General features: G+C 34.0%; 1 protein-coding gene across 1 annotated transcript; it reads right to left on the bottom strand.

Moving 5' to 3' along the window:
• Positions 1 to 3185: 3185 nt before the first annotated feature.
• LOC110106340 (MADS-box protein SOC1) lies at positions 3186 to 58366 on the bottom strand. Its single transcript, XM_020836208.2, has 7 exons — positions 57576 to 58366; positions 4492 to 4573; positions 4277 to 4338; positions 4051 to 4150; positions 3917 to 3958; positions 3754 to 3819; positions 3186 to 3653 (listed from the first exon to the last, which is right to left on the bottom strand). The coding sequence occupies exons 1-7, from the start codon at positions 57755 to 57757 to the stop codon at positions 3579 to 3581; spliced, it is 609 nt and encodes a 202-aa protein (XP_020691867.1). The 5' UTR covers positions 57758 to 58366; the 3' UTR covers positions 3186 to 3578.
• Between the last annotated feature and the right edge of the window lie 12603 nt (positions 58367 to 70969).

Below are 70969 nucleotides of genomic sequence, written 5' to 3' on the forward strand. Positions count from 1 at the left end.
TTTATTCATAGGATGCTTCAAAAAAATTTCCCTGAGGTTTTTGTGTCACGGGTCTATGCTTGCATTGATAAAGTTTATTTTTCCATTTTCTATAATAGTGGCCTTCACGGGTTTTTTAATTCAACTTCAAGTCTTAGGCAGGGTTGCCCCTTTGAACTTTTATTACGACCTCTGATCGGACGTAGCTCTACGTTCGGTCAGAGGATTGTTACTCGATTTTTGCTCGGTATTTGATCGGTATTGCTAGGTATTATTTGATAATAACGAAGAATACCGCTCTGTGAAGATCAATATCGAGTTATACCGAGCAATACCGAGTAATCCCAAAAAATACCGAGTTTTTTAAAAAACTCGGTATTTTTTGGGATTACTCGGTATTGCTCGGTATAACTCGGTATTTTGTCTTCACATAATGCTATTTCTCGTTATTGTTGGTATTGCTCGGTATTTCACATTTTGTGCCTGCGATCTTAGTGACGGCCTAACGTAGCTCTACGTATGTTCACCGGACCAAATAAAAGTTCTGCCCCTTTCCCCTTTTTTATTGTGTATCATTTTGAAAGCTTTCTCTAATCTGATGGATTGCCATAATGGGTCTGTCCCTTTTGATGGGATTTCATCTGATAGGTCTACTATCTCTCATTTACTTTATACTGATGGCTTGTTGGTTTTTCAAAAAGTCTTTTGTGGAATTCTCAGGTTTTGATTGATAAGTCACAAATTTTTTAAGGAGTCTCAGGTCTTAAGATTAACCAAGATGAGAGCTCAATTTGCTTCTTTAAAAATTCTTCTTACTCTATGGGCATTACTAGCATTCTCAATTTTCCTTTGGGGATGAGTATCTTCAATTATTTAGGGATACATATCTCCTTCAGGAGGCTTAGGGTTGTTGATTTTCTTCCTCTTATACCAAAAATCTCCAACATGTTAGATGGATGGAAGGCCAAGCTTTTGTCTTTTTGCTGGTAGATTCTAATTTAGTAATTTTAGTATTTGTAACTCTATTGGCTATTGGATTAGAGGCTCTATCTTACATAAGTCATATTGCAAGTTTATTGATAAGCTTCGTGCTCGGTTCTTTTTCCATGGTGATGCTCAAGGTTAAAATTTGCATCTTATTTTTTGGAAAAAAAAACTTGTTTGCCTAAGAAATATGGTGACCTAGGTCTTCCCTCCATTTTAGCTTTGACACATGACTACTCCACTGCTTTGATCTAGAGATGTATTTCTTTTGATTCTCTTCTGAACTGTTGGTTTAAAAATTCTTATATTTCATTTTGGAAGCCCATTTCTGAGAAGCTTTCTGCCTGTTGAAAGCAATTGGTTAAAGTTGTTGGGTTGATTAAGCCAAGGTTATTGATAGCATTTGTACTGCCCCGTAGTGGGATCCCTAGTGCTCTGGAAATTTTCTTTATGAGTTCTTCCCCTTTAGATAAATTTTTTCTGGATGCTAGACTTTCTGTGTTGGTTTCTGGTGGTAATTGATCCTTCCCCCATTTTTTTTTCTAGTTCTCTACATAATGTTATTTCTACTAATCTGATTTATAATTCTGCTACTGATTATCATCTTTGGTTTGGTTCTGAACATCCTACTTTTAAATTCTTTATGGAAGATTTTTAAAAAGATATGGAGGTTGCTAGTTGGTTTAGCTTTATGTGGAACAAGAAAGCTTCTATTCGGTTTTTCTCTTTTGCTTGGCTTACTATGATTGGGGTTTAAATATGGCAAATCAAGCTCAGCCTCTTTTGCCTTTTTTGTAACAGCCGCAATGAATTCACTTCTCATCTCTTTTTCTAATGGGATTTTTCTTTTAAAGTTTTGATGGTCCTCTTTCCTGGGGCTCTTATTTTTCTACTTCTACCTAACATCATGCATACTTTTAATTATATCAAAGAATACTCTCAATTCTCTAAGGCTACAAAAAATTTCTTCTATATGATTATCTGTGCTTCTATTTACTTTGGTGTGAATGTAATGGGTGGAGAAATGGCGGCACATTCTCTTATTTTAGCAGCTTAAGAAAACCATTGAGGCTAAATCGTACTGTTGGAAGAATTCTCAGCAATTTTTAAAATATCTAGACTAACATACGATTTTGTTTCCTTTTTTTCAAATCTATTTTGATTATAAGGCTGGTCTAATGAATCCTTTCTCTGGTGTTGGTGCTTTTCTTTGTTTGCTGAAGATTTAATTTTGGACGAATATAATGTAGCAAGCTTCCTTCTTGCTTCCATGGATGGTCTTGGCTTTGCATTAGCATCCTTGGCGGGCTTCTCTAGATTCCATGAATCTACGTGTTTTGCTGGCTGATTTATTCCCGGCTGTTTCTTCTTTTTATGTTTGCTGCCTCCATGGATGTCACGACCCGGCCCAGTTAGCTCGCAAGTGCGAGACGGGAACGGAGATCGGACCAAGAGAAAAAATTTCTTTCTTTCTATTCATTCAACAACACATCTTCATAATAAATCAAAACATAAAGTTTCCAAAATATGAAAGAATGGAAGTCTCATAGCCTAGGCAATTGGGTTGTGCTCGTTCTTCATTGGCTATTTTTGCGAAAAGTCTCATGCTACTTCCTAAATCTTACTAGCCTTCGTGCCTTCTAGTTTTATCTCTTCTATTCTCCCATAGCCCTTTTTTTTAGGTTGTTTTTCAATTTGTTTTATATAGATTCTTAATGTTATGTTAACTTCTTAATTTTCCCCCTTTTTATGTTCTTTTTGTATATCCCCTCTTCAGCAATGAAAAATGGGTTTGTCCCAACAATTTTCCAAAGAAATAAAAAATTATAAGAAAACTGCCCCCAAATGGATCCTTAAACTATTTCATGTAGTAATTTTCTGGTAACAGCTTCTCAATATATATTTTTTATCAAAAAAAAAAAAACCCAACAAAATGAGCCCAACCTAACATAGTCACTTCTGATAATTTCACCATTTGTATCCATTTCCTTTCGCTAAGAGTGCCTAACTTAGCAAATTTAAATTCATCTTCTACTCAAAGTTTAAAATTTGGAAAAAAAAAAAAAATGGTGTGCAAAAATCATTAAAATGAACTAACAAACATAGCATAAGATGGATAATGGTTGCACAGCTTGCATTTCACAAAGCACTTTTCTTTTGCTCTTTTACTCTTTTCTGCAGGTTTTAAAATCCATACCCATAGCTTAATCTAACTCAATACAAAACTTAATCTTACCATTCTTATGCACCAAAGTGAGCCTAAAATATTCTTTCCAAGTCCTCAATACATACTTGAATCTTAGCTTTCATAATCTTTGATTTAATAGCCAAGAACACAACCTAACGTTTACAGATCGAGTTGCAGAGCAGAAGAAGTAATATAGTAACATGGCTGTGCTGCAGGAATCTAACCTTTGGAATTTGCTTATGCAATCACTCTATACCCCTATTATTCTTTACAACAATTTTTATGTTGGTTGATTACAAAGGAATTGGATGAGAATGCAAATTATGCTACACATTTGAGTTAACTTTGCAATTGTGCAAAATATTTATGGTGCGTTTGAATACCTGGGAGTGTAAAAAAATCACCATTTCCACAGTTGTTGGGTCCTTCATCTTCCCGGCCATCCTATATACAGTTCTGTCTCTACATCCTTATAGTGGCTATCACCTTGAGGAACAATTTCCTGAGGAGCATATATGGGAAGATCAGGCTTTATGAACCTATAAAACCAAATTTTATACTTCCAACTGCAAAGGCTAATGGTTAAATGGTAATTAACTCACCAAAGATGAGGCTAAGCGACTTGCTTGCCTTTTAAGCAAATCATTTTCTTCCTGCAGCTCTCTCTCCTGCATTTATATCAAGGGAATGAGGCTGAAATCTCATTAGAAAAGCATGTTCCTTTACTTTGGTTTCCATTGTTTTAAAAAGAGATCAATAGCTCACCTTATCTTTCAGTTGTGTTATCTTCTCTTTTAGAACAAGGTTCTGAAATATTGAAGGATTATGATGCCAAAAATACAATGGTTTTGTAAATGGTAATATGAAAAACGTATCAAAGCAATGTCACCATTACCAACCTTTCTTTTCTTAATTCTGCTTAGGCTCTGCTCGAGCTGACTCTCTAATTCATTCAGCTCCTCAACAGAGCAGGATTCCAAGCTTTCACCCATTAGCTTCCTGCAGCAATAATCATTTTTAAGTTTTTGAATGTCACATATATGTTGATGGCAAAAACCTTCCTTTTTTTTCTTGTATGCAATGGAAGAAAGGAAATTTTTTAATCTTAAATCTCTAGTTTTTCACCGCTTAGATACGTCAAGGAGTTCAATCTTCCTTGCCTTGACTTCTAAATCGTGCTTCCATTGCTGCATTTCAGAAGATCATATCATTAATTGTTAAAAACCCAAAATTGCTGATGAAAATGATCAATATTATAATCTTAAAATTCTATCCTCACTTTTGTATGACTTTAAACGGTTGCGAAAAATTTTATGATAGAAGCAAAATATCATTTGTACCTGAATATTTTGTTCCGTTGATCTGCTATTTTCAATCATATCTTTGACGTGCATTTTGTAACGCTCAATGGTGTTCAGCATACTAAAGTGTAAAAAAAATAAAACAGTAAATCAGTTTATAGAATCAATTATATATAAAAAAAAGAACAGAAAGTTCCAACTGTTATGAGTTTGATTATAAGGAGCATTTTCAAAATTTTAACATCTTAGAATACTCTAAGTAATTGGTGTGAGATGCTGATTAGTGTAGCAAGTGGAGTTTCATTGGGAACTCCACTAATAAGCATACACATTTCTGAGCACTCTTAAAATAGTTGACCTAGAAAACTGCACCAATAAAGGTAAAATCATAAAATTTAGCTAGGTATAAGACAAGTTAAGCAAAAGCAAATAAAACATCACATAAATGTGAATTGGGTCATTACATAATTATTATCTAATGTTATGCTCCTTAATTTGACTATTTTCTCCTTTCATTGCAATCTAATCTAGTCCTAGCTAAAAATTGGCTCGAACATATGTAGGATGGAATGAAATCAGCTTCTGGATCGAAAGTATTTGTTTTCGAGCCAATTTGAAATAAGCTACTTTCCTTTTTTAATTCATAAATTTATTTTAAAAGCATTTATTTGAATGTATGATACGCACATACAAATGTGCACATATATCTATATATCAAAAATAAAAAAATATACATATTATTTATATTTCGACCAAATCACAAGCCAACACGATTCAATCTAGGCTTGAATTGAAATCGAAAAAAAAATCATTGAGCTAAAAATTGATTTAATCTTGAGCAATCTTCAAACTTTGAGCTAAAATTTTAGTCTTCAGAGGATCAATAAGCTTTTTTATATATATATATATATGTGTGTGTGTGTGTGTGTTGGTGTGGCCGGGGAGGGAGGGAAGGTGGGGTTTCAACAATAAAATACTGATTAGTCCCTTGAGAAAATAATAATATATAAAAATTCATAACAAAAAAGTAGCATTTAAAATTTAATTGTTAGAAGTTAGGCATGACAATTTTAATGTAGTATTTGAAAGTTTCTGATAGGAAACAAAGATTTGAATGAAAATCAGCACATTAATTTGGATACTATCAGTGAAAAATTAATACTCGATCTTTATCCAACAAAAAGAAATTTTACTTTTTTTCAAAGTAGTACAAGCTCATAATGTATATAGACATTTTGATCCAAGATTAAACATGATGTTGAAAATCTTGAAAATAAAGAAAAAATAAATTAATAGAAAAGATTAAAAAAAACCTAATAAACTAAGAGAAAAGCAAGCATCATACATCTATGAGGAGATAAAGTCTACTAGAATTCATTCTTCAAGGTTCACACTTATGAAGGTACACAATTCTAAAATATATAGATGAAAAGAAGAGTCTTCACATCAAACATAAAAAATTCATTCATTCATGCCATCAACTATGCAAAATAATCATTTTGAACTTCTAGCAAAAAGATTCAAGCAAAACCTATCAATTCAGCATAAGCCAATCTAACACATCTTTCATTAATCATGAAGTAATTAATGAAGTCATTATATAAATAAGTTAACTAACCAAACAAAACATTAGAATTTAACATACCATTAAAAGTTTAGACATAGGACATTAATATAAATATCATCAGAATACCAATCATGACAATTTCTATTTTTTATCATCTTGAAGAGCTTGAACAAGCTCTTAACATCATTCAATGTCCTAAAATCAACACTAAGTCAACTGCTTTAAGAGGGGTCAAGAGATTCGGGTTTTAGTCCAGTATGTGCAGCTTATGGGGATAGATTCTAGGGCTTAAGGTGGTGTGAGGGCTTTCACTGATGGTTTAGGATATGGTGATGAGATAGAAATGAGAATTGGAGTTGTTATGGGGTGTTGAAGTGAGTAATGGTGGAAAGAAATGAAGGCAGATTTTGCACAAATTTGAGAGGCTTATAAAGAAGAAAACAAATTGCATGTTTGATTTCAAGGAAATAACCGTCAAACCGATTCCAAGGAAATAACTGTCAAACCGATTCCAAGGAAAAAAAACTCCTTTCAAGTTTTGATTTCAACTTGCATAATTTGAAATTACATTTCATTCACGCATATATAATATTTGGATACAAAGTAATACAAAGTACGCAACAATGGTCCACAGGTTAGAACTAAGCCATGTTAGTCAGTCATCCATTCCCTTAATTAAATGATTTTTTTAAATGGCGAGATATGAAATACAAAGGAAAAAATAATACATATCAGCAATCAAACTGTGAAAAGAATAAGTTGATTCAAATATCTTATAAATTATGTAGCATTTTATAACTAGATTGGTAGTAGGGACAGAAATGTAAGATGAAACATAGACAAAAACATTACTAGCACAAGTAAATTTTGAAAAATAGCTTGGAGGTACTTATCATTAATGTCAAAGGTGTGAAACATAAAGTGAGTGATGACCATTAAAATAACATACCAAAAAAATGCAGAAGTATGCTATGCATCATAAAGCAACTCAACTATTACAAGAAAGTCATCATCAGTCAACACATCTAATAAAGAGGGGCTAAGGTAAAATCTAAAGGAAGACAAGGCGTAGGGACCATATCAAGCACATGAATCTGATGGAATAATAAAATATCATTCTTCACAGGACAGATAGGCTTTACAAAAAAGAAAACTAAGAGAAAGGCTATCTAAGGATTCACAATCCAAAGGTATCTGCAAAACAAAAGTGATAGGAACATAATCCAGAAGAGATGAGCCAAATACCAACAATAGAAGGATAGAAGATTTTTTTGGATGTTGGACAGGCTGGAGATCTAAAGTGGTCCTTGTTTGAGATATTTTGTTAACTGGCATATCTTATTATGTCAAAGACATACAGTTATATATGACCTAACAAAGAGATGTGTGTTATATCCATAGAGATAATATCACACTAAAAGTTAGGCACTAAATATCTAGTGGTGACATGTAGGGAAAATTATTCTATACGGAGTCCGAATGTAGAGGATTTTCTGGTTGTTGTGTACGCACTGCGTACTTACTGCGTACGCATTACGTATGTACTGCGTATTTGTAGATACGCAGCGAAAAAGCAACAAATCAACAATACTCACTAAATACTCAGTAAAAAAACTCAACAAAAACGTAGAAAATACTCACTAAATACTTAGCAAATACTCACAACTAATGATTGTCTTAGTATTTGCTGCATATCTACAAATACGCAGTGCATACACAGCAATCCGGAAGATCATCTACGTTCAGACTCCGCACAAAATAATTTCCCGACAGGTAAGGAGGTCGTTGATCTAATTCACATGAAATGGAGTTGGATGTTGCTTCAGTTTTCAGATTAGCTCTACTTCAGCATATGTAGAAACAACAAGTCACAGCCACAGTAGAACAGCAAATCATGCAAAGCCACACCTGAATTCCCTCAACTGAAGATCCCAAATCATAGAAGGCTAGAAGCAGCAAATACTCAAGAACTAGCAAACGTCAAAACCCAGAGGGAAACACAGAAACGGACACGAACCATTAGAATTACACTAGCTATGGACTCACGCCCAACAAGGATCAAAGAAACAAGGTAACGGCCCCTCTTTCAGGCCAAAATAGACCTAGCAGGAATTAGACTTCACAGCACAACTGAAGGGCAAGGTCCAAAAAAACAACCCAAAAGGAATTAGACTCCATAATCCAACTAAAGATCCGAAGAACAATGAATAAAGGAAGAATCAACAGAAATAGAATAATATAAAATACTAAGGAAACAAAATATCCTATAATAAAATAAGTACTAAGATTATGAATCTGCTCATCTCTACGCACACGTTATGTAAGATGAACATAAAAGTTGAGATCTTGCATTTCAGATGAATTATAAAACTTGAGATTTGCATAAAAACCATAAACATTAAAATTTCTACGCCATTTTCTTAATCCATTAATATAAATCTAAAGTAGTGTGTAAATGTACATGATTTATAAAGATGATTCCCCATATAATTTGTGCAACATGTCAACAAAATTCATTGCATGATACAAACTGAGTTCAAAATTTCATGATAATGTGCTCTGTCAAACAGATAGCTGTTGAAATTGAACATCTCTATAAATAATAATTACAAAACTTAAAAATATATAAATTAATAAATTTGTACATGCCTAGATTGCAACTCGTGTTGATTATGCCTATATTATCTCTTTCTCATTTTGTATTTAGAAGGCTCGTTTAAGGGATTAGACAAAGCTTTGCTGAAAGAGATGCTTCAAAATAAGATGATCTTCTTTATGAGGTTGAGAAAGAATGCAACTTTTGCGCGTATAGTTGGACCAGCTTAACGGGAAAACAATGTACCAGAACATAGTATTATCCTTATAAATACTTATCATTTACCTTAGCACAAATATTTAGTATCAGTTATATTATTTAGGGTATCCTTGTAACATTTTATTGTTATATAACAACCTTTTCCTTTGATAAAAGCAACTCACCAAAGTTTTTCATTCTTGAAACATCAAGGTGATAACTTGCCACAGTTTTTTTTTCCTTCCTGGAAGCCCAACAGACTCACCTTTTGAAGTTGTTTATTTCAACTCTGGAATCTATTTCACCAATTTCAATCAACTGAAAACGTTAGATTGTTTTTCTATAAAAATGATTGTTTCATTCAGGTTCCTTCTATTAATGATAATTTATTAAGAACTGTTATTTTACTGCTTGACAGACCAACACAACAAAAAATACCTACTGGTGCTCCTTCTGTCGTCCTTAATGTTCTCACAATTTCATGATGTGCTAAGACACGCATCATTTGTCAATAATCAAAGAGCTCTAATTCAAGCAGTATGGTTCACAAATTCCAGTACAAATTATGACCTGTAACCTCCATATATTCAATTCGGTCTTTAATTAACCTTGTGTAATCCTTATTTTATCTGCACCTAGTCTCAAGCCAATTTATCTCTAATAGCATTGTACAATTAATACAATATTTTCTTTTTGGGGAAAAAAATACACGATCTGTCTTTTGGGAAGATGATGAGTAAACATCACAATGACGAAACAAGCAATAAAATAGAGGGAGCAGAAAAGTAAGGACACTAGGATTTAACATGGAAAACCCCAAAAGGGGAAAAAATCAGGGAGCCACATCACACCAAAAAATCCACTATGAAAATTGGGAGAAATAAGTACAAATCTCTCTTCTCTCTCACTCTCTCTTTGCTTCTCTTCTCACATGTGTACATTCTCAATGTCTACACACACAAAATATAAGAGAAAGCCAAGTAAATAAATCCAAGGGATGCAACCCCTCATAAAAACGAGAAAGAAAATCATCCGGTCCATCTCACAGCGCTTGAACCTTTGTCTTGATCCGTACGGAAAAAAAAAAGTTAAACTTCATCACTTCCAAGATCATAGAACGCAAGCAGGGGTAAACCCCCCGCACCCCCCAGTGTACACGACAAACTTTGAAGTTTGAAATAACAGAATAACCAGATTGATCAATACAATCAGATTCCACACATAACACCGTCAACATGCAACATAAGTTATGAGAGAAAAGAATTACAAATAAAACTTCTAAATGTTGAATATTTAAACTTCATCATTTCTCTGCCAATTATTTTCTACCTGAAGCCCATGATGACGAATTAATTAATGTAGTCCTTCATTTGATACATTGTTTTGATCCCTTCGTAATTCCTCTAGTGATACCATTGCTTGCCACACTTTTAAAGGAATTTGAGAATGGAAAAAATATAAATGGTTATTATTTTGTACTCAATAGATCATAATAGGGTGATTCTCCAAACCAACCAAGGAACATGCTTTTAGGCCTCCTGTGTGTCATGCTAGGGATTTATGTTTCTACCTTAGGTATACTTTTTCTTTTATTTTGGGTATCTAAGATTTTAATGTTAAAAATCCATTAAATTTGTGTAAAAGAAAATTTTTTTATTCACTATTATTAGTTGAATTATTAAGAGTGTATGATATTATTCCTATTACTTTTCATATTTAAATAAAATTTTGATGGGGACAGCAATGCATGGAAGGTTTATCATAGAAGGGGCCGTATATCGAAAGCCAATCGATGACTACGATTGAGTCGTTATAGTATTAGTAGTTGTGTGTGATTTAATTTAGTTTATGAATTGCTCCTTAATGTTATGTTGTAAGCCCAAGGACATTTGTGACTTTTTATCTTGTCATACGGTGGAGCCTATATATATGGCTCTCTTCCTCCCTTGTAATGTGATGAACTGATGGTGATTATTTTTTAATGAATTCTAATTTCATCCCTCTTCTCTTGTGTGAGAGTGAGTATGAAGGAGTGGTGAAGCCTTAGGAGAAGGAAAATAAAGTATCCAACAACCCATTAAGGTGAGATCTTGGCTTTTCACTTGTATCTCTTTCTCTTTCCCTCCTTCCTCCCTAACCACTGCCGATCAGCCCCTCTCCCCATCCCTCTCTCGGCCAGCCACCCCTTCCACTGCCCATGGCAAGCCCACCACCACCACCACCTCCACATCCAAGTCCCCAATCCAAAATTTCCAAATATGAGATTTTGACCTTTGGGATTCCAATTGGACCCCACTTATCTCTTGAAATTATGAATTCAGAAGTTACTACTCTCCTTCTTTTCATTTTCAAAATTAGTTGGGAATTGGAAGAGCCACAACCCCTTCCCTTACCCTACGGTTGGCCCATTTTTTAAACTCTTCATGTTAATTAATGGGAAGTTAACCCATGAATTGCAAAGTTTACTTTTAACTTTTCCCTTTTCCAAAGCTACTTTTTCAATTTCCAATCCCACTCTCCCCAATTTAACATCACACCATTCCCAATCTTCCCCAAATAGCAAAAAGAAAAAAAAATCGTGGCCTCCTTCCTTCCAGAGTTCGGCCATCATCTATTCTTCTCCACTATGAAGCAAGACACCAAGAAGAAACTATGGAGCAACCTTTGAAGATCAACTGGTCGAGACAACACCACGTATGAAGGACGCTTCTCTGTGACGCAAACAGCTAAGATTTTTTACTCTTACTTCATACACTTAAGTAGATATATATCTTTGAAGTCCAATTCTCTGTGGCACACTATTTTCATGTTTATTTAAATTCACTAGCTTCATAAATCATGGAGTGCATGGTTCTTATAGTAACTAATTTATGTTATTGATTTGATTTATCCTTCTTGAATTCTAAAACTTTGGTTGTAATTTATTGCTATTTGTGGATTACTTTCTTACTTGTTTTGATGCTTGTTTCACGCATCCCCATGATTAATAGCTTGCTGATTTTAAATTCAACTTGTGTTTAATTTCATAATTTAAGTCTTCAAATGCTAGACCTACATAAAATTCTATTATAAATTATAAGATTTTTTTTTTGGTAAATGATGATGAGATTATATGTATTGCCTATAACATCATGTCTAATATGTGTTAGTGTGTTATTGATGCAGGATGACTTAAGATTAAAGTTTTCTAAAACAACTAAGATGATACATGGTATAAGTACATGTATGTAAAGAAAATTGAGAATCTCCATAACATAAACTCATCAAATAATTTATATATGGGTTCTATTTAAATAAAAATTGGCAATAATAAATTAAAACTCATCTGGTAATAAACTGATTAAAATAATTCATAGAAAATGGTAAGGATTTATGATGGGGACATTTGACGATATTCAAAGGAAGAGTCAAAGATCGATGGCCGAGATCACTCCGTTTTATTTTAGTTTATTAATTATATTTTGATTTAATTTTACAATTTTCTTTTTTTACCCTTTTCATTTAAGAGTCTTGTCTTATGTAAGCCCAAGGGGCAAATTTGCATTTAGTTTTTTTTGAAGCCTATATATAGAGGCCACTTCTCTTGTATTAGGTATGATGGAATTATAATAAAAATTGTGTTCTTTTGGGAGGACGCTAGTGAGATTCCTATGGGAAGGAATCAGAGGTTTCACCAGCCGCAGGATGTGTCCGGGCTCGAGGCTTGAAGCTCCTTGGAGAAGGGTAACGTATCACCCGTCAGTTTTCCGAAGAGTACAAGACTTGCGGTTTTATCTTTTATCTTTTTTTTAATTCTCCTTATTTTCCTAACCGCCACTTCCCCATCTCTCTTTCTCCTATTGGCAAAAAACTCCACCTGAACCCTAGGCCAAAAGACACCCAACCGCTAGCCCAATCCCCTTCCCAAAGCCGCCGGTCATCATCCATCCCTTGGCTCCAAGATTTAAAATCTAGCATTCAAATCCTTTTCTAAATTAGCTCCATTTAATTTTGGAAACTATTTAAATACATATTCAATTGAATTTGAATTTGAATTTTACTTCCTAAATGAGGAAAACTATTTTAGGGAAGTCCCTCAAATCATGTAATTTTGAATTTTTAAATAGGAGTTGATTTAATCCACTTTCCTATTTTAATATTCTAAATATAGTCACCTTTAACCCCTTATATCAATCACCCATAATCATGCTAGCCTTCGACCCTACCCCCTTTCTATTTTCTCTTTCCCTCCACTTTTCAAATTGATTATTAAAGACATTCCTTATTCGATGCATCTTAAGTTGAAAGTTTGTAAATTCAAATTTAAATTAATTTGAATTTAAAATTCTTTCTTAAAATAGGATGAATTATATTAGGAGGCTTTCCTTATTTCTCCCAATTTGAATTTAATTAAAGACCTGTCATAATTCTCCTTTTCGTATCTTAATAATTCAAGTTTACAAATTCTTTAAGTCCACATTCACCGTATGTGGACACATTCACCGTATGTGGACACATTCATCGTATGTGGACCCCCTCTGTTCTACATTAATTTAGAGCCACATAAAAGCAATGATCAATTGATACTTGATTTCCTCAAATTAAGTTTTTGACAAGCCAAATTTTGAATAAAGCCCAAATCACTTAACAAGTCAATATCAAATTGTGTATAAGAAATATAATAAAATAAAAAAGTACAAAAATAATAAAAATCAAACCTTGTGCCGGCATAAAGAGGTAATTTTTCTCAAATTCAGGTTGTCAAAATTTTACTCTACTTGAGAAATAATGCATGTAACTTATAACAACAAGATTAAAAATTGGAAAAGAGTGATATGATTTGGAAGTGAAAACAACATAATAAACAAGAAAAAATGCAGGAACACAAAAATAGGGATTGATTTTTTTATTAATATTTCAACAATCATGAAAGATTAAAGTGACCTACTATTCAAGAGATAGATATAATTATAACTTTAAGATTGTTGTTGATGCTAATATTATTAGTGTTTATGCTCCTTAATTAGGTTTGTATATGTGTTCAAAATTAAAATTTTGTAATGACTTAGAAGAATTAATATAAAAGATACATCTTGAAAAAGGAATTTTTATTGGAGAAGATTTAAATGAACATGTTGGTAGAGAGATAGATGATTTTAAAAGCACTCATAATGGCTATTAATTTGGAGTGACTAATAAAGGTGGTAAGATCAAATTAGATTTTTGTTTAGCTTTTGATTTTGTAATTGCTAATTCTTTATTTAAGAAAAAAGATGAGCATTTCATCACTTATAAGATTGAATATAGTAAAACTCATATTAATTATTTTCTTATAAGAAAAATAGATCGTTTAGATTGCAAAGATTATAAATTCATTCCTAGTGAAAGTTTATATTTCCAACATTGCTTATTAGTTTTTGACTTTAAGATGATTTGACAAAAAAATAAAAAAATAAAGTAAAAATTTATTCTAGGATTAGATGAGGGCATTTAAAATATATTAACAAAAATATTTTTGGTAGTAAGATTCTAAATCTTAATATTTTGTCTGTGCATGAGAAAGCTAATATTAGATGAGAAAAATTAGTTAGTGATATGAAGAGTATTGAAAAGATATGCTTGGAGTATAGAAGGAAAAAGCTCATAATAGTAAAAATAGTTAGTGATCGACTCAAAATGTGCAAAAAAAGATAAAAAAATAAAAAAATTTACTATAAAATTAATTTAGATGTAAAAATTATGGTAAATAGGAAAGATATAAAGAGGTATGTAAGGAGTCTAAAAAATTAATATGCGTTACAAAAAATTTAGCTTTTAATGATTTAGTTAATACATTCGATAGTAAGGAAGGTGAAAGATATATGTATAAGTTCGTCAAACAAAAAGATAGTAGTAGTAAGGATTTAGTTCAAGAGAAGTCCATCAAGAATGTATATCAAAAAGTGTTTTTATTAAAAGAGGATGTTCAATAAAGGCGGATGCGATATTTTACTAAATTTTTCAATGAAGATTGTGAGAATGCGATTGACTTTAGTGATCTTAGCACCTTCTATGAAAATAATTTTTTTTATTTTTATCTAAGTATTAATAAAACTGAAGTTAGAGAGAAAACTTAAAAAAGAATGAAGTATGAAAAAGCTATTGGACATGATGCTATTCCAATAGAGGTGTGAAAATGCTTAGGAGATGAATGAATTTTTTGGCTTATTAAATTTTTTTAATATTATTTTTAAGACTAAAAAGTTGTTAGATGAGTGGAAAATGAGTGTGTTGATTCCTATTTTAAGGAATAAAGGTGATGTTCAAGATTTTGCAAACTATAGAGGAATTAAGTTATTGTGTCATACTTTAAAACTATGAGAGAGAGTTATGAAGCATATGTTTGATGTCGGCGCGATATACTAATGTTTCTCAAAATCAATTTGGATTCATGCCGGGTAAGTCTATTATGGATGTTATACATTTATTGAGAGGTTTGATGGAGAAGTATAGAGAGAATAATGAGGATCTACATATGATATTTATTAATTTAGAGAAAGCATATGGTAAAGTTCCAAGAGAAGTGTTATGGAGAGTTCTAGAAAAGAAAGTGATTAATAATGCTTATATTCAAGTAATTAAGTATATGTATGTAGGAGCTGTTACTTGTGTTCAAACACAAGGTTTTTTGACCAAGTTTTTTCCTATTTCAGTTGGATTACATCAAGGATCAGCCTTAAGCCCGTATCTTTTTTTTTTTATCATGGATGTTCTCACTAGACATTTGGAAGAGATTGTATGTTGGCGTATGCTTTTGGCTAATGATATTCTTCTTGTTGATAAGACTATAGAGTGTGTTAAAGGTAAACTTGAATTGTGGAGGTCAACTTTAGAGTCTAAAGGCTTTCGTTTGAGTAGATCTAAAATTTAATATATAATGTATAATTTTAGTAATAATAGATCTAGTGGAGGGTTTGTGACTTTGGGTGATCAAGTCATTAATAAGAGTATACGTTTTAGATATTTTTGATCTATTATTCAGAGTGAAGGTGAAATAGATGAGGATATTATTAATAGAATTCAAGTTAGATGGTTGAAGTGGAGGAATGCATCAAGCTTGTTTTGTGATAAAAAAAATCCCCCTCAAACTAAAGAGAAAATTCTATAAGATGATGGTGAGACCTGCACTGCTTTATAGTACAGAATGTTGGCCATTATAAGAGAAGCATAATATTAAGTTAAGTGCTGCAGAGATTTAAGAAAAAAAAGTGTTGCAGAGATGAGGATGCTTAGATGGATGAGTGGGCTTACTCTTAGAGACAGGATACGAAATGAGTATATACATGAATAGAATGGAGTAGCTCCAGTGGAAGATATGATGAGAGAGAGTTGCCTTAGATGGTTTTGTCACATAAAATGATAGCCTTCTGATGACCAGGTTAGGAAAGTAGATATATTAGATTTGACTTATGTTAAGAAAGGTAGAGGTAGACCTAAAAAAACTTGGTTAAAAAATATTAGAATTGATAATTCTTTATTAGAATTAAATGAGAATTTGACTCTTAATAAGGCACAATGGAGAAAAAAGATTCATGCAGCTAACCCTACATAGCAGGATAAATGCTTGATGATGTTGTTGTTGTTGTTGTATGGATAATTAGTGGCTCTTCATAAATTTTAGATGATAATTTATTATATTTCCAACTATGTTTTATAAGAAATTTAACTACTGTCCAATTGCTTGTTTCCGACTTAATATTCCAAGTACTCATACTGGGTTATAACAGTAAGGCATTCATAATCGCAAGCAAATAGAGAGAAAAGGGGAAGGAGGGGAGTGTGGATTGCCAACCCAGAGAGAAGGGAGAAGTCTTTTAGAAGCTTGTATGAGAGATTTTTTACTTCTTCAAGATGTGATGCAAATTTCAATTCCATAAAAAATAAGCTATTTATTGGACTCCTACAAAAGAGAAGAGTAATATAGGTGGAAATATTATCATCTTTTTCTCAGTGTCCAGCCTTCATCTGTATAGCAATGGTTGCATTCTCTCAAATGGGTCCATATATAAACTAGAATCATTTTCCTCATTCATACAAAATATTATCTCACTAAAATTTAGTAGACCAATTTATATTTTAATCTATATAATTAATTTGTTTCATTATATTCATATTGTTCAGCCATAATTAAACGACACAATCTTCCCCTTAGATGTGCATGACACTTTCATACAAATTTTTTATAATGATTATTCCTGATTCACACAAGCTGGAGGATAAAATGGATGCCAGCCTAAACCCTAACATATCAACTAAAATTTTTTGAGAAAGCGTGCTTACATATGACATACATGAAAATTAAATTTTCAGATGGAAGCGATACTTATATGGATATATAATTGATTACTTTTCAACATATAATATAACAATATACTTGGAGTATTGTTGGGATATTGGCATGCTTATATTGCATGGAGTCATCAAGGGAAATCACACTGAAAAATAATAATTTTTTAATGTGATTATTATGGAATATTCTTGCTGGCAAATCATATATTTAAAAGAAATAAAGGACACATTTTATGAATATAGTAGAAAATATAGCCCTAACACAATTGAATGGAGATCACTATTAAAAAAAAAAAGATTTGCAAATTGCCTAAAATTATTGAGTCACCTAAATCAGCAAAATTGAATCTTCCAAACTGTAATTTTAATCATAATTAGAAGAAACACTTTATTTTATACGTCCTAGCAACCTCTTAAAGAATAAATTAATCCATTATAATATATTTCGTACATATCGACAAGAACTATTTTTTATCATTTATTTAATAGTGTGATGGACATCAAATTAAAAAATCAAGGATAAGTCAAAATTAATGATGGATTTAAGTATTACATGCAAAAAGATCTGAAGCTCCAAGAATTAGGCAATGAAAATGCCTTAAAACCTAAAGATAATTACAACACGCATTAGAATAGGGAAGGGGGGAAAAAGAACAGAGAAACCTAGCGTTCAATCCTTGAAAATGCCATATATATGTGTCAAATTTAAACAAATATATAGATACGAGGTCTAGAAAAACAATTTAAGATAAAAAGATATCTGCCATATTTTCATGGAGTCACTACTTCCATCTTCTTTCTGTCTTGTCAGAAGCCTTCTGAAATTCATTAAAAACTAAGCCATTTTTTTAATAAGTATGAGGGAAAATTCCTTATTACATTGTGAAGATGGAAAACTCCTTGTTAATGATTTTGAACCCTATTACTTATTACTTAATCCTAATTGGGAATTTTCCCTCACACATTTTTTTTTTGGGGGAATTTTCCCTCATACTTAATCACATGGTACATAAGGAATTTTTCCTCATACTTAATAAAGAAAAACCCTTATTTATGAAAAGCCCACAAGTTAATCACTTAATCCTAATTGGTTTTAGTATACCGAATTAGTGTTATAAGCATCCATTATATTCTCCACTGGTTCAATCACAAGCTTGTACACTGTAATCGACTAGTGGATCACTTTAGCTTAACTTGTGGGCTCAAATTTGACCTGTGGTCAGCCTAGCACAAAAAACCCTAATTTCGTGAACTCAATTGGCGATTTTGAACCAAATAATAGAGTTAACTGGCCAAACCTCTTTTATTGGATTTTAATTATCGAAACATAAGTTTGTTGGCCATTATTTACCATGTGATCATATTAGGACCCATTGAACACTAGCTTAGCTCAATAGGACCAACTAGGATAATTAGACCCAAACCCTACAATTGGAAATATTAGTGTTAACTACCTATTCCAATAGGCTATCTATGACCTAATAGATATAAACAGATCTTTGGTATTTCTTGATTGGACACTTTGAACCAATTTAGCCCAAAAGGACCAATTTAACTATATAAGACCAAAACATTCAAATTGGCAAAATGGATTGAGATAAGCCACATATAAATTTTAATCGATTAATCATATTCATACATAAATTATCTCTAATTGACCCTTGAATAGGCTAATTAGTTCATTTAGCCCAAATTGACCCCTTAAGCCATTGTAACCAATTTAATCCATTTAACTAAATTGAGCTAAGCAAATCATTATAATTAATTTGAATTAAATAATCATAGTTAACTTGACCTCAATTGACCTTTTGACCAAACTCAATTTGACTAATTGATTCAATCAACCCAAATTGAACTAACTGAACTTTTTAGGCTTAATTGGCCAATTTCATGCAAATTGCCTCTAAACATCCTTTCCAATTAACTTGAGTAGCTTGACCCTCATTCATCAATATGAGGATAAGATCCGCCATATTTTGATCAAATTGACCTAATTTTATCAAATTGATTGAATCAACCACCCTGGGTAAGTTCATCATAGATAAATTAAGCCATTTAGACCATTAACTCAATCAGCTCAATTGATCCAGTTAACCCAAAAAGAACCCCACACATAGCCTATGTAAACCTATTAAACCTAATTGATCAAATTGCTTTAGTTTGTTCAATTAGACCATCCATAGGAAGTCCCTAAATATTTAATATGCAAATGTACTCCTAAGAACCTTTGACTTATGTTTGGTCAACTCCAACCCAAATCTCATGATTTTGCTTTGCTCTTCTTCCGTCTTTCTTTAGTCTGTTTCCTTTGGTCTCTACTCTGGTTTTCGTTTGATTTTTAGTGGTTTTTCTTATGTCATCTATCTTTAAGCACAACAATCTAGGCTTTCTTCCTTGTAAGAACCGTTCTAAGTCCTTCAAAGATCTTTTAGTTGGATTTGATACGGTAGATTTTTCGGATCTGAAAGTCACTACGCTTAGAGGTTTGATGGCATTATGGATCAGTTCTACATCTTTCTAAGCTTTTTTATTATGATTTAGTTGTAAAGTTTCTGCTCCATCAGTCAGTTCTAAATTCGATTAGAAAAAAAAAATTCAACCTCAAACTTTAGAATGAATTTTCTGTCACTTTTTTGAATCAGAGGAATGTTCTGGTCAAGCTCGCTAATGATGTTGATTATGGAATGATTTTTGTGCATAAATCTTACTTTTTTTATGGTTGTTTTATGAAATTGATAAAATTGACCCCTTTTTCCTCATTTATCAGAAGAATCTCCGATCGTCCCTATCTGGATTTACTTTCTTGAACTTCGTTCTCATCTCTTTTCTCCTCGTATTCTTTTCGGTTTGGGAACTATTTTTGGCCAACCGCTTCATATGAATAATGCTACTATTGTGGGTTATATATTGTTTATTGCACATATTCTTATGGAAATGTACATTTCTAGGTTCCATCTCGATTAAATTTGGCTTGCTCTTGAGAAATTTGGGTATATTCAAAATGTGGTTTTGGAAGGTTTGTCTAGCTTTTATTTTCACTTCAAAATTGTGGGTCAAAAAAATTCTGAATGTATTAAATTACATCGTCAATTGAGGAAGGCTGGCGTTTTTTATTAGCAAGATGTTGGCTCTATCCCGATTCATGTTGTGAAGTCCCGGTGTTTTGGCTTTAAATAATCGAAAAACATATATTGCAGGTGAGAAGATGGCTGTTAGTGAGCTTTGCAATGCTTTTGTTGGCTTAACTTTGCAAGATAAGGTGGATAATTTGGAAACTGGGCTTTTGCAACATCTTGATACTGATTCGAGTTTTTATGATGTGCCTGTCTCGTTGGGTCTGCATAATTTATCGGTTGTGGTTGATGGTGTTCACAACGAATTATCATATAGTGACTTTTTGTTTCTAATGGTTAACATTCCTGAGAATCAATGTGCCTCTCCTTTAATTAATTCGCATTGTGCTGCTCAAGAGGATTGTGAGAGTAGTGTTAAAGATGTTCATAATAGCTTGTATTTAGTTCATGATTCTAATCTTCAGCAGGCTACCTCCCCTATTTTTGTTGAGAAGGCTTCTAAGGATAGTCATGATAATTTTGATGATGCTAATGTGGGTTCTTGTGACGTTAACAGGGTTGATTTGTATGATTCTTCTTGTGGTTTGGTGTCTCTTTTTGGTGACTCTTCTTTGGATGATCCGACTTTGTAGTTTATTAATGTTGATGATGAAACCGTGTCTTTTATCGATGTTCCTATTTCTCTGATTTCTAATGAAGCTCTGTTAGCTCAATTTGCAATAAATTCAAATGATACTTATGTTGATTATTCTGATTGGTTTGATGGGTCTGTTTCATCCCCTTGGAGGGGTGTTGGGGATGATTTGGGTGACCCTGTCGATGAGTTTAATGAGATCGATAGTTTGAATTCTTGGCGTATGATTCATAAAGTTTTTTGTCATGGTGGCGGTAAAAGCCATGGGAGAAAATCTAAGAAGTAATTTGGTCTTTTGGTTGTTCTTTCTAGTGTTGTTGGTTCCCCTTTATCGTTTTGCCCTGTTGTTTTGCATTGCTTCGTATGGTGGCTGGGCCATTTTTGGTGTTTGGCCTTCTCTATCTATTGTTGTTGGTCCTCTTCTATCTTTCCTAGGGTTGTTTTTGGTGTTTTGGCCTTTGGTTGTTTTACTCTTTTGGGGTTGTGGTATTCCTTCTTGTTGGGTTTGGTTGGGTGGGTGCTGCTTGTTTTTCTTGGTCTTGTTGGTTCTTCTCTCCTGTGGTGATTGTGTGTGGGTGTGGTCTTGTGATTTTTTGCTACTGTTATTGTTTCTGTAGGTTAGTTGTTGGGTTGTTGGTTTGTTGGAGTTGGGTTGTTTATCATCTTTTTTTTGTTGGTTCTCTTTGGAAGTTTTCTTGCAGGTTTGGTGGTTGTTGGATCATTGGACTTCTGATCAGGATCGGAGGATCTTCCTGCGCCATTTTTAAGCTTTTCTTTTCATTTGAATGGTTTTGTTATTTTTATTTTCTTTGCTTTTCTTTATAACAGGTAGAACTATTGGCTTTTAAGTTTTATTTCAATGGTTGTATTTTTTGAAAGCTGAAGGTTCTTTAAGAACTTGTGATTTCCTATTTTAAATTAATACGTAGATTCATCTGTGGGTTTTATCAAAAAAAAAAAAAGTTTGGTTAAGCATGAGCCCATTTGAAATCCTTTGAACCAAATAAACTTAAACCAAGAAATTAGCTAACTCTATGGACCGTCGAGCTTCCTTAGGATGTCCCTAAGTTAACCACACCCATGTGGACTCAATTAGCCCCTTGATTTGGTCAATTACAACTACTGAAACCAATCTGACAATGTTAAACCCAAATGAATTCAATTGCAAAAAACCACTTCAATTCTCCAAATAGCTTGATATCACAGCACATGAATCTTCCCTAGAATATTGTCCTTGATTGAACCAAAATCAAGACAAGTAAACTAACCTTTGGTTTTAACCAATTTTGACCTAATTAGGTCCAACAAAGCCAAAATATCCTTGAAGCCCAAAGCGATTAATCCTATTGAACCTAATACCACCTAAGGCCCCAACCTAACATAATTAGCAACATATTATAGTTTTAAGATAAATCATTATAGATTGGGATAATTAATAATAGGATTAACTAAACCAAGGAGAGCAATAATAGTCAAGACAAGGACTGTCCTTCCACTGCCAAGGCTATCTCCAAGTTGATCATGGCCATCCATTGAGTTGAAATTAGGAATATTTAGGCAAACCAATAAATCAAGCTTCCTCATTTTCCACCACTTCTCTGAGCTAAGATGAATTCCCCAAAGCTCTCAACAACGTTCCAGCTTTGCCAGTGACTTCCATACATCGATAAGCTCAAAATTGCCACTTGGTGTTGGTATCCCCATTAATCCAGGCCACTTCAAGGCCCCAAAGCAAGGATTGGTTGCTACTCACCTGTTAAATGTGAGGGATTGAAATTAATAGCAAATTTTTGCTATGGAGGTAAAGATTTTAAACCATAGTAAGGCCTTAGGTGGTGTCATCGATGAGACGTTTAGGGTCACGGAGAGCCAAGAAAATTTCTTCTATAGATAGCCTAGGCGTTCCTTTAGCTCACACCATTGTGATATCCTATTTTAATGACTTGATTAGGAGTATCAAAACTAGGTCACGGGTCGAGTTTGGGTCGAGCCGGGTTCGGGTCAACCCGGATTGACCTGCTGACATAACATGAAACCAATATACAACCAGTAAGCCGAAAACCAACACAATTACTAGGCAATGCAAGTAGGCAACCAAGACAGCAATACAGGTAAAATCCACCAAGATAGCAAACAAAGCAAACGAAGACACCAATTTATTTACTTATAAACTATAAAATATAATTACATAATTCATAAATATGAATGAACAAATAAACTACATACCACATATTACAAATTACAAACATATAACTTCACAAATTACAAATAAAAAAAAATTTCAAAATTACAATTTACAAAAATAAATTTGACTATTTGAAGAACTCCGAACTCTGGAGACCAAAAGTCACTTGTCTGCCCTCATGGAGATTTACGCTAACTGCAAATATATATATAAATAGTAAAATTGATATAATTATAATTTATAAATTCATGAATTAGTTGAAAAATTGAGTCATTAGCTTAGATTAACCCTCCAAAAAATTCATCAAATAATGAAATGTGTGTAAACAATACAATTTTTTTACAATTGCGACTTGCGATATTGCCATCCAAGATGGCATTTTGTATTTTAGAGTTATACATAGTATCTATTTGATTAGATGATGACACAAATGCCACCTGGTTGCAATAGCCAATAAATTTTTCCCCAATTGAATTCACAATCAGTTTAGAAGGGTACTCATCATAGCTACTCAACTTCAATGCTTCCAGAACCAACACAGCATTCAAATAGATACAATAAGTAACAGAAAACCAAGATACAGTCAGTAGCCGGAAACCAACCCACCAAGATACAAGCAGCGCAAGTAGGCAGGTGAATAACAGACAACCAAGCCAACAAACCAAAAAAACCAACCCACCAAGACAGCAAACAATGCAAACCAAGACAACAATTCATCAACTTATAAATTAAATATAATTCAGCAACATGTCAACATCCTAGGGCAACCAAGATAGCAGCCCAGGCAATCAAACCCAGCTTCCCAGGCAACCAACACATCATCCCATGGCAAACAAGACAGCAACCCAGCGAAACCAACCCAACAACCGGGCCACTGAAGAGATCTTCCCAAGGAAACAAAGACAGCATCCCAGGGCAAACCAATTCGGCATCCCACGCAAAGCAACCCAGCAACCAGAGCAACCAAGACATCTTCCCAAAGAAACTAAGACAGCATCCCAGGGCAAACCAATTCGACATCCCACGCAAACCAACCCAGCAACCAGAGCAACCAAGACATCTTCCCAGATAAACCAAGACAGCATCCCAGGGCAACCAAAATCTAGCTTCCCAGGCAACCAACACATCATCCCAGGGCTACCAAGATAGCAACCCAGCAAAACAAACCCAGCAACCGGGCCACTCAAGACATCTTCCCAGGGAAACCAAGACAACAAACAAATCCAAAAAATCCACCATAAATTACAACAAACAAACCCACAACCCCAAACCAGAAAGCATGCCAATATAGAAATGTTGGCCAAACTTTACCAGATTTTCAAAAAAACTGATATAATATTTGAGATAACAGCAAGTCAGCAAGACAAAAAGAAATCAGAAAAACCATAAACCCAAAAATTTCCTACGAAACTTTAGAATAGTTTGATCAAACAACAAGACAACAAGAAAACCCTCTACTATGCTCATAGATCAAGCTTCTAAAAGGAGAAAATAGAAAAAATATAAGAGATACAAACAACGAGCGATGTAACTGTTCATGTTGAGCCAAACGAGATGTGCACGATGAACACCACAGACCAACAATATGCCAGAGAAGGATAAGAGAGGAAATCGTCGACAGAGCGAGGAGATCCGAAGAGAAGAAACAGAAACCCTAGATGAAGCAGCGAAGGAGAGGAGAGGATATATGAAGTGGACGTGAAATGAATACGCGCGGATGCAGACTGCGGAGCCCTAATTTAATCCCATCACGTGAAATGAAAATAGCGCGGGTCAAAATGGGTCAGCTTTCAGGTTGTCGGGTTAACCCGGACCCGACCCGAAAGTTGAACTAGGTCATTTTAATGAACCCGAACCCGACCCGTTTTGAAATCGGGTCGTGTCTGACCCGAAATTTTTTGGTCGAGTTTGATTCAGGTTTTCGTATCGTGTCAATTATTGAGACCCCTAAATTTGATAAGGGAGAAATTCTACATGAGCTGATGCGGGTCTGCTTGGCTTAAAGACCCAAGCTCTCTAGTTATATCCCATGAATGAAAAGGAAAACACAATCAAGCTATGATGCACCGATACGGCACTTAAAGAGGGTATGTAGTGTCGGACACGGACACGCGTTGGATACGACATGGACATGTGTCCGACATGGCATGCACACGTGTCCGACACGGCATGGACACGTGTCCGACACGGCAGTCGAGTGTCGCAATTTAAAAAATTAAAATTAAAATCGGACATGCGTGTCGGACACGTATGTCCGGTTATTAAATGAGGTATCGCTAGGTACATGCTCGATATCGTTAGGTACATGCTCGGTACCGCACGGTGCTGCTTAATATATGCTCGGTATCGCTTAGTACATGCTCGATACCGCTTAGTACATGCTCGGTACCTCTCAGTATATGCTCGGTACCGCTAAGTATATGCTCGGTACCGCTTGGTACATGCTCGGTACTGCTAGGTACATGCTCGGTACTGCTAGGTACATGCTCGGTACCGCTCAGTACCGCTAGGTACATGCTCGGTACTGCTAGGTACATGCTCGGTACCACTCGGTATCTTCCCATACAAATAACTTACTAACTTTAAAAACAAGCAGAACTTCAAAATTACTCTTACAATAAAATTTTCTTCCCGGGCCCCGGAAACCCCCGCAGGGGCACTGCCCCTTGACCCCGCGACCTGACAGGGACCCCGCCAGGGGGAAGCACCTCCTTAGACCCCCGGCAGATCGGTATATTGTTGTATTCATGTTGTCTTATTATTGGGATATTTTGATTTCACTTCATATCAATTTAATTTGATGTATTCATATGTATGATTGGTTTGTTAGCAAAATTAGCTCTGCTGCTGGCGGGGGTGGATTAGGTGAAGGTTCAAAAAAGCCATCTGTCCATGTCGTGTCCATGTCCTATATTTTTAAAAATTATTATATATTATATTAAAAAATTATTATGTCGTGTTCACGCCGCACCCGTGTCCTATATTTTTAAAAATTGTCGTGTCCGTGTCCATGTTGTGTCGTGTCGTGTCGCCGTGTCCGTGTCGGTGCATCATAGCAATCAAGTCTATTGATGGGCTTTCAATCGTTAAACAAATTGGATGGAATTGAGATAAATCTTAGCTTTTAGAATCAAGAAAAACTAATTTCAAAGATTTTCATGCCATTTTATAGCTTTAAAAAATAGAATATCCATTATTTTAATTTCAATAATATATCTAATGGATTCCTAAAATTGTAACAATCCTAGGGCATATAAACCTCATCAAATCAAGCATACCATAATTTTTCCCTAACTTGATGAGCATTGTATTGCTTGGCTGGGATTTTTCAATTGGCAATTCTACTAATAAAAAATCATTGTTTCATATGCATTAATCATATGAATGTGAAATAACTATTGAATGTCTATGCCATGCTTCTATACCTCCCCAAATTTTCTTGGAATTTTGAGAATTATTAGATATGTTTAATAACTAAAATTCACTATTTTTACTTTTAAGTACATTTAAATATCCTAAATAACTTTTGTAGATGTCGGACACAACATTAATAATCTTTCATGATTATTTAGCATTTTAGAATTGCTGATTGGCTTGAGTTTGGTATTTTTCTTAGGAAAATTATATTTTTAAACTTATCAAACAGCTCTCATGACAATGGGTTCTTCCAGCCCCAATTATGTAAAGTGCTCTATAAGATGTATATTTGCTACATTGAATCAATGCCTTCCCCCGAGGAAGGGCAACATTTGTAATTAACAAAAAACACTAGTAAAATCATTTTAATTAGGTAACGCCCCATGATTTTTTCCCTTTTTAGAGTTTTCACGTAAAAATCTTGGTCTCTTATGACTCTTGAATCTCTCTATCTCATCTATTTGTGTGTTAACACGAAGCTCTTTATCTCTCTACCGCCGCAAATATCCAAAACACAACACTACTATATATAACTTTATAAAAATTGGGGTTGATCAAGTATATTATTTTGAGAGAACATAATTTTTTAAAACCACAATCTGTATTTCAAAATTTTCGAACACAATTTATTTTCCTAATTTCTAGAATATAAGATTAATTAGGAAATTCAATTTCTATGCATGATTTTTTTGTTCGTGCATGATTCTCATTTTTAAAATTGATCTTAATTACCAATTTGAAGCAATATTAAATTTATTTGAATTTTTTTTAAAAAAATCATCATCACTGATATTTGCATTAATTATAGACAACATCATATAATTTTAAAAAATACAAAATTTTTTTGAGGTGAATCTATGGGCATGTTTCCAATTTCATATGCAATGCATTTGTATGCTTAAAGATGTGTAATTTTGATTATTAAACATTTTCTATTCAACGATTGAAAAATACATATTTCACTTAATCTGACTGTTCATGACGTTGTTTAGCATTCCAAAGTCATACAACAAATATCTCACATCATCAAATAATTAATTTGTTTTCAATTTCTGTGATATTTTATATAATTTTCACCTATTTGGTTATAATTATAAAAAATATTAAATAATTTTTTAAAAATGACTAAAAATTTCAAAGTATATTTTGACTTTATTAAATAAATCTGACATGTTAACCAACTCAATTTAATATTACGTTGGTTAGGTACCAAAATTTTATTAATTAATTCTTATTTCTTAATTATTTACTTAATTAAAAAAATTAGTATTAACTTTTGACATATCATTTTAGTTCGATTTTAAGTTCCTCCCTAATATATTCATGCTCTTTTAGCCTTGCTATCCTTAATTTAATACCTTCCTAGTGGAACCCTTTTAGACTTTAGCCACAGCACTCTTAGTTGAGTTTTTTCCCCAAATTACTCACACTCTTTTAACTAGGCCATTTTTTATTATATAATTGATATGCCACCAAAAAACATTGTCATGCTCGGACATGAATCTCGATGCAAATATGAGTCAGGGGATTCAAAAATTAAAATCGGGACCATAAGAACTCCAATTTCAATAAACTTATAGTCAAATTGAACATCTCCAGAAGACGAACCCAACAACTCCAAATTCAATTCAATCCGAGCCCAAATGGGTCCAAATCAAAGGACCAAAGCCTATTTTGAATCTTTAAATTAAGCATTATTTGGATGACCAAATGATATCCAAATATGACATACTTATAATCAAATCGAGCAGCTCGATGAGACGAATCCAACGAGCCCAAGATCATTCACTTCTGACATCTCTAAGGCACTTAAATGTTTGATAAACCTTCACAATTAAGGAAATCATTATGAGCCGCCTGATGGAACACTCCCAACATGTCATTGATCTTCCACATATTTACTAGACATGTCACTCTAAACAAATACAAATATACCCCTCATTCTTCACATAATAGGAGGAGAAATTATATTATTTGGGAGCTCTTGCCACCGACTGCCGCCAAATCTCTTCTCGGCCATCAACCATCGCCGAACTTCCGCTCGTTCGTTGGCTACGGACATATCTCTCCCTAACCACCGACCATGCCGGACTTCCATATGTTTGCTAATTATCAACAAATCCTCAACCATTGTCTAACTTTCGTTTGTCTACTAATTATCACCAAATCCCCAAACATCATCGAACCTCTATCGAATAATCCCCCGACTATTGCTCAGTTAATATCAGGAGTACCCATTTGAAGTTTGGTCAATTCTTCAACAGATTGTATTCTCATCATCCTTGAGTTAAGGGATGGTCCAACCTCTATAAACTATTCAAATATTAGTGGAATCATTTCAACTGGGAAAAACCCTATGGCTTTTTCCCTTTTTAGGATTTTTTATCTAAAAATTCCGGTGTTCCTCTATCATTATCTGTTCATGTGCTAACTTTTGTATATCGCTAAGATGTAAAATCTTTTCACTCTACCGCCGCGAATTTCTCATCCCACAATAATAATCTAATACTTTTGATTTTAGTTATACACTTATACCCAAACCAATCACTTCATTTCAAGTAAATTATTTGTACTAGGACTTGTATTGCACTCTAGATATTTGGAGTTCATTTTGAATGTCTATAATATTTTTATCTTTAAAGTGTGTATATCAAATTTAAACGCTTGAAGTCATGAGTTTGATAGTTAATGGTAGGGCTACAAATGAACCAAGCTGAGCGGAGTATGTGAGAGTTCATATTTGTGTTCATTTATTATCAGCTTGTTTAAGTTTGGTTCGTGTTTGATTCGAGCTTTATTGTTTGTGTTCATATTTGGTTCGTTTAAATTAATGAGTGTCCATGTTCAATTCAAGTTTGGTTTATGTTTAGTTCGTTTAGTGCTTATCGAGCTTTAAACAAACAAGCCTTAACAAACTATAAACATGTTATATTTCTAGATGCTCATTAACTTAACAAACGAGTTTTATCGAGCTTCCTAACAAATAATTACATGGAGCATGTTCGTAAACATATTTAGTGATTTTTTTTTAATATCAAACAAGAACGTTCATGAACATATCTAATGAGTATTCTTGAGCTATCAAATTAGCAAGTTCATGGACATATATAACTAGTTTTTTGAGCTACCAAATGAGCTCGTTCACGAACAAGTGATCTATGATTCATCTTATATTTGTTCATGAATATTTTAAGCAAATAATCAAGTAAACATGGACAAATGTGAAATGCCTATTGTACTTGAATCAAACATGAATCAAGCTTCTTATCAAGCCTAATGTCAAGCTTATTCACGAGCTTTAAATGATGTTGTTCACGAACATAAATGAGCCAAACATATTAGTGTTCAAGCTAGTTTATTTAAGGATCGAGTATTTAAAATATTGTTCATGTTTGTTTGTTTAGTTAATTAAACGATTACAAACGAGCTTTAATTGAACCAAGCAACGAGTAGCTCGTCGAACGCTTGGTTCGCTTACAGCCCTAGTTAATGGTTTAAATAATCTCCTCTAGACAGCACATATTCACTAAGTGAGTCCGCCTTAAATTTTAGGATGGAGCTTTTGAATATAAAAGGCTAATTATTAATATTGGGTGACGGTTCACTTGATAATAAAAATTATTCTATCATAATCAAACAACATATGACTATTCAGAAATACAAACAACCTAGGACATGTCATCTTTTTCAATTATTAACATTAGCTTAACTATATATATATATATATATATAAAGCTTTAAAAATCTTCTAATTCATGTCTTTTGATATTATCTGATGGATATCTATTTATTTTCAAACTTCTTTAAACCCTATCATAGCATATCTTAAAATTTAACTTTAAAATCTAATGTTAAGGTCACAAGCATTAGCTTACTTGGACCCTTTAAGATGAGCTAGCTCAGTAATTTGTCACAGTTGCATGAGTTGATCTTCTACCATCCTCAAACTATTGCACACACTTGGAGACTGATAGAGACCAACGCCAGCTGCTTAGCTTAGAGTAGTGTAGCTAAGTTTCTTTTTGCTACAAAATTCTTTGGTGAGCTTACTATATTACATGCCGAATTAGAATATATTTTGCATGGATATGGTTTGGCTACTTTTCTGATATATAATTAGAGTGTAGCTCTTTTTGCATGTGCTTAAAATACAGTCATTCATATTTTTATTTAATAGGGGTCGCATGTCAAAATTTAAACATTCAAATTTTGACATTACTAATGTCATGTGAGTTTATTTTTTGTGCTTTGATAACTGTTGGGTGTATAATCTGTGATACTCTATGATTCCACTTTGTATTTTTTTTAATTTTATATAAATAAACTTACTATCCATTAAAAAAGTTTTGTGTGAGTAATAAAGCACAAGAAAAAGTTTTTTTACCAAGTATATTTCTCATATCTAATTCCAGGAATACCTTAAGAACCAGACATATCAGAAGCACTCAAGATGATTCGGGGGTACCTTCAAGACCAAATAGACAAGGAGCACTCAAAATAAATCCAGTGGCAAGGACCACAAGCAAAGGAAATCATGAATTTATACCTTGTTGACTTTAATTTACATTTAGATTTAGGGGACTAGTGTATTATGCAGAATCCAACTGCCTTTTTCTATTTTATCTTACAATGCTAGGTACAGACAAACCACACTTGTACTTTGCTTTTTTCTAGTTGCATATAAGCTAATTACTTTTAACTTTCTGTATTAATATGTGTGGTTTGTCAGAAAATCATATGTTACAGTAGCGTCTTAATGAAAAATATTTTCTATCAACTTTAATAAATGAATAATCATCTTTAAAATTTATTTAAGAAAAAAATTTCTGAAATTAAGTATTTGGCTTCAATGCTAACATTTTAACTGGAATTAAATTATTGTCTTTAGACCTCTATAGACAAGTTGTAGAGTAGAGCATGCTAGCAATTAAGTCTCTCATTCTAAGTTTGCATTCATATCATTTCCCTTGAAATAGAGTTTCAGACTTGAAGACATGGTTTTAATTAATATGCCTAATTGGATAATTGGCATGCCATGTACTATATATCCTAATCTACACAAAATTGTAACCTTAATTGAGTAGATCTAATTGCGTATAGCTAGGCTATCCTATTTCCCTCTTTCTATATGCATTTATTATACCTCTAAGGATTACAATTCATGCATCATATCAATTTTACCCCTAAGATTTTTCTGTCAATGAATCTGGGTTTTCTTTTCTTAATTTGAGATCACATTATAGATGATACAATTTATGGTTGCTAACAAAGCATCTCATGGCTAGGCTGGGTTGCTTACTATCACAACTAAACCATTTCAGGCTTAAAAAATTAGGATGATAGATCCATAAATTCTTGGCTAGTTTGTTTCTTGCTTTTTTCGATTTCTTATCTTTATCCATCACCCATTTGAGCCCTTTCACAATATTTTTAACTTTATGGTGATTCAATAATTATTATTGCATAAACTTTTTATATGAAGACGCAGTTAGGGGTGTAAGTGAGCCGAGCCGACCGGCTCAAACTCGACTCGTTAACGACCTCGTGAGCCGAGCTTATCGAGCTTCGAGCATACAATCAAGCTCATATGATAAACGAGTTCGAGCTCAAACCGACTCGACTCGAAAGCTTATCAAGCTACTCGATATATATATATATATATATATTATAATATTATTTTTTTATAATATTTGAAAGCTTATTTTATAAAAAAACCTATCCACAGCTACAGTTTTTCAAACGAGCTCAATCTCAAGTCGAGCTTTTCAAACGAGCTCAAGCTTGATATTTTCTAAACGAATCGATCTCGAGCTCGAGCTCGAGCTCATTAAGGATTAAATGAGCCAGCCTTGATAAGAAAAATACTCGACTCAACTCAACTCGTTTACACCCATAGAGGCAGTCATCTCATCTGATTATGGTGATTTAGACCCATTTAAAAGTCCTGGTTGCCCACTTTGGATGATAGTCCTTTGCATCTTAGTATACCTTTGATGTTGACCCCGACAAATGAAAATAAGAGCATGTTTCCTTTATTGATGGCGTCTCTCAGGGGTTCCTCAAGTATAATAACCTTAGGGAATCAATTTTCTTTGGGACACTGATCAACCTAGATTCTTTACTTATGTTGACTTGGCTTTTACATTGATGATATGACTTCTAAGTTTTTACATGAGTTAGTATATTATTTATTGTTCTTGCCTATTGGACCTCTTTCATTTTTTTTTTTAATTATCTCATACTAGAAGAATATCCTCATATCACATATTTTCCCCTTCAACACACTTAACCTAATATAATATTATTGAATAACTCAATTTGAAAGGTAAATACAAAACTATCTCCATACATTTAAAAATATATTATACGTAATATATCTAATTACATGTTTAAAAATAACTATAAATTTCACAATAAAATTAAAATAATTATAAAAAATAATGCTCACATAGAAAAATATATTTGTGAGGCATGCCTAGCACAAAAAACCTCTCATTTTTAACCCCCCCCGTCTCTCTCTCTATATATATATAGTGTAGTCAAATTAGAGTTTGTTATAATGATGAAGACACTAGTGACAAATAATACAATAACTTTGTTTGGAGACCAATGAGAATGTGAATAATTAATACAATAAATGGTTATAAATTTCATACGAGTTCATGGAACAAAGGTGAAAAGATAAATATAGTGTTGCATTTGTTAAATAAAATACAAGAAGATGATTATATATTATGGCATTTTTCAATAAAAAAACACAACTATAATATACTAAAGAAAACAAAAAAAGCTTGCTTACAATTGAGAATCCTTTAACCATTTTATTCTCACAAAGAAAGCAGTTTAGATCTAAGATGCCAACTAATATGAAATTATTGAGATGCGATGAAGTGATATATAAAATTTGATCATTTTATTCTTGCATAACAAGTGGTTAAGATCTATAATGCTAATTATCTTGAGAGATTAAGACACAAAATAGTTTGATAAGTAGTGACTAATATTAAGCTTAAAGATAGGTTGATAATAAATAAAATTTATAAGTTCTTCATCAAGAAGAGAATATATCGAAATTCATATAATGGTTATTGATACTGACCAGGTGGCTAATTTACATGATTTTGAGGGTGAATTTGAAGAGGTTGATAGATTTGTTAGGAAAATTACAAGGATAATTAAGATAAAGATGATAAGTAGAAAAAGAGCGAAGGAGAGAAAGGAGGTAAGTGAACTTGAGGAGAGATAATATATATATAAATAAGCATATGCTAATGTATAATAATTCTAATATTTGTTTTACATAATTAGTTTCATTTTTTATGTGTAATTATATTATTCTAAATTGTGTGGATATTCTTATTTTATTTTAAAAGATGTATATTTGTTGTGTCTGATGAAATAGGTGTTGATAATTGACCCTCAAGGTAAGGTAAGCTTCAGTAAAAAAAATAATAATAACAAAATCAAGTTTTGATGAATATGCTGATGGTAACTAGGTAAACCAAAAATAATATTCATACCAATTTTACGGAAGAAATTTCCTTCGGAAAAACTTTTTTAGATGAATTTGTATTATAAGAAAATACATATAATAGTACTTCTTCCACTAGGCCACTTTTTGTTGAAAATTTATTGTAAACTTGACCTTTAGACAAAAAAAGAGCCTACTTTTATGAAAAAACAACAAAAATTGTTTATTTTCCAATAATGATAGATAAAGCCATTTAAATTAAGATGGAAACTCTTATCAAATGATGAAGTGCAAAAGTCTCTAATGAATCGATTCTTGTCAGCAATGAGCCTGACATCCATGTCTTAGCCCAGGACCAAGAAGATCCACAAAATTCTCACATCCCGACCACATTTCTCTAACAAATCTTCGCCCTCCAATCTCCTTTCCCCTACTCTTCAAAAATCCAATGAAATCAAGTAAATCTAATCTCTAAACTTGTTGTAAGACACCTTAATATGCCTAACTATTATGTGAAAATGAGAGAACATAAGTGAAATGAACCGACCCCAATACTGAACCAAATTGGTCCAAGTCTTGTCTAAACCAACTCCTCGTCCGATTCCCTAACTGTACCCGACCCAATCCATACTTTTCAACGGCGAATAACGCACCATAATGCAAAGGTTCTCATAGAGCCATAGTGTATAGCACACGGCACAACACACATCATTTTGAACATCACACACAATATTAAATAATTAAAAATTATATATATATACATATATATATATATATACATATATATATATATATATATATATATATATATATATATATATATATATATATACATATATATATATATACATATATATATATATACATATATATATATATATTAAATAAAAAGATAAATCATCATGGTAATAAAAATATCCAAAGTGATGTTTAATTTTAAATAATCAACACCTCAATCAACCAAAATTCAAAACATTGTAATCATTTTTTTAGATTTATTTCTTTTATCAGAAATTAAATTCGTCTTTCTTAGGAATCATCATCATCATCATCATCCAATGTCAAAAAAAAAAAAATACAATGTAAAAAAAAGCCTCATTTCTTTCATCAACATCATCTTCCTCTAATTTTAAGAGGATTCATTGGAGATCCTGGGATTCTTATACCGATCCTGTTGGGGAGGGGGGCTTGGGTGCAAGTCCATCAAAGATATGGTTAAATGTTCTCTATAAACCTCTGGTGGAAATTCATATGAAACAATTCCCTTTGGGCTAACTTTATGAACTTGAAATATTGCAAGTCCAACCATCTGTCTTGTTGTTTTTTTAAAAAATGGTCACTCCGCTATTTGGCACAGATTGTGTAGTATAAAGTGGTTGGGTGAATCTTTCTTGCAATGGGGTATTGGGATTGGTAACTTTTTTTTTTTTGGCAAGACAATTGGATCGGATTTGGTTCTTTATATTATTATTTCATACTCATTCTATCTCGAATTTGAAAGTTTATGATTTCTTATGCAATGGTAATTGGAGCGAATTATAACCGTTTGGTTTATTTTGTTCCTGAAATTGTGGTTGATGGCATTATGGACATTCCTTTTGACACAACTATGCATGATAATATGACCTTTAATAAGTCTAAAGATGGCAAGTTTTGTTCTAAAGAGGTTTGGAATTGTATCAGAGATAGGTCTCCTAATATCAAAGTTTTTAATAAAATTTGGAGCCTCAATATTCCTATCTCCTGTTAAATTTTTAATTGGCCACTTATAAAAGATTTCATTCTTATGGATGAGAGATTGATGTCTAAAGGATTTAACATAATTTTTAAATGTCAAAGTTGTACTTATGTTAAAATTCTTAATCATGTTTTCTTGGACGGGCTTATTGCTAATAAGGTCTGGGTTTTTTTTTTTTTTTTTTTGAGAATGCTTTGGGCTTTAATTTGGAATCTAATGTCATTAATTGCTATTCTTTTTTTGGCTCACTGATATGATGTTCCAAACATCCTGCTAACCACATTGAAATTATTGTCCCTATGATAGTATTCTGGTTGTAATGATTGCAGAGAAACAATAGTAAACATCTTGGCATCAAAATGAATTGTGATAAAATTATTATCTGCCTAAAGCTTAAAATCCACCAGATGATTAATGCTTAGTTACTATTACCTAAGCATTTCAAAGGTGATATGTCTTGGACTACTATTTTTCAGGTATCTTTTAAGAAAGACAATGTTAGACGTCTGTTTAGTATGGTTTATTGGATTAAACCGTCCTTTAAACAGTTTAAATTAAATGTCGACAGTCCTCTTTCTAAAGTTGGTGCTGGATGTGGGGAAATCTGTAATTGTTATAAACTTTAGCGGCAATATAATATTTACCTTTGCTGATAAAGCTTTTAATGGCAAAATGGTTATTGTTGCGACCTCTGCTCTCTTACTCGGCCTTAAATTCTATTCCCAATTCAATATTCAAAATATTTGGAATGAGACTTATTCTTTAATCCTAATTAATCTTGTTAAGAATAATTATTGCAATAATGCATCATTTTTTACATTTTAGGAATGTTATGAATTTTTGAAGAAGGTTGAGTTTACAATCTCTCCTATTCCTAGATGTCGTAATTCATGTGTTGATTGGTTTGTTAGAAAAGATGTTTATCTCTAGGCCACTGAGCTGTATACTGATTTTTCTAATTTACATTTCTTGAAAGGTTTGGTGAGAATGGACAAGCTTGGGTTTCCTTCTTTTAGGTTTAAATGAGGCTCTGTTTTTGGTTTGTTGGCAAGGTGTTTTCTTTCTGGCTATGTTTTGGGCTTGTTGTGCGATAGAAAAGTCCCCCCAAAACTTAAGGGAAAATTCTACAAGATGGTGGTGAGACCTGCAATGCTTTATGGTGTTGAATGTTGGACATTAAAAGAGAAGCATAATATTAAATTAAGTGTGGCAGAGATGAGGATGCTTAGGTGGATGTGAGGCTTTACCCTTAGAGATAGGATACGAAATGAGCGTATACGTGAAAAGGTTGGAGTAGCTCCAGTGGAAGATAAGATAAGAGAGAGTCACCTTAGATGGTTTGGTCACATTAAATAGAGGCCTTCCGATGACCCGGTTAGGAAAGTTGAGGTATTAGATTTGACTTATGTTAAGAAAGGTAGAGGTAGACCTAAAAAGACTTGGTTAGAAAATATTAGAAATGATCTTTCTTTATTAAATTTAAATGAGAATTTGATTTTTAACAGGACACAATGGCGAAAAAGGATTCATGTAGTCGACCCCACGTAGTGGGACAAAGGCTTGATGTTGTTGTTCTTGTTGTATGTTTGTCTTGTCTAAGGCTTCGATTTCCTGCTCTTGTAATGTTGGAGTGTTGTGTTATGGCAATTTGGATATGTTGATTCTCATTCTGCTACTCAGTTGCTAATTCATTAGTTTTAGATTGTGAAGCAGTTGTTTGTTTTTTGTTCTAGCTGTTATAGTTTTTCTGCTTCTTTTAGTATATGCTTTCACCCACTGTTGGTTTTTTTTCTTTTTGTCTTTTATTGTCATGTACAAGGAGTGTTATGTTCTACTCTTGTTGGCTCCTGCGGCTGCTAGTTGGTCTCCTTCGTGTTGAACTCTTTCTAGCAGGGTGCTTCGTTACTCAACGTTTTCCTGCATGTGTAAATTCTCTTTAGTTGCGCTGACTGCCTATCTCAGCTTGGGGCTGCTTTTAGGTTTGGCTTCTTTCCGACCTTCCTTTTATTTATTTTCATTGATTTTAATGGCATTTATTTTTGTAAGTAGGCAAGAATATTTGGCTCTTAGGAATTTTTTGCCTTTTTGATTGTGCTCTTTGAGTTTTAGTGATCTATCGATCTCTTTAGACTAGTAATCCTTTTTTAATTATTAACGTATAGGCCATATATGGGTTTTCCTTAAAAAAAACAAACACAATCCTCTGATTCATAATCATCAGCATTGGCCACAAAAAATACATGTCATACAATAATTATCACATTCATTTGCCAATATTATATATTTTTTCATGCAATATCATTTTTGGTGATTTGAACTATATCTACATTATTTCGAATACCTATAAGCATGCATGTATTCAAACATTTTTACTTTACTTTTAAATGTATCAATGAAAAGGGAAATAATTACAAATAACATAAATATGGAATCAATTGATTCAATAAATCTAAAATATATTTCATAAATAATCGATGCCCTCTTTTTATAAATTAAGGAATTTACATATAATGTTGCACTACCAAGTTATTAAATAAATGATAAAATTAATAAATATAAATATAAATGTTAATTTTAAATTTAAAACAAAAAATAGCATATGCCGTGTAGATTTTGCATGGAACAACTAGAGTGCGTCATTTTAAACATATCATTGCGCCAAGCAAATGGCATTGACGATGCGTTGCACCATACCATGTGCCATTACATTAATTATTTTGCACATATGAATGACCCAAGTGTATAAACCCTCATATGCCTCCTTCATGTAATTCATGTGATTCCACCATCACTATTCAAACCTTGCCCTCCCTAATCGCCTCCATTTGTGCTATTAAGGAAAGAAAAGAACAATATTTGTCCAATACACACTCTAATTGGCTCTGCTAGGGTTTGGATGCTCTGTGTTCCCCTAGCAGTGTCGTCGGCCAGTGCACTCGATGGCGGCTGTGAAGGTGCATGTTTTCCACCTCTTTTCTCCCTTCATTTGTTCTTTTGGTTTGGAATTTGGTGTTTGTTCGCCATTTTTTTCCACCTTCGGTCGTCCCATCGTCCAAATGGTGGTCACTCAGTTGAATGATCCTAGATTTCTAAATAAAAAAATGCAATCTCATTCGTTTCTACACACCTTGGTCGGGGCGTCTACCTCAAATATTTTTCCTGACCTCAAAACCATGACACATTACAGGTTACCTTCATTGTGGATCTTGAAGGAGGAGATCTTAGCTCTAGCTGCTCCTTTCGAATATGCTTTTGTAGGTAAATTTCTTGCTCATAGGTCAGCCCTTGATTCGATTAGAAAGTTTTCTTCAACCTTAAACTCATTGGAGATTTCTCTGTTACTCTTTTCAATCCTAAGCATGTTATGATTAAATTGGTTAACGACTTGAATTAAAGTCGTGTTTTCTCTCATCAATCGTATTTCGTGAATAACCGCTACATGAAACTTACCAAATGGTCTCCACTCTTTGATGTCGATGTGGATTCCCCTGTTATTCTGATATGGGTTTCTTTCCCTAATCTCTGTCCTCACCTATTCTCTTCTTGAATACTTTACTGATTAGGCTCTTTATTTGGTAGGTCTCTAAAATTGACAATGCCACCTCTGTTGGGTCAAGGCCCTCTGTTGCCCGTATGTTGGTTAAGCTCGACGTCACCAAATGTTACCCCAATCATGTTTGGCTTGGCCCTGATAAACTTGGGTACATATAACAAGTTGATATGGGGGGTTTCCCTTCTTTTTATGATCATTGCAAATCCTCGGGGCAATAGAGAATGGATTGTCACACACTACACCCCCATTTAGTTAATACCAATGTTTCCAACCCCAAAGTTAGCTTGGTTTCATCTAACCTTAATGGGTGTTATGATGATACTCCTCAGGCTACTGCTCTTTGCACTATGGTTGTGAATCCTTTGGTGTTTCATGTTAATGGTGTTGTTGCCACTTCTGAACCATCTAACTTGTTGATTGTCGAGGATGGTAACAATGTTATTAAATTAGGCCCCATTGCTGATGCCCCCATCATATTATTGTTCCTAGTGTTGGAAATTCGTTGGGCATATCTAATGCTGACAAGGAATATCCCCTTTATCAGGGTTTTATTCCTGCTTCTGAGACTCCTGAAGTTGTTTAAAATTTGATTTCTATGGCTATTATTGATATTCATAATAGTGCAAATGTTGTTAGTTCTTCTTATGTTGATGTTTCTAATAAGGAGCCTAAGGAAAACATTATTGTTGATGCTAGGGAGGATAGTCCTGTAGTTTACTGTGATGTTTCTAATATGGTGTCGATCATTGATATTAGTTTCTCTCCTATTCTTGATGGGGTTGCGGTCTCATTAGGTGTGGGTATGGCGCTTTGTTTAAATGATGGTACCCCTATAGATGATAATGACTGGTTGCGTGATCCGTTTGCTATTGATAGGGATATTGGGGAAGTGAGAGCTGATCATTGCCATGTCTTGATGGATGATGTTTTTTGGATGTTGTTCTGATGGATAATGAAGGGTTTATCTCTTCGAGTAGGAAAAATTAAAAAAATAAAAAAGCTAAAGGGAATAAAGTTGTGCTCAACTTCAAATATTCCTTAGCCCATTCCTTTCGATCCAAAACTTCTTGATGTCTTTCTAGCTTTTTCGGTGGTTTGGCTACTCCGTGTGTTTTATCCCTTTTTTGGGTTTTGGGAGGCTGTTGTTGTCTTTGTTTTTTATGGTTGTTATTAGGTTTAGTCGAGTTTGTAATTTCCCGTAGTCAGTCTGTGTTCTTGGCCTATTTTTTTGTTTTGCTAGCTTTCTTTGTCTTGCAAGTCTCTGGTTGGTAGTTTGTTTGGCTCCGTTTCAGTTTGCTGAGGCTCTTCTTGCTTTCTTGATCTAGCTTGGGCACCTTTTGAGGGGATATTTGGTTGGACCAACCGTTCGACCTTTTGGGTGTTGGCCTAATTGCCTCCCTTTCTTTTAACTTGTTTATTGTAATAGATTGAGTCAATGGCTCATGGGTTTTATTTTAAATATTGTATTTTTAAAGAGCTTATGATTAATTATGGACTTATAATCTTTTATTTAAATGAATGCGTAGGCCCCTATATGAGTTTCATTCAAAAAAAGAAGAAGGAAAGAACTAGTACATCACACTCTTCCCTTGTCTCTTCCTCCGAAGTTATCAATAGCAAATCTCCTTGTCTTCTTCTTCCCTCTACTATAAAGCAGCTGCAAGCCTTCCTCCTTGCCTTCCCTCTTTCTTTACTCCTTGTCTCTATATATTTGTGATGAAATTCCTAGATCTTGATATTTCAAATCCTCATCATCTTGTTTAACCAAATACAAGAAATCACAAAATCCTCCCTTAGTTTTTTTCTTTTCAATCATAGTCCTCTCAAATCATGTGTCATTCCCTTTATGAACATTCATTAGATTCGTCGTCATCAAACGTTGAAGAGCTTATGACCCTATCTTTCTTTTTCCTTCTTTTCTCATAACTCACCAATTTATAAATTACTGTAATTTTTTTTTTAAATTAATGTAGATTATTAGTTATTTTTAATCTTAGCCTTAGGGTTTGATTTAATAAATATTAGGATAAATTATATGATTAAAATTTATATCGTAGATCTTATTCAATAATAATAATAATAATTAACCTGGGTTGACTTTTGAGTAACGTATGTGAGGTCATATATATTTAATTAAATATTAGCTTTTCATGCCTTTATTTAAGGATTAATATAATCAATTTTTTGTTAAATTAGGTCATATATTCTAATATTTTTTATTACTTTGCATAATTTTAAATATTAATAGAATTTTTGTTAGTTGAGACCTTTGAGTTAAGTGTCAGCTCATATTGTTCTTTGGACCCTCAAGAGCATGATTTTAAGTATTTTAACTCGACAAAAGTAATTTTTATTTACTAAAGGATTAGCATGCATATTCTTATTTGGAGCTTTATCTTTAATGCTTGCAATAGGTTTCTTAGATATTTAGTAGATTGTCGATTATGCCTTTGACATTCAATTATTACCATACATATTTTACTATATCTTACTTAATATTCATAATGAAATAAAATTTGACTTATAAAGCTTAACATTTTGATTATTGCATAATTTTTTTTAATTTGAAATGATTACATGATAGTAAAAGTTTATCGCATATATATTACTTTAGTTGAATGCAATCAATCTTTTCATGCAAATCATATTTTTATTATTTGGCTATTATTGATCATATTTATTATAAAATACTTATTCAACACATGCTTATGACATATATAAATTATATATGCTTTGTTTTATCGGATGTGTAAATCAATAGCACCCTTTCGGATTTAGCTACTCAAGCTGACGGGCCACATATTTGTAACTAGTTTGAGAATCATTTGATTTGCATGTGCTGATACACAGCTTCTTGATTCAATGTGTCTTACTAAAACAACTATATATAACTAAAAATATAAATGAAATATGATAGATGAAACATAGATCATTTTTGTGTGTGTCTGTGTGATTGCACATTGACATAAAATGCATTAATTGCTATTTTCATACAAATCCTCATGAATATAACCATATTGTAAATCATCTCAAAATACATAACCTTTTTTATTTATGTCATGCAAGATTATATTATGCTAACATGTTAATATAATGATATTCATTATAAAACTAAGATATCATAAATGGTAATTTTTATTATCATATTGCATGTCCCATGCCTTATATCATTTATTTTTATAAACTATTGTTAATGACTATATATATATATATATTATGAGATATTAGTTATTTTCTTATCCTTATGTTTACATATTTATACTTAAAATTATACATATTATTTCATCTCATGAGTTGAAATTAATCTATTCATCACGTCCTATGTTGTTGAAGTGCATAGCCTTTTGGACATGTGGTGTGATAAGATATTGCCTTGCATCCTATGATATTCTCTAGTAATACTCTCCAAGGATGTTCAATTATGACAGAAAGATATGTGTGCGTATGAGAGAGAGAGAGAGAGAGAGAGAGAGAGAGGGGAGTGAGGTGAATGTGCAATGAAGTATAAGCATTGTATTGAATTTGGGAGGATATATGAACCTGTGAGAAATAGGACAAAAGGTGACATATATAGTTCTAATTGACTTTCCTCGTGTTCTTTTTTAATCCATAAATAAATAACAAACCCTCATGCAACCAATTAATTATCATAGCCATTAACTCTTTTAATTTTTTTAATTTGAAAATTTTTAATTTTAAAAATTTTGATTAAGAAAGAAAGCTCATCATCATGTTATTGCCTAAAATATTTCTCTTCCCGCTTCTTTTCCCTAGTAATATATTTGCTTAAACTTGGATCAAAGGTTCGAAATTAAACCTAGGTAGCATATAATCTGATTTTGACGAGTACCGAAAGTATAATTTGCTATAAAGTATACCATGGATCAATGGAATCAACAATATAATTTCATTTAAATAAATTACACCCAAAACGCTTTGATGACATCTTTCTTTTGTTTTATGTAGCTCGCCAATTATGAAATAAATTTTGAAATTTTTCCAATTGAGGTTGGAATGTTGCATGTGTGTGTACATACACTACAAGATACACTACAAGAGACACAAGAAAGGGTGTGGGATTAGTGGAGTTTGCCTACTAAAAGTTCCCAAAGTCTTGAAACTAGTGGCATGGACCTTTTGGCATTAAAGAAAGTTAGAGAAATAGAGAAAAGAGAGAGTAATAATGTCATTACTGGTCAATAAATCAAATGAATTGCTGAGAAGTTGCGAATAGAACTATCCAAGATTGTTAAATTCAGAGAGTTGGATAGGAAAAAGGTTTAATTTCATTGCACAAACTTATTCATATTTATAGATCTATACAATATATTTTCATAAAAAATAATAATTATAGAATCATGCATATAATTGCTCTAATATAATTCTTCCTAAATCAGTCGCCTAAATATTATGGAAGGGGATCAGCGTGATCCAAGCAAGCCTCCCACGGATTCTCATCCTAGCCGTGAGATCAAAATGACAAGGGAATGCTATGATTAAATAGGTGAGCCTCCAACGGATACCCATACTAATCGTTGGATCAAAATGCCATGGGACAGCGGTTCTGAAGAAGAACGGCGAGGAAGCGTGGCTTCGGATGCGACAGGAACGAACGTCATTGAAGGAGGCAATATCACAGGGAGGGAAAGTCGTCAAATGAGCCGAGCAATGTCCAGTGAGTAGGAGAGGGGACGAGAATAGAACAAACAATTGAAACGAATGCCCAATCAGCCGATTAGATAGGGTAGCTTGTGTCGGATTTGCAACGGACTTGTGATGGGAAAAAAAATCGCAATTTTGCTGTGGAATTCTACCACAAGTCCTCTGCAAAAGAAACAACGAATATTTTCGTTGCAATTTTTGAGGAAAAAAATATGTTGGAAATTGTTAACTTTCTTGTAGTGAAGATAGTCAGTTTATGAGATATGTGATTATCAGAAGTGCTTCCCCCAAGTAGATTTGGGTACATTGTGGTGGAGTAGAAGTGCACGAGTAGAAGCAAGAAGGCGGCCATTTTGTCTTTCTGCAACTCCTTTTTGTTATGGGATATGAACGCAAGAAGACTCATGAATGATACATTCCCTTTGAAAGTAGTAGGATAGGGTTTGGTTAAAGTGATCTATAGCATTGTCTGAACAATTTTTTCATTTTTACCCCGAATTAATTATGGATCATGGTGTGAAAAATGGGGAGGATAATGCTCACATCGAATTTATATTTGAGGGGAAAGATCCAAGAGTCTTGGCTGCTGTCATCAATGAATGATACAAACAATTGGGCCCCTGAAATGTTATGATTCTTTTAGGATCCACAGATATCATTATGAATAAGGTAGAAGGGAGTATGACATCTCCCAGTTTTGTTTGGAAAAGAAACTAATTTATGCTTAGCTAACTCATAAGTTTCACCATGAAAATATTCAATTTCTAATTTATAAAAAAGTTTTGAGAATATATTTTTAAAACATCAAAAGATAGATGTCCTAATCTAAAATGATGAAGCTAGCCAAATAATAGATTTTTTATTAAATAAGGATACCACAGAATAACGATTATTGATGATAGTGGATTTGTTCAGCTATTCCTTGTAATACAGCCAATCTCTCTCCTTAGTAAGTCCAATCTTTTTCCCATATCCCTGGTCCTAAAATAAGCAACAAGTATGGTTAAATAGGACTTGACAATTATGATCACTAGTAAGTTTGTAGATAATAGAGGTACGTGGAGTGTATTTTTTAGAGTGATGGAGGGAGATAAGGGTATGTCTCCTTGGCCTGCTATTATGATAAGAGAACCATCAGCCAGGAGAATAATTGAAGAAGTGGATAGTGGAGTGTGTCATGTGATCTGTGATTCCTTATTCAATGATCAATACTCCTTTCAAATGATTTCTAAAGACACTTAATCTAATAGATACAGGAAATTTACTTGAAAGTGTAAGAGAAGAAGATGCAGGTGACATGAGTTATTTTAGCTTATCATTATATTCTTTGTTGAGCTCTCTGAAGTTAAACTGTGTTTCTGAGTTGGGCTGATTTTTATAGTATTAGCTTATGTTTTCTTTTGTTTTATTCTTTGATTTCACTCCTTACTTAAGGGCATTCCATATAACTTCTAGCATGTCTCCTTTGTATGTATTGATTTCTTGCAATAGTTGCACCAAAGGAAGCTTTTGTCTTGAGCTTTTGAGGAATCCTTATCTCTTTCCTTTCATGATGCTTCTTAGGTTATCACCATTGTTGAACCTTCAGCAACCTTTGGTTCTAGCATTACTCCATCAGCTTTCCTCAGCACGAATGAGAGAAATTGCCTCATTTAGTGAGGGTGTCTCCTCTTTGTCAAGGATTTGAACTCTAACCAGATCAAACTCTGTATTTAATCTTGCGTCATGCACTCTTTCTTTCCCAATAAAGTTTTTTAAGATAGAAGCATCTTCTGGACACCTGGTCTCTATGCATTTGTAGTGATCAAGTTCTTACCACAAGCTTTGAAGGAGAGTGACACATTCAGTCACAGTCTTGCTCCCTTATTTTGTGCTTCCCACCTTGACTTTAATTTTGAAGATTTGTGTAGCATCCCGAGCTTTTGAGAAGGTTTGTCTTGCAGCATCCCATACCAATATGTCTTTTACATTAGATAGGAACATGAAAGCATCACTTTTGTCTAGAGTCATGAAATTCAACAACCATGACATGATCATAAAGTATGTTTCATCCCATGCCCAAAAATTATGATATTCTTCTTTTGGTCCTACCTCAAGGAGGTGAATCATTTTTCCTTTCCCTTTCAAGTAGTTCATCACAAATTGAGACTGATTCAAATAATTCTTCACATGGATAGTATTTAATATGTGAGCCTCCCATAGATTTCCATCCTAACCATGGGATCAAAATGCCAAGAAACAGCTGGGAGTTAACAAAAATATCTTGAATGATGCTAAGAGAAATCTATCGATCAAAGCCAAGAAGAATTGATGAGGTTGTGAGGAGTTCAAAAAAGGTTCTTAGGGAAGCCTCCATACCTATAGCTAAGTGACACCTTCATTGATAAGATTATTCTTGTATAGTATAATGTCAAACTAACCCCAACTAACTGATACTGACACCGCTTTCTAGTAATTTTTGAAAGTATAAATAAGACCTTGATTTCATGCAACAAACCTTCCCAAATTTGGTAACCAATAACCATTTTCTATATAAAGATGGTCATCATAATAATTAACTCAGAGGACAAAAAAAGAAAAACTAAAAGCCATAATTCATAAGAGAGTGCAAAGGAGAGAGAATTCAAGAAAGTTCAAGAGAACTTCTTCTCCCTCCCTTTATATTATCTTAGTTATACAGAAATTTTCCGCCAAGAGCCTAAATCATGTCTGAATCTCTTCTTGATGTTTTGTAAATGATTTTTGAATCATTTGCTAACAACGAAATTCTTCTATGATACTCTCCAATAATATTTGTGCACTTACCACCGACTTTTATAGTGTTTTGGTATAAACATTATAATATTAATAAACTTCACAAAAAATCATTAAGTACTAGTTTGAAACTTAGAGTTTTAACAAAATTAAGGAGGGAGTAAGTTGCTCAGTAGACAATTCTAGAATATAAAAATTTATTATAAGAACTTATTTGTTTGATCATAACCATTTATTAATATAATTTTACCAATTATCCGTAAACTTAAGAAAACTTCATACAATTGAAGGTACGTTATATCTCTAAACTTAAGAAAACTTCATACAATTGAAAGTTTTATAATTAGTGAGCATCATCTTCTTCCCACTCAATAAAAATATGTAAATTTTATATGAATACCCCAAATTCATATCAATAAACTCAGTATCAAATTAGTACAACTTCACAACCAGCTTCCGCTTTTTCTTAAAGTTTAAGAACTCTTTCTATAAGCATGATGCAATGGAAGATATTAGGGGTGTCAATTCGGGTCAGCGGGTCGGGTTCGGGTCGAACACGGAACTGACCCGGCACTGTTCGGGTCAACTCGAACCCGACCCATTTTTAAAAACGGGTTAGGTATCCAGACCCGAACCCGACCCGATTCGGGTCCGGGTCAACCCGACCTGACACGAATGATCCGAATTTGAGCTAAAATTGCTAATTTTCGGGTCAAAATTGGGTCAATATTCGATTTTCGGGTCAAAATCAGGTCAAAAAAGGGTCAATCTCGAGTTTTTGGGTCAAATATGAGTTTTCGTGTCACATTCGGGTCAATTTCGGGTTGCTGGGTCAACCCGAATCCGACCCGATTTTTAAAACGGGTTGATTTGTTCAACCCGAACCCAACCCGTTTCGGGTTCGGGTTGACCCGAACCCGGATTTTTCCGGGTTGGGTTCGGGTCGTGTTTCGGGTCGTGTCAAAAATTGACACCCCTAGAAGATATTATGCAAGGAGAGAGTGATGTGAAACATGTAAGAAAACAAGGATTGCCTCTGGAAATTAATAATAATTCGAAATTTAATCTTGCTAATTGTATACTTATGTTTCACCAAGTTAGATTCTTAAAAATTTCCGTTAAAAGTTTATGTAATAGCAAGCGATTACAAACGAGATTAACCAGATACTTGCAAGAAACAACAAGAATAAGAAATTAAAACTAATGGCAATGAAACAAAAATCCATGGTTTAACAATGAGATATGTTCACCATGTGTTCCCTCACTTTCGCTCTTAAAATTGGGGTTTAGCGGAGAAAGGGTAGAAGTAACTCTAGTGATGCCAACACAAGACAAGTAACGCGTAAGGTATTGTTCGTCGGAGAAGTAGCCAGAGGCGGGGAAGTTGATGGTCGGCCGACGATTTTCCAATGTCCAGTTGGTCATTACTCGTCAATCGTCTCGGCGAGATGATAGAGTACGTATGCGATATACGTAGCTTTTCACTGAATCCTCGTAGTCCCAGTGTGGATCAAAGAAAGGAGATAACAAGAATTTCGCCGGAAATCCATCAGAAACTTTAAAATTCGCCGGAAACTATCAAATATTCCGCCGGAAAGAAGAGATTTTCCTGTAGTGGAAGTCGATTTCTCCTTGAACGTTGTATGTGAATCCGTGGTCGACCTCAGGGTCTGCCAGGTACTAATGGTAGATGGGAGAAGGAATTTTGTCTTCTCTTCTTTGCTCTAAAAATCATGAAAGATTTAAGTTTTCCAAGAGAGACAAGGGGAGAGGAGGGGCGTCCAAGGAGAGAGGGGAGGCTTGTGGGCTAAGTTAGGTTTAGGGTTTGGGTGAGGGGTTATGAATAAATCTGAAATTAATTTCAGATTTAAGTAATTTGGGAGGCAATAGAATTTAAAATTTAATTTCAAATTCAAATTGGGATTAGGGAATTTAAGTAGAGAGAGAGAAAGCAAGGCAAAGGGAGCGGGCCGGCGGCATATAGAGAAGAGGAGGGAGTTTGGGGAGGAATTTTAAAAGCTTCCAAAACCAATCATGTAATTTAGGAAGGAATAATAAATAAAATCTAATTTAAATTTAAATTGGACTTATATTTATGTACTTTTCTAAATTAGAATTTGCAAATAAGGAAAATATTTGAAATTCAAATTTGAATTTCAAATAATAATAATTCCTTTCCTTTCTTGCTTGAGTGAATTTAGGAAAGCAATTATGATGATTGAAGTCATCATTAAGGAGGTAGCTATGGGGGTGGGCCGGAGGCAATGTGAAGGGGAAAGGGATGGTGTTGGGTAGGAGAAGGGAGGGGTTTTGGATGTGGCGTTGGTGAAGTTAGAGGAGTTGGGGTGGGCCGACGGGTGGGAGAAATGAAGGGGTTCAGGTGGTGGGGGAAAGAAAAAGATAAAAAGAAGTTTTGGGAGAAAACCAAGAGCTCACTCGGAGGAGTTGTTGGGTACTTCGTTTGAGCCTCTCCTAGGCTTCTCCTCTCTCAAGTGCACACACAAGAAGAAGAGAAATCTGAAATATTCATTTAATCATTCATTACCCTCATACAAAACACAAGACCTCTATATATAAGTCTCAAAAATAAAGAAAAGAAGAAAAAACTCCAATGCCCACAGGGCCACAATAAGAACTCATAACTCATAAGGGTAAACGAGGAAAACTGAAACACAACATAAATAAAACATAAAATACATCAAAAGTAAAGACTATGAATCATAGCTGTCGATCTACAATTCTGTCGATGGTGCACATGTCGGAATCTCTGACTGATATCCTCATCAGAGAGTTAATATCCCTTACTGATGGCAGTGTTCTCTAGCATCATTATCCAATGAAGCTTCATGCATTTAGAGGATATGATTTATAGAGAGAGAGAGAGAGAGAGAGAGAGAGAGAGATGGTATGGTGTAGTATAGTAAAAAAATGGAGGTTAAGGCTAGGTTATGCAAAGTGAGAGTAGTTTAGGAATAAGGAAGAATATTCAAATAAGTTAGAAATCATTACTTTGAAGGAACCTTCTACTTATTTTGATTGATGATGAGTTTTTTTTTTCATACAAGCTCTCATTTTATTCTCCTTAATATATAAGACGATCAATATTCTTCTTATATGATTATTTCATGATTAGTAATCTTAGGAAAACTTGATTGCATAAAACCCTTAGACATTTTTATATTGCTCATCATATTATTGACATCCGGGGGGACACACCAACTCCACCAAAAATTATGAGCTCTAGCCACCATAGCCAGGGCCAGGGTTAGAAGGAATCACTTCTAAATTGAAGACTTTTTACCAATAGCACCTAAATAATATTAATTCAATTTTAAAATCCATGACAATAAGCAGTGGATATTGGTCTCTTAATCTTGGATAATATTTAGTAACGGTTTAAACTTTACCTATAATTTGTTATTAATTTAATTTGTCAAAAAATTTAAACTAAATTTTATATAGTATATACTATAATAAAGTTAAGGTTTGTATGGATTAAATCGATATACAAATCAATTACCCTCAAACCTAAATAGCATCATTTTAAGCATTGTTTCAAATTTGAGAGTTGTCTATTTTGGGAGATTAAACCAAAGGAAAATCAAAGTTGGGCCAGATACACCAATGATCAAACCCATTTTCAACCCAAAAGTTTGGCTTATGGGTGAGGGTCAACTATATAGTATTTTTACATCAATATTATTTTTAGCTACTAATGAGAAACTGCACGTGAAGTTCATATGGCAGTGTTCTCTGGCATCATTATCCAATAAAGTTTCATGCATCTAACGGATATGATTTAGAGAGATAGAGAGAGATGGTATGGTGTAGGAGAAGAGTGTAGTGAGAAACATGGAGGTTAAGGCCAGGTTATATTAAGAGAGAGTAGTTTAGCAATAAGGAAGAATTTTCAAACAAGTTAGAAATCATTACTTTGAATCAACCTTCTTCTTATTTTGATGGATGAAGAGTTTTTTTTTTTTTTTCATACACGCTCTCTTTTTATTCCCCTAAGACGATCAATATTCCTCTTATATGATTATTTCATGATTAGTAATCTTAGGAAAGCTTGTTTGCATAAAACCCTTAAACATTTATATATTTCTCATCATATTATTACTATCCGAATGGACGCACCAACTCCACCAAAAATTATGAGTTCTAGCCACCACAGCCAGGGCTAGGGTTAGCAAGGATCAAATCTAAATACAAACTTTTTTACCAATAGCACCTAAATCATCTTAATTCAATTTAATAAATCCAAGACTGTAAGTAGTGGATATTGGTCTCTTGATCTTGGATAATATTTAGTAATGGTTTAAACTTTACCTATAATTTGTGATAAATTTAATTTGTCAAAAAAATTAAACTCAATTTTATATAGTTTATATACTATAATAAAGTTAAGGTTTGTATGGATTAATTTGATATACAAACTAATTACCCTCAAATCTAAATAGCATCATTTCAAGCATTGTTTCAAATTTGAGAGTTGTCTATTTTGGGAGAATAAGCCAAACGAAAATCAAAGTTGGGCAAGATACACCAACAATCAAGCCCATTATCAACCTAAAGGTTTAAGCTTATGTGTGAGGGTTAACTATAGAGTATTTTTACATCAATATTAATTTTAGCTATCTAATGAGAAACTATGGAGTTCTTATGGCAGTGTTCTCTGGCATCATTATTCAATGAAGCTTCATGCATCTAAAGGATATGATTTAGAGAGAGAGAGATGGTATGGAGTAGGAGTAGTGTGTAGGGAGAAAAATAGAGGTTAAGGCTAGATTATGCCACTACAGGAAAGTCAGCGATTTGCAGCAACCTTTGTGGTGGAATATTTTTTCTCAAAAATTACTACATAAGTATTCGTCATTTTATTTGTAGCGGATTTGCGGTGAAAATTTTTCCGCAAATGTGCGGCTGAATTTCTATATAAAATCTGTCACAAATCCTCCGCAAATCCGACCTATCTAAACCCGGCCCGACTAACTGGGCATTTGTTTCATTCGCTATTGCTTTGTTATAGACCGTGGCAATATTGCTCAGCTCTATGTTCCCCTGCGGCATCGACTCCTTCGATGACGTTCCATCCTATCACATCTGAAATCACTCTTCCTCGGCGCCGTTCTTCTTCGTCTTCACAATTTTTGTCTCCTCTGACTACAACTTGCTCGGAAGCAGCGACGGGCACTCGCTCGCTGTGAAGGTAACTAGCTAATTTCTACCTTTCGCATGCTTCTTCGGCCAAATCCCTTAAATCTACCGAACTCCCGGATTTAGTAGATCTCAGATTTATGACAAAAGAGGGAAACAGAGGATTTATTCCTCCATTAGATCTACTGGTTGGCAGTATTTAGCATAAATCCTTCTCAAATCATGCATAAATCATGTTGCCAAATAGCCCTTAGTGTATGTTTTTTGCTAATGATATTCTCAAATCCTGTATATATTAAGCTATGATGCACCAACACTTCTACTCAAAGAGACGTGCAGTGTCCGACACCGTATCCGACACGACACGCGTCCGACACTCCTCCGACATGTGTCGGACACACCAAAAACGTGTCCAATTAAAAAAATATTAAATACAAATTGGAAACGCATATCCGACACGCATATCTTAAATATTTTATGAATTTTTAAAATATAATTTCATGTATTTAAATTTTTACTTATTTAAAATATAAAAATTAAATTTGTTATTTCTTGCCCACAACACCAAATCAATCACCCTCTCAACATCGACGATAAATACCCTCTTAATATTGATGTCCAATATTTATTGCATAACATCAATTCCTGACTCTTGACAGCATTGTCATCTCCTCTCTCGATGACTGATAAACTGCATAGACGTCCGACTCTCGATATCCTAATATTAATCATTTTAAGCAGAAATTCTAGTTAAATGACTTATTATTTCTAAATTATTTTTAAAATTATACTTATTTAATTTTTATACATTATTTTTAAATATAAAAACTGTAATGCCGTGTCCAACCCGTGTCGGTGTCCTATATTTTCAATAATTGACATGTCCGTGTCTGTGTCGTGTCATGTCTGTGTCGCCATGTCCGTGTCTGTGCATCACAGATATTAAATTTGCATAGATGTTCTTACTACAACATTTGTAAGAGGATGTACCTTGGTGTATACTTTTTGCTATTGATATTCTTCTTATTGATAAGACTAGAGAGGGAGTTGATTAAAAACTGGAATTATGGGGATCAACCTTAGAATCTATAGGCTTTCATTTGAGTAAATCTAAAACATAATATATAGAGTGTAATTTTAGTGGTACAATGGTACTAGATCTAGTGGTGGGAATGTGACATTAGGTGATCGATTTATTACAAAAAGTGCACAATTTTTAGTTATCTCGGGTCTATTGTTTAAAGTGATAGTCAAATAGATGGGGATATTATTATAATAATTCAAGTTGGATGGTTGAAGTGGAGTGATGATTGTAGGAGATTTTTTTTTGCTACAGGTTTATGGCGGACATTCCATCGCAAACATAGAAACGACGAGTGAGTATCATATTTTGTAATGGAAACATCTGTCACGAATAGCAGTGGATTTGCGGTGGAATATCCGACACAATTTACGATGGCCTTTCCGCCACAAATCCGTCGGAATTTGCGACATTTTGTAAAAATGAAACCATCATTTTTCTCAATATGAATCTGTCATAAATCTATCGTAAATCTATCACAAAATATTTGCAACAGATTTCGTCGCAAATACTTTTGTGATGCAAATTTTACTGTCAAACGTGAATCCGCTGCAAATCCGCCATAAAATGAAATTTAAGATATATATTTGGCTTGTTTTATGGCGGATTTTTTCACCACAAATACCTGTCTTTTCTGCAATATGTAAGTGAGGGTAGTTTAGGAATAAGGAAAAATTTTCAAATAAGTTAGAAATCGTTACTTTGAATCAACCTTCTACTTATTTTGATGGATAAAGAGTTTTTTTTTTCATACACGCTCTCTTTTTATTCCCCATAATATATAAGACGATCAACATTCCTCTTATATGATTTATGATTATTTCACGATTAGTAATCTTAGGAAAACTTGATTGCATAAAACCCTTAGACATTTATATATTTCTCATCATATTATTACCATCCGAAGGGACACACCAACTCCACCAAAAATTATGAGTTCTAGCCACCATAGCCAGGGCCAGGGTTAGCAAGGATCAAGTCTAAATACAAGCCTTTTTATCAATAGCACCTAAATCATCTTAATTCAATTTTAAAAATCCAAGACGGTAAGTAGTTGATATTGGTCTCTTAATCTTGGATAATAATAGTAATGGTTTAAACTTTACCTATAATTTGTGATAAATTTAATTTGTCAAAAAAAAAACTAAATTTTATATAGTATATACTATAATAAAGTTAAGGTTTGTATGGATTAAATCGATATACAAATCAATTACCCTCAAACCTAAATAGCGTCATTTCAAGCATTGTTTCAAATTTGAGAGTTGTCTATTTTGGGATAATAAACCAAAGGAAAATCAAAGTTGGGCCAGATACACCGACGATCAAGCCCATTATCAACCCAAAAGTTTAAGCATATAGGTGAGGATTAACCATATAGTATCTTTACATCAATATAGCTATCTAATGAGAAACTAATTAAAACCAAAATCACACATGAATTAATATCCCCCTCCCCCTTACACGTACATAAAAGCACTCCACATCAATCATCTCTCCACTTTAAATCAAAGCTCGATCATCAAGTATGTATCAAGAGCCCACTCAAGTACAAGGAGGCACTATCAGAGACTCTAACACTCAAACCTTGCTCAACCGTGATAAAATCCACATCAATACCCATAGGAGTCACAAAGCATAAGAGCCACTCCCAGATGAACCTTATGAATTAAATGGTGATCGAAATTGAGCCAACTGCAGTAATGGTCAAACTCATTTTCAATCCAAAAGCTTAAGCTTATAAGTGAGGTACAATCACTTGATATTTATACAATATATTTTTCAAATATCTAATATGAAACTAAATCCAAAGCCACGTTATGTCTTACTTATTCATTCAATGTTTTGTATTGGAAATATCATTGGGTAGCAAAACCCCACATCAAAAAGCATGGATTCGTAACACCTAATATCTTCTATCCACCAGTAAACGTGTTAGACACCGGCCCCTTAATTATGGACGAAATATGGTATTAGTCTTTAAAAGCATACATACAGGTAGTAACCATCTTAATTCTTCAAATAGCCTTAAACTTTGGACACCAACATAACTAGAGTTAGGATCACTAAGGTTTAACTTCCCATACAAGCCTTGCACCACCAACCCTAAGCAACACAATTTCTAAATTGGAGAGTTACAGATATTCACGCTTTCATTTTAAACATAACAAAGATTCACATTTGAAAGCTTGAATCCTTAAAACCAAATCACTTTGATCAACAACTAGAAGTGTCAAACACTATCCTTTAGTTATAATTTTTAATGGATATTCGTCATATGTGGTTAAAACTTCACTACAAGTTGTGACCGTAAGTCCTGTGTAAGTTTTCCACTAAACTCATATGCATCTAAATCTAAAGAAGAGTTACTCTACCCTATCCAAGTTCAGATCACTATCATATATTGTGAGAAGGTTTATCAATGACTCTCGTCATACATCCAAGTTAAATAAGGACGTCATATCAAACGTGCAAGATGAAACTTGCCCTGTGTAACTGTTGTTTAAATATATTTAGATATAGATATATTGTATTAAATACATTAAGTTTAACCTAAATGGGATAAATTATTCAGAAAGCTGTCTCTGCAAGTATTTTTGCTACATAACTACTAAGAATAACAATAATAATAATGTCAGCTACAATTAAAGACTTCATCTAATAGATATATCCACTTCCTAGCTGCTAAGACTTCATTAGCTTATATCCATTCTTTCATTACTTTTTCTTGTAAGCAAATGCTAATTAGTAATTACTAAGCGTACATGAAGCAAGAGTTGTTTTTGCCTCCAAGTTAAAACTAAGATACATAACTTTTTCCAATTTTAATTATGCAACAATTAGTCAATTAATTTCCAAAGGAAATTAATAGCTTACTGATATGGTAAATGCATAAAAGAGCAAAACGTTAAGACAATCTATCCAAAATAATGAGAAATCAAATCAAGCTAGCAAATTTCATAGAATTGTTAGCAGAAAATAACACACAAGTTGTACATGTAAGCCATTGATGACAATCAGAAAAGTAGATACTGCTTACAAACACACTTCATACAGTAAAAATTAACATAGTAATTAAACATTGCAATGAATATGAAGTAGATCATAATCAAATAGAGATAGTGAGGATCATGTCAGTAAGTTAAAGATTGATTATCACATGTGAACTAGCAATTAGTTTAAGAAAATGGAGAAGGCTTGCAGATGAAGGTTTCGTTTGGGACGGCTTTCTTACTGCTTCTTAAAGCAGCTTTTTACTATCAAAATTAATATTTTTCTATAGAAAGCTGCTTTAAGAAGAAGAGAGAAAGCCATCCGATCCCAAATGAAGCCAAAGCTTTATGCACAATGCATGAAGATCAAACATGGCCTTATAAAGTGGCTATTTCTATTTATCAAACTTGTAACAATCATATATACCACAACCGAGATAATGTAACCGTTGGGAAACCATTATGATAATCTCTTAAAACTAGTCACTAGCTCCATTTATGGTCGTATGTACCTTCAGTAGCTGGCAATCATAGCACACTGTAATCTAGCCATTCTATATTATTATGTTTCAAAAATATCATTATCAAATTAAAAACAATGTAACTACTAAATGATTTAACGTTTTAACTTTTGATTAATTTTGTGGTGCGTGAGCAACACTTAATAACATTCTTTCTTGTGCTAGCTTAGGCTTTCTTTAACGCGGTGTATAATTAAGAGAATTGAATAACTTTGAATGCAAATAACAATGAAGTCTACTAGCACTGGCAAAAAAAATCTAAGTACAATCATGGGCGGATACAGCGGGGGCACTAGGGGTTGCTGGCACCCACTGGATCAAATCCTCCCCTCTGAGTTATTGTATTTGGATGACTCAGCGTTACTCTTAATCTTTTTATGACGACTTTGGGGCAAAAATATTTCAAAAAAAAATGAAATAGAACAAAGATCTAGAATGTGTTTATTGCTTAAAATGAGTAAGAAATCCTTGATTTTAATACAATCCCCTCAGACAAGGATCAGTACCCGAGGGGTGCCCGAGAAGATCACCTAATTGTCATTCAATATAACTTGTCGATTTATACTACTGAACTGGAGCTCCAAGTGACAATTTGATTGACGAAAATAACGCCAGAAATTTGTTTCCACATGAAATACACGCAATCTTAAGATGCGACAGCAGAATATGATCAAGCGCTGACTTAACCGAGCTTATTAGATCAAATTATAATCCCAGATATCTTTTTATGTATCAATCCAAAATTTAAAATTTAATTTAGTACATTCTTCACCTCGTTGTCCCCAAAATTAATCTCCTGTGAGTTTCAATGATGTTTCTTCGGCTAAAGCAGCGCACTAATTACCCTCTACATCTCTAGAGTACAGTTAGGCAGAAAGCTTCACCTCGATCGGAGGACATGAAGAGGAAAAGAACAAAATTTACGACCAAAATGGGACGATGAGCAGCAAAGGTAAACGTACCAGTTTTTCCCACTAGAAGTAGCCAAAATGGGCATAAATTCCAAAAAGAAGAAAGAAAACAAAAGAAACCCCGTTTTACCCAGCTCCTTCATTCCAAAATAAGAAAAAGGGAAAAGGGGCTCAATACGCTACTTGCTGGCTGGCGTGTGAAGAAAAACCCTAAAATAAATAGACCTAGACTTGAAGCCATATATATATACGTATAGATATATCTATATATATCAAGGGAAAGAGATAGAGAGTAAAAGAAAACCTGGAACTAGAGAACTCGTAGAGCTTGCCGCTTGAGGAGAAGACGATAAGGCCGATCTCGGCGTCGCAGAGCACGGAAAGCTCAAAAGCTTTCTTGAGCAAGCCGTTCCTTCGTTTGGAGAAGGTCACCTGCCTACTCGTTGCGTTCTCTATACGCCTCACCTCCGTCTTTCCCCGCACCATTTTAATTTCTCTGTATCTTTTCCCCTTTCCAACCCAGAAGAAGTAGGTGAAAGATCAGACGATATGGATCAGAATCTAGAAAAATGCAGATCGGTTGGAAAAAAACACGCAAAGGAGCTCAGCTTGCAGAAATGGCAACCACGGAGACTGGCCCTGACGTCGAGGCCACCTTGCCTGAACCCTATTCCGCCGCCGCAGCAGCCCGGCGAAGGAACTAAAAAAGATTGGATTTTTTTGCAGGATGGTGGCTGAACTTTCCTTATTCGTCTCCCATGGACCGTCCAATAATGGAGGCTTTAGTAGAAAACGGAAACCCACGAAGCTAACCTCAGCTTCTGATTCGCCATGACCTTTCTCCGGTCTCATTTTCCCACCTTTAATTTAATTTTGGTTTTTTCACCCTCTGGATTGAGATGGTGTGAAAAAGAATAGTAGAGAGGGCCAATGGCGGGGCGGAGACGGGGACGATGGAGCCCACCTCGTACGAGGCTCGGCAAGCATGGATGGCGCTCGTCTCTCTTAAATGTACTCGTCCGTACAATCAGCTAGCTTGATTTTGACACGTGTGAGTGTTGCATTGGCTGCATGTCAAGCGATGGGCCCAATTCGGCACATGGCCCAGCCCACATCGAAGTGAAGAATTTTCGGTTGATTGGAGAATATTCGGTTTCAATTAATCGTATTAATTTCATAATTCAATTTTTATTATGATTTTAATATTATGGAATATAATATATATATACTTTTTTTTTTTCAATCTAAATCATTTCAAATTTAATGAAATTTAGTGATAAAGTTTTAGTATAATTTTTACTATTGCTTAAAAGTATAAATTTCATTAAAAATTTATGAACTTCTTCTATAACTTTTTTGTTTTATTTGAATCTTTATCAAAATTTTAGAATTTTAAAGCAAAAATCATAAAAAACCAAAAATATTAATTTAAGTTTAAGTTAATTTTTAGTTAATTTGTAGTCACCAAAATTTAAAACCATGGCCCCCATCACTTTAAAAAGTCTAATCATTCCATGGAAAAAGTAAGCATCAATAACAATGGAGGAACAAGGGTTGCGCTAGTGTAGACACCAAGTTGTATAAAATTCGTGGCCCGCATCACTTTCAAATGTGAAGCCCTTCCATGAGAAAAATGAGCATAAATCATCATGGAGAACAAGAGATTTTACATTTATTATATGTGGTCTTGAATTTACGAGGTTTGAGTGCAAGAAAATTTGAGTCAGTAGAGTACACATTTCATGACTAAACAGTGCACAAAGATTTAGCACGAACAAATAAAAATAGCAGAACCACAAAAAGTTTGGACATAGAAAACCCAAAAAGGAACAAATCACAAGGCATAGCCCAGTTGCATAATTCAGTATGTAGTAAGTGATGCAAATATCCTCTTTTCTTCACTAATATTGAAGAAGATGACGAGTACAGTAATTAAATATCCATAGATGGATAATCTATACCCAACTATAGGGTTTAATTTTCTCAAAAGGAATTTTAGAAATTTGATGTCCACATACGGACAAATATACGCAATAGTCGGGTTAAATCTTCTTAGCTAGAGAAAGTGGTGTATTTTGAAGCCGATCGTCAATTGTGACTCTGGTTATCGGTGGTATAGTTGATGGTGGTCATTGGCAACAATGGTTGGAAAATGCAAGAGATCTCTTACTAGTTCTCTCTAGCATTTTTCCTTCCTCCCCCTCATGTGAAGAATAAAGGCATATTTAGATATTTTTGGGAGTGGCATGCATGCTCCATAAATATGAAAAAAATATTTGATAAATTTGGAGTGCTCCGTCAAACGGTCCATATTAATTTCCTTAATCATAGAGCTTTAATCAAATATTTAAGTGTTTTAAAGATGTCAAAATTATGTGTTCTTGAGCTCGTTGGATTTGTCTCATCGAGCAGCTTGATTCGACTATAAGCATGTCATATTTGGAGATCATTTGTTTACTCAATTAATACTTTGAAGCTTTTAAGTATGCTTCAGTCCTCTGATTCGAGCCTATTTGGACTCAGATTACACAAATTTTGATTTTATTGGATTTATCTTTTCGAGACATTTAGTTTGACTCTAAGTCTACTATGATCAGAATTTGGATGATCCCAAATTTAATTTTGGAAGCATCAAGTTTAGTCATATTTTAAGATTAGTACTTGGTCAAGTTGATTTTTGGTAACGTATCATTTGCCTCTAATTTTTGGACATCAAAACTTTTGAAGTCCGAAAATATATGTCTGATCTTTCCAAAATATTGTAATGTAAAGCTATATTTTTCAGATAATTATAATTCATGACCACTTATTGGATGTCAATGTGAACCTTCTTTCAGATCCATGAACCAATTAAAATATCTTTAATAGCCAAATTGTTGCTGGCCTTGCCAACCCCAAATGGAGTTGAAACTTTTATTTTAGATGTTGCCTTGAAGTGATAGCTCCAAAAATTAACTATAGTGGTCTCCAAAAAATAGCATTGTATATCGATTTTAACTTAACCATAATGAATTGATTCATATAAGTTGCTTAATAAAGGAAGTCACCCAAAGTAGTAAGGAGAGTGAATGTTTATTTAACCCTTACTGGCCGATTATCGAATTTATATAATGGTGTTGCTAGTGATTAGAGAATTTCTCTAACTAAAACTAGCTTAGGAATGTAAAATAAAACAAAATGTTAATGGAACTTCCATTATCAATAAGGATTATTTTAACATTATAACAAGGATCCTCAATGCTAGCATTAATAACAAGTGGATCTTGATGCAAAATATGAATCCCTTCTATATCAGAATCATTAAATGTGATGGAATGATTAGCTCGCACCTTCTTTAGTGGCGATTCTTATGGGGTAGTAAGGAGAATTTGGTAAGGCATTAGGATCCTTCAATAATAGTTTCAATTTCTTTAACCATTTGATGGTTACCTTACTGTTATCTTTGTTATTGATGATTCTGCCGCCCCTGGCCAGTAGGCTTAGTTTTATTTTAGGCATGTAGGTTTAGAGTAAATTAACAGAGATATCCTTATTGAGTTAACATTTTACTCCCATCTTTCAATTTTTTGCAATCTTTAGTAGTGCATCCCCACCTTCGATGAAATAGTAATATGTGTACTATTATTATTTCAAGACTTTACTAAAGATTGCAAAATATCTTGATTATATTCTCAACACAATGGAGTATATCCCTCCTTTAGCTTATAATCAAGACTTTACTAAGAATGTCAGAGTAAAAGGTCTTGATTGAATCATGTTGGAATAGATGTTAGACAAGTGTAGATATATATTTTCTTAAATAGTAATATGTGTACTATTATTATTTCAAAATATAACCAATAAATAAGCATTTAATAGCTTTTTGATCAAATTTGTATTATTCAAAAGATAGATATGAACAAACATGTAAAAGTTCATGAAGGGTGTTAAGCCCTTATGAATTAGTCCCGAGGCTAACCAAGAGGGGGGTGAATTTGATATTACAAAAATTTATTTAAACAAAATAAAAATCTTTTTATATCTTGCTGAAAAAAAATAAATCAATAATAAAAAGATTTATCAGATATTTCACCCAAGCAGTTAATTGTAGTAAAAATAAAGTGCATAAATAATCAAAAAGAATACACCATATTTATAGTGATTCGATCCAACATGACCTACGTCCACTACTCCTCGAAGGCACACTCTGAGTATTACACTAAACTTTTAATGACTATCCTTTAGCCCCCACAGCTAGGCGGAGAAGCCCTTATAAAATCACTTCCACCTTCCCTAATGCGGCGAAGTAACCGGGTCCTTTGACACCAAAGAGATCTTCTTCTTCCCAAAATTTTCCTCAAAATGAACATTGAATCCAATGGTACTAAGGTGCAAACTCTTCAGAGCAACCGAGTGAAATCCCCTCTACACTCTCTTGAAATTCCCTCCAAGGATCTTCTCCCTCTAAAATTCCACCATTACCTCTCTACCTTTCAAGTTCTATCTTTAAATTTTTTCCAGAAGAACGAAGCTTTAATGGCTGTCAAAAACACTCACTGAGTACCTTGACAAAGCTTAAATAGAGGGCTTTGAAAAATCCTAAAAACCAATCTTGGAGGCAAAGATCATCTAGGACGGTCGCAGGATCATCCAGTATGATGTGCTTAAATAAAGGGCTCCAGAAAATCCCAAAAATTTAATTCTGATGCCAAAGATCATCTAGTACGATCTTGAAATTATCTGGGATGATGTGCAAAATTTGTCTTGATAGTCCTGGACGATCTCCAGATAATCTAGGACGATTAGTTCAAATTTTGTAGAGATCATCCAGTACAATATTAGGATCGTACTAGACGATTAGAAGAAAAATTATGGTTTTTCATCTTGTATAAGTTAGGAAAATCAAGTATGTCGACAAACATCATCCAGAACGATTTGATTAAATAATTTAATCATAATTAGTTTCATAATCACATAATCAATTTAGGCATAATTGATATTAATCGTCCGGAATGATATCGATCTTTCAGGATGATTAGAATAAATTTTGAATTTTAAATCATTGCCTAAATTATCATTAGTGGCTATTTTTCAATATCATAATCTTGGACAAACCAAAATCATCCAGTATGATTAGTTCGATGATCTGATCGTCCTGGATGATCTAAATGATCCAATACGATTAGTTCAAAACTTAAAAATCTTGATTTGATCATATCTCACTCCCTTGAAAGTGTATATGCATGAACAACAAGCTAGCAAACACCTTTACTAAACTTGACTTAAGAAATTAAAATTACATCAATGAATATTACAGACTCTTTATAGCATAACTTTATTCTACCCAATCTTGAGCTCTGATTCTTTGTCGGATGGTGCATGATATTCTTGAAATGTTAGTATACACACAAATAAATATAAAATAAAAAATATTAGGAGATATAAAGATGTTTGTTATCATCAAAAATATAAACTCATGAGATTGAGTTACAACAACATAGAACAAAAATTTTTTTGGAGATGAATAATATATTGAAGTCTATACATAAGATTTATCTCAAAGAGAACTTAATGAGTTAAGAATTTAACTCTTTGATGGCATTTGATTAATAAGGTATGCAACTATTGAGATAACATCTCCTAAATATTGATTTGGAATATTACCAATAATCATGATTTTTATAACTCATCATAAGTTCTCATATATCATTTTTTTTGTTACTTTACAAAACGTGATAATCATTGAAGATAACTAAAGACTAAATTTTTTTCATGTATTTGTTATCATGTACTATCCTTTATGTTGGTCATATAATGTTCATCTTTATCCTTAGAACATGATTATATTTTACAAAATAGTAAAATATTCTTAATCAAGTGATTTGATGTGCGTGAGCCTATAATTTATAATTATATATTTTAAATATTTGTATTAAAGGTATTTATAATTAAAGGTATTAAAGGTATTAAAGTTTTTTTTTTTTTTTTTTTTGAATGTAATGTAATTTGTAAAAGTCTTGAGTTATGAAAGTTTTTTAAAAGTGAGGCATTTCAACACTTGGTACCCAAAGAGAAAAAAAATGCCCTTCATAGGAAATTTCTTAGTCATTTGGGTACCCTTCCGGAGGACGAATCATACAGAGCCCGAAGGAGATGATCCTGAAGAAGAAGATCCACCTAAAGATAATATACCTGATGATGAAATGCCTAGCTTTTAAGATTGCGTCATTCAATAGGATTAACATTGAGGTTGTTGTCGGTGGTGCTTGACCACTATTACTTTTCTGTAGATCCTGTGTTATATTTATACAACACCTACCTTGGAATTTCTTTACTTTACTCTGAGTTGATTTATATTGATGTGTTTACATTGATTACATAGTAAATATTGTTTGCTTTTCTTAAATTTCTTTCTTACATGTGCTTGGCCTCTTTTTGCTAGGCTCTTTAGAATAAAAGTCTTTTCTACTTGTAATTAATATTTAAAATTTTAAGAATTAAATAACATATAAATCTAACGACATAGGGAACTGCCATATTCAGGATCGCATGCATATTAATGTATTATCTTCTTCTTTATATAAGACACTTCCCTGCCTATGGGTAGAGTCCTGATAATTTAGCCTATGGGGATGACATGTAAGACCTAGGAAAGCTTAATCTTTTTTAAAAAAATATTTTCTATAAGTCTGTTTTTTAAAAATGTCAAGCATTCATGATTTGAAGCCTTTTCAACCATCATGCCTCATATTAGTAACTCACTAATTTAAAATTTTAATTGCATTAGCTCTAGAAGCATTTACCCTACATAAGTTCATGACAAATTAGGAAACTCTCTATATGTCGATCTTACTTCCAAAATAATTGGCCTACCTACCTATCTTTCATAAAGACTGGATAATCATAAATTTTACCTGCCTAGGGGGTTAGCTGGCTTTCCTTTTCAGGTATGATATAAGCTTATATGCATTAGCTTAGACACAGATGTTAGTGTTGGATAGAACAGTAAACCCACCTTAGATTTAGGATTCAAGGCTACTACATTCGGTGTCTCGTAGTACACCTCATCAGTGGGTAAGTTCTTTTTCTTTAGGGACTATAAATCCTACATATCTGCATCACGTAGATTATACCACTTCTATCCTTCCCCTCTGTATGCTTTGAGTGTATGACTTTCTTTCACTCCTTACTACCTTAATCCATCCAGATGCTAAGATGAACCATGTATGTTAACTAAGCCACTTTGAAACCTTTCTTTCCCTTTGAGTAAGGTCTCTTAGTCTCCCTTTTGTTCTAATCTTCCCTTTTTAGAAAGAATAATATCATATCCTTAATCGAGAGTGTTTTTGGACTATGGCTTGAGATGTAATTAACCATGGGGACTTGCACCTGTGAGAAATGGATTTCCATAATAAATAAGCCTCACTCGAGCTGATGTAACAAGTTGTGGAAACCCCATGATATTGATTAGGTTGTACATTTTATCACCCATCGAGGTGCGTTGGCGATAGCCACTATCCTTAATGGTTGATCGTATGTATAATCTTTTTGAAGAGCGTGGAGATCTACGATCATTTCTATCTCTCGGGGTGATACGATCGTATACCCATTGTATTTTATAGCTGAGTGGTGTCCTTTTGGGGGTCCACACTATTTCATACAGGTTAACGTCATCAAGTAGTGCTCTGACATACAACCTCAGATAGGTAATACATCCTCAGTGGATTCTCTTGATCTCTTCCATATATGTTAACATCTTCAAGCAGTGCTCTAGTATACAACCGTGGATAGGTCATACATCCTTGGTGGATTCTCTCTACCTCTTCGATACAGGTTAATGTCATCTAGCAGTGCTCTGACATACAACCTTGGATATGTCATACATCTTTGGTCGATTCTCTCGACATCTTTCATATAGGTTAATATTATCGAGTAATTTCTAACATACAACCTCAAATAGGTCATACATCATTTGTGGATTCTCTTAACCTCTTTCATATAGGTTAATGTCATCGAGCAGTGCTCTAGCATACAACCTCGGATATGTCATACATTCTTGGTAGATTCTCTTGACATCTTCCATACATGTTAACATCATCAAGCAGTGCTCTAACATATAACCTCGAATAGGTCATACAGTCTTGGTTGATTCTCTTGACCTTTTCTATATTGGTTGACATCATCAATCAGTGCTCTAACATACAACCTCAGAGAGGGCATACATCCTTATGGATTCTCAACTTCCAAATGGTCAAATATCCTTGATGGATTCAAGTGACATCTTCTCTACTACACATTGAGGCATTTTTTATAACTTTCTCTTCAAAGAAAAGTTATAAGATGATCATCATCAGGCCTCCACTCAGTTAATAATGTTGGTGTGTCACCAGACTATTGACAGGGTACACTACTTGACCCTTATGTTAGGGATGCTTACTGTACGCACGCATCGGTGTGGATGCAGACTACTTCCAAGAAAGTACTACTCGATTATGACCATTATTGTCCCTTTGCCATATCAGATATTAGTGACCCCTTGCTCGACTATTCTTGTCAGCACACTCTCCCTTTAGCTCTTCACATGGCTGTCAACCGATGCCGATAACAATCAAACTTCTACATGTCGCCATACTTCTACCCGTCGCCAGACTTTCATCGGACTTTTACCTGACATCGAACTTCAGCCCATCACCAAATTTTTACCCAATGTCGGACTTCCTCATATCGCTAGATTTCTACCCGACACCGGACTTCTGCCTGTCATTAAATTTATAATCAATGCTAGACTTTCTCCCTTTGCCAGATTTCTACCCGATATCGGACTTTCGCTTGTCGCCAAACAAAGGTCCTCTCGATATTGTCACATATTTATAATCTTTATGACCTCCATCACCCACTGATTATGATCTTTTCAACCTCTATCACATGCTGACTACGGCCCTCCTCGACTTACATCACTAAATTATGGTCCTTTTGACCTCCCTCCTGACAACAGACTTTTCGCCTAACTACGGCCCTTCCAACCTCTATCTATTGACAATAATTTTTTAGACCTCCATTTCCAGACGATTATTAGTCTCTCTTGGTTATGGGATCTCTCGAAGAAATGGTAATCCTCTGTCATGACCTTTATATAGGGAGGGGCCCTGCAGTCAGATAAGGGATACCGCTTATCTAAACATAGGGGAGGACCTCCAGTATAGGAAGAGGACTAAAAGAAAAAAGAAGGGAAGAAAAGAGGAAAGGAGGAGGAGACACCTATTCTTTAAGGGGCCTAGACTTGGACAGGGGATACCGCCTGAATAGGACCAAGGGAAGGCCTCAGCTTGACAAGAGGAAGGGAAGAAAAAAAATAGAAGCAGACTCCTACTCAGTGAGGGGCCCTAAACCTGAACAAAGGATACCGCCTGAATAGGACCAGGGTAAGACCTCAGTTTGAGAAGAAGAAAGAAAGAAAAGAGGAAAGAATGAGGAGACCCTGACTTAATGAGGGACCCTAGTCCTGGATAGGGGATACCGTTTGAATAGGACTAGGGGAAGGCCTTAGCCTAAGAAGAAGAAGGGAAGAAAAGAGGAGAGGTGGAGGAGACTCCTACTTAGTGAGGGGCCCTAAACTTGAATAGGGGATATCGCTTAAACAAGACTAGGGGAAGGCCTCAGCCTGAGGAGAAGGGGAGAAAAGGAGGAGGGGAAAATATTTTCAGGCCCCTAAGGGGGTATTTATAATGAAAATATAGAGGAGAAGGAAGTTGATGAAGTTGTTAAAAAAATTATAATTTTATTTTAATTTGAACCCCACCTTCCCACTACTCCACTAATGACACATAACTCCCTCCTTCTTACTACTCACAAGTGGCACCTTTCCACTACTCCACTAATGACACCTTCCCACTACTCCACTAATGGCCCATAACGCCCTCCTTCCCACTACTCCAATAATGACACATTTCCACTACCCCAATAATGCCTATAACTCCCATATTCCCATTACTCTACTAATGGCCCATAAATCCCACCTTCCAACTACTCCACTAATTGCCCATAACTCCCACATTCCCACAACTCCACTAATGGCACCTTCCCACTACTCCACTAATGGTACCTTCCCACTACCCCACTAATAGCCCATATCGCCCACTTTCCTTCTACTCCAATAATGGCCCATAACTCCCACCTTCTCATCACTCCAATAATGAGTCACGGCTCAACCCAACCCACTGCTCCATTATTGGCTCACATTCATGAACTTGGGTGGGCTAAAGAGCATGGCCCAGACAGGCAACATGCAAGTCTCATAATTGAGCCAAGGACACAATGGGTAAGCTAGCAGACCATGAGGGTCAATTTAAGTCCAAGATAAATTTTTGGCCTTGAAAAGTCAAATTGGATGTTTTTGAGGTCCCCAGAACTAATTTTTGACATTCCCGACTCAATTTTAACACTTTTAAAGCCGTTTGGGACCTCTACGCTCAAGATTAGATTATTTCCAAATTTTGAATCACGTTAAAATTTTTTTGAAAAGGCTGTGACACATATTTTTGAACTTCTCGAGCTTTGACGTCAAAAAATAAGGGGCAACTGATGCATTATAAAAAAATTATCATGATTGGACATGAATCTCGAGAAAAAAAATCAAGTTTGAAACTTCCAAAAATAAATTTGGGATCATCCAAACTCTGATTTCAACAAATTTATAGTCAAACTGAAAGTCTCGAGAATACTAACCCAATGACACCAAATTCAATCCGAGCCTAAATGGTTCCAAATCAAGAACCCAAAGCACCATTGGGAGCTTCAAACCGTAAATTGGATAACCAAATAGTTTCCAAATCTAACATACTTATAATTGAATTGAGTGGCTCAACGACACAAATCCAACGAGCTCAAGATCACATAATTTTCACATCATTAAGACCTTCAAATGCCTAGAGAATGGTCCACGATCAAGGAATTCAACATCGACCGTCCATCCAAATCACACCCAATTTACCCTTGATCTTTCTTATATTTACGGGTCATCTCACTACATGAAATATATAAATAAACCCCTCTTTCCTTTTGAAAGGGAACCCTAAGCAAGGAATCAATAGAAGATTGAAGATCGCTCTTGTCTCCTCACTCCTCCTCAACCACCACCCAAACTTCTGCCGGACCACCTGACACTGGAGTTTTGTCATATCACCACTCGATGCTGGAGTTCTATTAGATCACTACACGATACCAGAGTTATACCAAACCATCGCCCCACGCCAGAGTTCTGGCAGACCACCACCCGACGGCAGAGTTTTGCCGGACCACCGCCTGACGTCGGACCACGCCCACTATCGAAGTTCCACTGGACCACAACTTAACCTCAGAGTTTCACCAGACCACTGCCTGACGTCGGAGTTCTGACAAACCACCGTCGGACCATTAATTGAGGTCCAAACTTTCGCCTGACTACCAACAGAAGTCGAATTTCTGCCATACCACCAAATAATGTTCGAACTTTCCCCAGACCACTACCTTATGACTAAGATCTTTTTAACCCCTATCTCCTACCGACTATATTCCTTCCAACCTCTTACTACGATCCTTCTGACCTCCATTGATAGATAACAGTCTTTTTTACCCCTATATCCTACCGACTATGATCTTTTTGACCACCATCGTCTACTATGATCCTTCCGACCTCCATCGCCAGACAATGGTCATTTTGACCCCTATCTTCTGCTGACTACGATCCTTCCAACCTCTGTCACCTACTATGATCCTTTTGACCTCCTTCGTTAGACAACGATCTTTCTGACTACTATCTCCCGCCAACTATGTTCCTTCCGACCTCCCTCACTAGAAAACGTTCTTTCTAACCACTATCTCCCATAAACTACAATCCTTCCGACCTCCCTCTCCATACTACAATCTTTATGACCACTGTCTCTTGCCAACTAGAATCCTTCCAACCTCCCTCGCCAGACAACGATCTTTCTTACCACTGCCTCCCACTGACTACAGTCCTTCTGATCTCCCTTGTCAAACAACGATCCTTCCAACCACCGTCACCAGACTACGGCCTTTCCGACCTCCGTCGCCCATCAATTATGGTTTTATTGACTAAACGAACATTTCAATACTAATTCTTCAAATTCCCATCATGTAATATGATGTACATTTGCTACATCAACCTAAGGCCTTCTCCCCAAGGAAGGGCCTCATTTTTATTCTACTGCAAATAATTGTGTATTCATTCAAACTAGGTCAGGCCCCATTCAAACTAGGTCAGGCCCCTTTCAGAGGTTTCCACGTAAAAACTCTAGTGTCTCTTATGAACGCTACACCCTCTCTTTTATCTGCTTGTGTGCTGGATCTTCATACAAAGCTAAGACATTAAATTTTATGTTTCTGCACCGCCGCAAATATTCCAAAATGCAACAATATTAATCCTAAAATAATTTTAATATTTTTAAATTAATTCTAATAAAAAAATTAATTGATCCTTTTTTTCCCTTCTTAATCGTGCGGATCTGACCTTACTTGGATCTCATGACAACCTTTAATTTTCAATTTTTGTCTATGGCTTAGCTTGGTTTATAGGATTTTTAATAACTTTTTTATAAATGAATTGTAATTAATTTAAATTTTTTATTTATAAATAATTATCGTAAATTTTTATCGAATTTTGTGTGAAGAGCTGGTTGGGAAAATATTATATTATCTTAAAACTATTTTGTTTATTCAATTAAAATAAATTAATATTAACTTTTTGAATTCATTAAAGGTGGGTGAGGGATTTAGGCCCTCTAAATTTGAGTCATCTATGTTATTTTGGGTTATTAAAATAATTGCATTTAAACTAAAATAATTTTAAAATAAATATAATCAATATTAAACATTCAATAATTGGAAAAATCAACCATAGATAACATGAGTCAAATAATAGACAAACTTCATTCTCAATACAAGATGTTATGGTTGGGTTTTTTGTGACATTGTCAAATCTCTTTGAATGGTGATTGTCATTAAAGTATATTAGCTTTTACAGAAAAAATAATGATCCCATTGCTTAAAGCCAGCCTCAATCTCAAGATGAGATATTATAGTTGGGTTCTTAACACATATTTTGTGAGTGGTTATAAAACTTAACTTCGCAAGCCCTGAAAGCCATATGATACTTATTGTGATAACTATTGATTTTGATCTTCACTGTGATATTATTTGATATATGATGAGTGCAAATGATATGGTGTGGTGTGCCTCCATAGAAATGGATGAAAAAGCTCATGTCTTTGAAAGACACAAACCATATCCTCAACTGTGCCTATTGACTCCCTCAACCTAGTTATAAAATATATTCATGACTCATTATTTTTTAAGATAACAATTAGAAATGACACAAGATAAATTTGAATATTCGTATCTCAATCCACTTCCACAAAAAAAGTTCCTTCATATTGTGTATTCAAAGATTTTTCATCAACACTTACTAGTAGGCGACATACACTTTTAAATCTTTGAATAAAAGCATTCAAATATTGTCCGGACTTTCCCCAGACCATTGCCTTATGACTAAGATCTTTTTAACCCCTATCTCCTACCGACTATAGTCCTTCCAACCTCTATCGTTTACTACGATCCTTCCGACCTTCATTTCTAGATAACAGTCTTTTTGACCCCTATATCATGCCGACTATGGTATTTTTGGACCACCATTGCCTACTACGATCCTTCCGACCTCCATCG

This window comes from Dendrobium catenatum, unplaced genomic scaffold, assembly GCF_001605985.2.
Source record: "Dendrobium catenatum unplaced genomic scaffold, ASM160598v2 fragScaff_scaffold_1546, whole genome shotgun sequence".
NCBI lineage: Eukaryota > Viridiplantae > Streptophyta > Magnoliopsida > Asparagales > Orchidaceae > Dendrobium > Dendrobium catenatum.

Excerpts from the sequence above, each read along its gene's own strand:
- LOC110106340 (XM_020836208.2), bottom strand. The coding sequence starts at position 57,757 with ATGGTGCGGGGAAAGACGGAGGTGAGGCGTATAGAGAACGCAACGAGT. Across the intron at positions 4,574-57,575 it reads TACGAGTTCTCTAGTTCCAG|TATGCTGAACACCATTGAGC; the intron begins GTTTTCTTTTAC and ends TTTACACTTTAG. Across the intron at positions 3,820-3,916 it reads TAACACAACTGAAAGATAAG|GAGAGAGAGCTGCAGGAAGA; the intron begins GTGAGCTATTGA and ends ATATAAATGCAG.